Below are 72,089 nucleotides of genomic sequence, written 5' to 3'. Positions count from 1 at the left end.
GGAAATGTAGCTAAAATCGTACCCCAAAAAAAGATGTGGCTAAACAAATGGGAATGCGCCGGCATCATTTCCCTTCTAAATATTAATGTCTTCAACTTCTTAGGCAAGTACCTGGTACTACCGTACTATTGCTCACAACAAAATGAAATGCATGTCTTTTTCACTTTAATTTTCTCTAGAGCTAAATTTTCTTCTAGAAACTTTACATGACTTCTAGAAATTTTTCTTACAATTTCAAAAAATTAATTATCTCTTCAATATGTGGAAGAAAAATTTGTTATGGTCGTTATGGGGAAGGTAGTGTAGAAACTATCGAAGTAGAACTATGGATGTAGAGAATTCGATATATACATGGAAATTACAAAGTACAATTGATTATGAACTTCTACTTGTTTTTTGTTTGTGAGCTAATGTGGGGTATGGGTTTCTAGAGCCCGGAAGGCTTGGATATTGGACAAATAAAGACTGCTGTTGTCGGCGGAATTGCAATCAGCATAGCCCACATAAAAATAAGACAATTCAAGGCCTAAATTTTGACTAGTCTTGGTATCCTAATGCCACTGCTGTTTGCTTTCGGATGTTTTGATGTTGTCCAAGGCAAAGATGGAGAAACGCAAAGCACTTTTCCGAACTTACTATTTTGAGTACAATAGCATGGCAAATATTAGCTGTGAGTAAATTATTACATTTCATCATTATGCTAACTCTTGTTTTTATTCTTTTTTTTTTTTTGGTAATTATCGTCTAGCTATAGTTAGTGGAGTACTTCATATCTGGATGGTATTAGTATTAGCCTCTGTTTTGAAACTCGGACCGGACCGGCCGGTCGAACCGAGAACCGGCCAAGTGTTCGGTCCGAGTCATGGTAAAAAATCAGAAATTTAAAGCTCGGTCAAAGTCGGTCAAAAACCGATTTTTCCGGTTCAATGGACATGTTTTTAAAAAATAAAACTCAATCTTTTCAATATTATGTTTTGGCCCCCTAAATTGTTGAAACTTATTAATATACCTCAAATATTTCATACTTTATAAATATTGTCCTAAAATTTGATGTTATTTTTCAATTAAATTCATAATTTTAATTCTAAACTTGTTAATATTTATTAAATAACATAAATTGCTACTTGATTGTTCTAATTTCTTTGTATTTTCTTGTTAAATATATTTGAAACATCAAATATATATGAATATACATTTATTAATATTAACATATTATTAGATATTTTATATATAATATTTTAATTTTTAAATAATTTTTATTTATGACGTCATCCGGTTCGACCCCTATCGACCCCCGGTCGAACCCATTGACCCCTGACCCCTGACCTCGGCCGAGTCGATATCCGGTCCGGTTCTAAAAACATAGGTATTAGCATAGAAAATCATGTAGGGGAAGTAACATTAAAATCTCGACAAATAAATGAAGGAATAAGAAAACAAAACGGAGAGGCTCTGACTTCTTAAAAACCCTGTGGCTATATGCTACTAATACGTCTATAGCTACTACTACTAACATTACGGAATTGGTCAATCTTACTAACCCACAATGCAATTTATTGTACTAACCAATAGCTTATTGACATGTGGTGGCTAATTTAACTTAATAAACCATAAAAGCTTGGTTTATATTTTTATATTATCTTTCTCAAACCAAATCCCTCTAATCTGAATATGCCCAATATCTTCTTTAACTTGACAAAATTGTACATTCTCTCTCTTAAATCAAACCCCTCTAATATGGACATGCTCAACATCTTCTTCAACTTGATAAAATTGTATCATAGATCATAGTTACCATACGATCAAACTTCGTAGATAGGGTGTTGAGAACTTTCTCAGTATATGTTCTGATAGGAAGTTCATATCGATTGAATTCGGTCTCATTTTTAATGTTTGAGAAATGAGAAAAATATAATTTACTAGATTCAAACTTCTCCATTATCACAAGTTCAAACTTTCTCTTTAATATCATCAAATTATTTTGTTGAATTCTGTCAATCCCTTTATATTTTTTTTTCAAAATGTCCCAGGCGTTCTTTGCAATATTAGCCATAACAATTTTTCTAAAATTGGCATATCAACTGCATGATGAATCTACAACAATGCCAACTGCATGAGAAAGACCCTCCAGGCGATGATGCTACAGGCAAGCTGCGGCAAAGTGGAAGGGGCCACATCGGAGCCACGTAAAATCCAGCTGGATTAGCTGATGCCTATCAAGTGGGACCATCGCAGCCCATGTAAAATCTAGCTGGAGTAGCTGATGCCTAACAAGTGGGACCTACGGCTGAGAATTTTGTCAACGCATTTCATGTGGTGAAATAATATGGAACTAACAGCAGACCAATCACTGTAGTTTAGTTTACGTATTTGACCGTTTGATTTAGCGTACAATGGGCTACCGTCCAAGCCATTATGACGCGGTCGTTGACCTGATGGAATGCTGCAAAATGTGGCAGAACGCTTGACGGGACATATGACTTCACTTGATCGTATGTAGGACATCACCCATTGTTCGGATTCATTGTACTTTTTAATAGATCAGCTACTTCTGTACATTTTCTTGCTATTCTTCCTCCATTACACAACCATCCAGCAGTAGTTGAGTTTTTCTTCTTTGATTGTGGTTTTGATAAAATGCAATTAGGATTTGATTTAAGAAATATGAAGGAAAGATGGAAAAACTCAATTGGAAACAAAAGGTGTTTCTAATTTTGCCATTGAAATTATATCCACGTAAGAGAAACGTGCGATTTTTAGTATGAGAAATGAACAAAGACCAGTATTAGAATTCAAACGCGGAATAAACAACTATTGAGACATCAAATGCACAACCATTTAATGAGGAACAAGTTACAAGCATGAAAGATAAATAACACACAATATTTAACGTGGTTCGGCTCCACCATTAAGCCTACATCCACGGAAAGAAAACCCGTTCTTTATTATGAGAGGAAAATCCTATACAAGAATACAACTTGAACCCAAACCCAACCCTTGTATACCATTTCTCATCTCTCAAGAACCTTTTCTCACCACCCCATGTATAAGGTTACATGTCGCCTCTTGTGTGTCTCTTTGCAGTATGCCAATCCATCTATTTATAGAGAACATTATTTGGCCAAAACCCAAATAACAATAGGAAACCAATTCTAATTCCTAAACTTATACAGAATAGGAAATAACTTCTAATCCTAAACTAAATAGAATATTCCTTGGCTACTACTTTAAGTAACTAAAACCAATTAGGAAACTAGTTACTTCCACACAAAACAAGAATTCTACCTAAAAGAAATTAAGCCAATTTCCTAACAAATCTCCACCTTGGCGAAAATTTCTTTTAACAACTATTTGCTTTCAACTACCAAATAATATGGTACCGAACTACACACCCGAATCAATACAGTCCTGGCACCAAATTGATTTAATCGGCAAATGAACATGTATAGTTATCCCAACCTAAAACTCTGATACCACTTGTTAGGATCCAAATGCGGAATAAACAACTATTGAAACATCAAGTGCATAACAATTTAATGAGGAACAAGTTACAAGCATGAAAGATAAATAACACACAATATTTAACGTGATTCGGCTCCACTATTGATCCTACATCCACGGAGAGAAAACTCGTTTTTTATTATGAGAGGAAAACCCTATACAAGAAAACAACTTGAACCCAGACCCAACCCTTGTATACCATCTCTCATCTCCCAAGAACCCTCTCTCACCACCCCATGTATAAGGCTACATGTCGCCTCTTTGTGTATCCTTGTGTGTCTCTTTGTAGTATGCCAACCAATCTATTTATAGAGAACATTATTTGGCCAAAACCCAAATAACAATAGGAAACCAATTCTAATTCCTAGACTTATACATAATAGGAAATAACTTCTAATCCTAAACTAAATAGAATATTCCTTGGCTACTACTTCAAATAACTAAAACCAATTAGGAAACTAGTTACTTCCACACAAAATAAGAATTCTACCTAAAAGAAATTAAGCCAATTTCCTAACACAAATTGACACATAATTTGTATGCAAGGGACTATTCTGGATGATTTTAAATGTTAGGAACTAAAACAGTTTTTTTTTTTTTCTGAAAATGTTAGGATCCATTGGCAAATTTCCCCTTTCTTATATGATTAACCAAGTTAATAATATATTGCGTAGACATATATCACTAGATAGCTACTAAACACATGTTCAACCAATTACATACACTAATTGGCATGCATTACTTTATCAAAAGATATTAAGGCAATGAATGCTTATATAGTGCCAGGAATATTATTCAAATAATATCATATACATAATATCCTAAAGAAAGTCCTAAAATCCCACAAATCTCCTATAGGATTTGTCCTCCTATTGACTTTGCTTTAGTAATACAAATGTCTATATATTTGTATGAAGATGTAAACCATCAAATAGATGTAAACTATCAAGTACACACACATATATATATGGAACTGACAGTAGACCAATCACTCAAGTTTAGTTTACGAATTTGACCTTTGAATTTAGCGTACCATGGGCTGCCATCCAAGTAGGTATGACACAATAGTTGACCTGATGGCATGCCGCAAAATATGACTTCACTCGATCGTATGTAGCACAATGACATCGCCCATTGTTCAAATCCATTGTACTCTTCAACAAGTCGAGCTTCTTTTGAGACGGTTAGGCAAATTTCCAGGTTCAATTTACAAACTTTGGGACTTTGTTTGAGCATCGAAATGAACTCGGAATGGCACCAAATTTAGCAGTATTATACTACCATATGAGGGCTATTCCTCTATCAAATTTCATGGAAAAATATGCACGGAAGTCAGTTAACAAAACTGTTGAAGTTTCAAGAATTTCCAAAGCAATCTGCCTTGTACTTTTGTTTTCCCTTTCTCAAACATTTGGCCCACAAAAACCTCTTAAACAAGGTTCATTTGTGTAGACATTGTCTAGGAAACATCCAAGATGTGTTTGGTAGGTGATTAACACCAAAATTTCGCAACATCAAGTCCCAAGCAACATTTGCTATAAATCAGTCCAAAGAAAGGGTTTTCAATCCCTGAGTCAGTTTCGAACTTCGGCCACAACTCACTCAATTCAACTTGGAATTGAGCGTGGTTGGTAGCATTGAAAACTAGATTCATAAAACTACAATTCCTTAGAAGAAATCATTCTCAAAATATGTCCACAACTAGCTCACATTTGAGCATCAATTCGCTACTCAAAACAGAGCTCCCATTGTAGACGTGAAACAGGACAGTCATGTTCCAATGATTGGTATGGACTACTCAGGTGAAATCAGGACGTACATTTTATACCGTTGGAAAGCTGGGAACGTCTAGTTTCCACTTCCACAAACGGAACTCGATTTCGACATCGGAGTAAGAAGTTATGGCCAAAAGAAAAGGACTGCCTGGGCAATCCGGGAAAATTTTCCAGTTTTACTAAACCTTTGAAATCACTACAATTGACCAACCAAATCATGTTATTTTTCAATGAAACTTTCTACACCATTCATATAACATGTATACATCATAAAAAAGTCATTAAAACCTCAAAATTTCGCACCAAAGTGCACGAACATGGCAGGGGTAAAATGGTCACTTTTGTTCATTGCACCTTCCTTGAGTTTCTACCAACAACCCAACATTATTCCACTAATTTAAGCACTAAACCAACATTAATAGCATCATAACTCATCAAATCAGTCCATCCAACAATAGTGGAAGTTCATAGAGCCCACACATCAATTTTCCAACATGAATCAAGCTACCCACATGAATATATATGCTTAAACGTGCAATATAACTTCCATAATGCAAGATTTGATGGGTTGATCGTCCATTACCTTCTTAGATGATCAAGACAGAAATTTTCGGTCCTCCTTAGCCCAAGAAAAACCGTGGAAAGCAAGCTCTTTTGTAGCTTAAGATGTTCTCCAAGTGCTTAGCAAAGTGTGGTTGAATTTTGGTGTGATTTGGTGAAGATTTAGTGGTGAAATGGAGAAGAATTTGGTGCTGTTTTTCTTCCTCCTTGGTTCGGCTGTCTTGAGCAAGAGAGATAGTTGTGTGCTAATGAAAAAGCTTCTTGAGGAAGCTTAAGTGTGTGGTTAAAGTGGCCTCAAAAGTCAACTCTCTCCCCGCGCGCACACGCGCGTTTCGTGCTCGATTCCTCTCAAGTTTGTTGCACTAGTGCACTAAACCTCTAATGCATTTTCATTCATATTATTATTATTCACTCTAAGTAGTCCCAAAATAATGGTCTAAGGTCCCTCAATTAATCGCGTACGCGAAAACGTGTACTTCCGATTTGTGCGCGATAAAGTGGAATTTCTAAGAAATTCTTATAACGATAGTGTAACTAACTAATACTCGAGCACTTAAACATGAAAATACTTATTTCAAGACTAATGTACAAGTATTCCAATTTTCCAAGCTCATTGTACTCTTAATTCGGTTATTGCTTCCAAACGCGCATTCACTATTCTCACTTAACGAGCTTCCAAAAATTAAATTGTGAAACAAGTCACTTTAAAAATATAACTAAGCTATAGATCCATATAATTAGGTCTAAAAAGGTTAGAAAATAATATTCGGGGCAATTGGCCAAATGAATAATTAAATGAGCTCGAAATAAGAATTTAAATAAGAAAATTTGTGAGTCCTCACAAGTTCACAATTTTGTAGCCATAGTAGGTACTAAAATGCTGAACACAACATACTAACTATTACAATCTTGAACTATTTTACAAAAGAGTCTATTTGCAGTCTTCAATATGCATGTACAATGATCGCCGACAATATTGGTTTCAACCTGGTTGTTTGTGAAGATGTCAACCATCTAAGCTTAGGCAGGTGAATATATGATTAAAAGCTTTATAGATAGGCATTTATAAACCAAAGAGCCAAGTTGTACTAACATTTTGAATTCCTTACTTAATACTACTATAAATATTATGATCCATTAAATGTTGCAATAAAAAAAATAATGGATCATAATATAGTGCAAATACAGGTGTTCATCCAATTAAACGCAAGTCTGAAGCAATGCAATTGTCTAGTTAGGTAACAAAAAGTAAGTTGAAATCGTTAAAGTTCCACTTGTCTTTGATCTTCTTGAACTATTTCAGTTGACTGAGTAGTGATGTCTTCAACTGGTTTGGTAGCAATGCTTCCTTTTTGGCCTGCTGAATTAGTTACAGGAGTAGTGGACTAGTTTGGTGTCTCTTGTCCTGTAGGAACTGGAACCCAAAAGACTGCTAGTTACTTTCCCAGTTCTTCCTCTTCAACTCATGCAGACTTTACCAGTTTATACACATTTGCACCTCAATTTATATAGAGTTGTTGGAAACAGCAAACTCAAATCCATCTATTCAAGCACTACCTCAAAATGTCAAGCTCTTACATTGCTCCAATTCTAAAAATCCTAATGCCTTTAAACTTTTTCCTAGAAAGTCAGGAAACAAGTCATTGGCTCATAAGGGTAAGTTGCCGAATCAAGAAATAGGTCTAACAATCTTCATGTTTCCAAATGCCACATATCATCACTTATACCATCAATTGCATCATACTTATTTTGTCTTAAAGGATTGTGATACATATCATCTTCTTTTAACTGCAAATTATGACCATTTAAATCAAACAAAATTAAAATTAGATTCAATAATAAAGACTTCCAGCAAATTAAAACACTCAAAACATACTGAAAATTAAAGCCTGATAAGAAGACAAAATATAGAATGACTTTACAAAGTTAGAATGGAAATCCTACAAAAAAAAAATCATAGAATCACAATCATAATCAGCTCCCAAAATCTTTTCCTTAAGAACATGCTCTATTGTCCACCTCATAGTGACTTCATATTTGAGAAAATAATTGTTACTATTGAGGTTCTTTAAGAGTACTATTTGTTGCTAATTGCCAGTGACTATAGTTGTATCAGTTGCTATAATTCAGTTGAGAAACAAATTAGATTCAATTTTTATGATATATAAGTAGAGAATCTATGGACTTAGACTAATCATTTCCCAACTTTATTTTATCAAGAAAATGTTCAATTTCCTACTTGATTAAATTAGTTAACTCAAGCATGCTAACTTTTTTGTTAATAGAAGTACCAAAACTTTTTTGTTAATGCTAGAGAGTAGGAAAGTGTAAATAGCAAGAAAACTTGAATAGGGCAATTCTTTTGTTCAAAGAACCTTCTCAAGAGATCCCAACAACAAAATCTAGATTTAACATAACATTTGCAATCAACTTAAGAACTGATTATCCCAAGTTTCAAATGGACATTTCATCAAACAGTTGATAGCCATGGGTTTATGAGATCTCACATATTCAACCTCTTCGTATCATTCTCATAAATCGAAGGCAATGTCATACTAAAATCATGTCTCAAGATAATGAAGCAAACACAAGGTAAGCAATTACTGGGATCATAAAAAACCTTAGACAAATGAGTGTTGTGGTCCAGAAACTAGAATTACAGGAACTGAAAAATAATTAACTATAGCAGACAATGAATGAAACACTGAAATCTAGAAAATGCAATGAATAAGTCTATTTCATTGATGAACCTGAACATGAGGAAAGTTACAGAGAATAGAGTAAATGGACAAAGATTAGAAGGGGAAAGAGACGAAGGAAAACTTGGGGAGGGGGAAATGAGATTGGCAAACCAAATCTCCTTACAACCAAATCTGGAATAATGACAAGGAATGATTTCATTACAAAAGATCCCACATGTTTATATCATTTCTGTAACTAACTAACTTCTAACATGATCAATAAGTTCATGCGCTTATCCCTCTAGAATCATTAGCTGGAGTGGTCCTCAGCTTAGGCAAAATCTACAATTTTCCAGTAAAAGTGTGCTTCTGAGATCACGTTTTCTTCCAGCTTCTCTTTTGCCACTTTTCATGCCTTCTCTTCTGTCTTCACATCTTCTCCATTTCCTCACCCTTCTGTAGTCTAAAGTTGGGTATAAATATTTTCACTCCATCATAGAGCTTTTCCCTTCAAAAAATTTTGTCCTCAAGATTGGAACTGAAGGAATTGCTTCTCAATTTCCTTGCATCCTCCTAGGTTGGTTTAGCTGGATCAGTCCCCCACCAGTGCACTAACCACTGTATTGCTATAGCATTCCTTTTCTCAACTATTCTCCTATCTAGTACTGCTATTGACTCAACTCTCAAATGCCCCATTTTGTCAACATCTGGTAACTGTAGAATAGGAGAATCGGGTCTGCTATCTTTTTTTTTTAGTAGTGGAACCTGGACAACTGGATGGATTTTAGAACTTGCTGGCAATCCCAACCTGTACGCTATCTTTCCGATCCTTTCCTCTACAATATAGGGCCTATAATATTTAGCTGACAGTTTGGTGTTACTCCTTATTGTACTGAACTCTTTGCCTGTAGGGTTGTAGCCTCAAATACACCCAATTTCCTACTTCAAATTCCCTTTCACCCCTCCTTTCATCAGCATATCTTTTCATCCTTGTCTAAGCCTGTTTCAAGTTCTACTTTAGTGTAGTTTCAATCTTTTGTCTATCCCTCACATAGTCCCCAACAACAGCCACTCTAACTTGAGTGTATGGTCCCAGAGCTAGTTGTAGTGGTGATATGCCATACAATGGCAAAAAAGGGGTCATCTGTATTGCTATATAGTAGGTGGTATTATACCACCACTCAGCTAAAGACAACCAATGATTCCACTTCTTTGGCTCCAAATGCGAAAAGCATCTGAGATACATCTCCAAGACCTAGTTCACTCTTTCAGTTTGGCTATCAGACTGAGGGTGGTAAGCTATGATGAGATCCAACTTAGCTCCCAGTAGGGTAAACAGTTCACTCCAGAATTGACTAAAAAAATTCTATCCCTATTTGGTAACATACTATGGGCTACTCCATGTAGCTTAGTTATACCATCAATCAATAACCTGACAATCTTTAGGGCATCAAAAGGGTGTGATGAACTCAAAAAGTGTGCATATTTGGTGTACTTATCAACTACTACCATGATGGTGTTCTTCCCTTTAGGATTAGGTAACCCCTCAATGAAATCCATAGTAACATGACTCTATATGCCACGTGCTCATCCTTACATTTTTTACATACATCACATTCCAATACTGCTGCCTTGATCTCTTTATACATCCTTGGCCAGTAGAACATCTGCTTGGCCCTCATGAAACTTGCTTGTATGCTAGAATGTCCCCCCAGTTGTGAATCATGGAGAGTGGTGATTGACTTCCTCCTTATATTTCTCCCTGATCCCACTATCACTCTACCATTGAACTTCAGCACACCATTCCGGTAACTAAAGTTAGAAATCTTTTCAAGAGTCAATACCACTTCTTTGATAATGTTTTGTGCCTATTCATTTCCTTCATAGTTCTCTATCACCTCCTTGATCCACTCAGGAACCACATTTGTTATTGCAGTACACTCCAGGTCTTCACCACTCATTCTGGATAATGCATCTGCCACTACATTCTCCTTACCTTTCCTGTAGTGAATTTCATAGCTTAGTCCCATGAGTTTGGTTAACCACTTCTGCTGCAAGGGGATGGTGATCCTTTGCTCCAGTAAGTACTTCAAGCTCTGATGATCAGTGTTAATAATAAAGTGATGACCTTCTAAGTAGTGTCTCTACTTGGTGACTGCTGTAACTAGAGCTAGAAACTCCTTCTCATAGATAGATTACCCAAGATTTTTTGGTCCCAATCCCTGACTAATGAAAGCCAAGGGTCTTCTATTCTGCATTAGAACTGCTTCTATTCCATTGTAGCAAGCATCAGTTTCTATCACAAAGGGTTGAGTGAAATCAGGTAGAGCCAATACAGGTGTACTACATATGGCCAATTTGAGCTTCTGAAATGCTTCCTCAGCTTCTGCCTCCCATTGGAAGTTATCGTTCTTTAACAGTGCAATCAATGGCCTAGCTATACTCTCATATCTTTTAACGAACCTCTTACAATACCCAGTTAGGCCCAAAAATCCCTTCAACTATTTTACATTCTCTGGTTTAAGCCACTTCATCATACTTTCTACCTTCCTAGGGTCAGCTTCTATCCCTTCAATTGATATGATATGCCCAAGGTACTCCACCTGCAACTGATTGAAGGCACATTTATTTTTCTTAGCATACAGTTGATGTTGTCTTAGAACATTTAGAACCTCTGTAACATGCTTCAAATGTTCCTGCATAGTTGGGTTGTACGCCAGTATGTCATCAAAAAAAAAAAAAACCAAAACAAACTTCCTCAGTTGATATTTAAACACATGGTTCATTAAGCTTTGGAATGTGGTAAGGGCATTGGTCAGTCCAAATGGCATGACTTTGAACTCATAGAGCCTTTGACAACCCCACCTCCCCCTAGGGCGTACCCAAGGGTTTGGCGGACCGCCTGCCCAACTCTTGCCAGGACTCCCTTACTAACGTTCTTGAAATAGCCATTCAAGCCTCGAAATTAACATAAAAGTTCCATTTCCAACCAACAATTCAAACTTAATTTACAATCCAAGAGTAAAGCGTAAGATTATATTTCCAAAGAGTCCAAATATGTCTCATCTACAAAAGTACAAGTACAAGTGATCATTATACACTAGTTCATGCTACTTGCTCCGGCCTTCGCTCCTGTAAGGAAAACAAACTAATGGAATGAGCTAAGAGCTCAGTGAGGTTCCCAAACAAGCAATCAGGTAGAGAAACCATGGAAGTATGACATTTAACAGTTGGAGCACTTTGCACAAAAATAAACAATCATTCAAGAAATAAACATTCATTCATTGGAAGGATACGTGCTCACTTGGAGCCATTCATTCAGTCATTCAGTCGCCGACCATTTCCTTTATTCCTCCGTCATTAGAAAATATTTAACAGTGAAAACTCCTTCAGTGTTCATTGTAATTCATTCATTGATTTCATTGCCTTGAATTCACTGGCCAGTTCTCCACCAGATTTCGTGGTAATACTCGAGTATACCAAACATTGTTATAGGGTCACCAGCCACCCGACCGAATCCACTTTTGACTCAAGTCGACTGGCAACGAAGGGCAAGGGCACAGTTAAGTCAAAAGGCTTACATTCATGCACAAGTAGCATTCAATCATTAAAAATTCACTTTTACGTGGGTCGACTGCGATAAAGTACATACTCATCCATCGAAAATCCATTTAACAATCATGGGAAAGCATTTAACATTTAGACAATATTCACAACATTCCACATAGGGATTTAAAGCACCCACATGCAAGAAACACTCACCTTTTAAAGTAGATCAAAGCTAAACGTTCGACTCTGGGTCGTGTTCATTCCCACCGTTAAACCCTAAAAGTAGCCAAGACAAGATGTCACGGTTCGATCATTCAAAGTTTAGGTTAATAAGGTGCTCACTTGAGCCTTAATCGTGAACCATACGCCTATCTAAAATCGGCTCCTCAAAACACAAAATTCAAAGACAAACTTGAAAGCCAATCGAAGAATGTCCAAGTGCATTTCTAGGACTATGAAGTACACTTGTTTAAGGCCATAAAACCATTCAAAATCACACCAATTAAAGTTTAAGAGCTAGAAAAGTTTTCTCAAAATTTTCTAAGTTCCACTCAATTCATTTGACAAAATTTCCAGCTTTGACGACATTCATTGAAAAAGTATAACTTGAGTTCCATAGATAAAAAAATTACAAAACTTACACCATTAGAAAATAGACTCAAAATAATAATAAACTTTAGAAGACATCTTCATGAAATTCAACTCATAAGTTAGTCATATTTTCAGTTCAAAATCACTACTGTCTCATGCACAAAACAAAACAGTCATGGTTTTTCAAGCAAATTTGTAAATTTGTTGGTATTTATAAGAGTTGAACGAATCCTTGATTTTTACACGGTTAAAAGATCTATGAGTCTAGTTTCAAATGCAATAAACGGAACTTAATTTGAATTTTTCTACATCAAGATATAACAGTTTTCCCAAAACTGCTCGAAGTCTCCTGCTAAAAAAATTTCAGCAGCACTTCCTTTGTGTTTACCAATTTTTCCAGCCATTTCAAGGCTACATTTTCTTCTCAAATCAACCCACTCAACACCACAAGACAACCACAAATCAAGTTCACAAGGTATAGGATACATAGAGTGTGACAGGCTCAGCTCCCCCTAGGGCATACCAAAGGGTTTGGCAGACTACCTGCCCAGTTATCGCCAGAACTCAGTCACATATCATGAAGTTTTCAAACAATAATCTCAATAATACAAGCGGTATCAATTACAACCTTCAATATAGGTACACTCATGGACCTCCAATGTCCACACAATCTATAATACAGCCAAAGAGTCACACTTGCAAAAATCAAAGCAAACAGGTTGGCTAAACATCTATGAAATACTCACTCGAGCAACTAACAAACTTAGAAGAAATCGAGGTCTTTCTCAAATCAACATCTCATGTTCTCATCCCTGTAAGGAAAACAAATTTGCATGGAATAAGCTAGAAGTCCAGTGAGATTCCAAGAAAACAAGCAGGTAATATAACAGGCAAGACCATACACTGGATATCAAGAAACAAGTCAAAACTCAAATAGATCATGACCCAGTATATAGTTAAGCAAATAGCCAAATAGATCATGCAAAGGTGTACAGTAAAGAATACATTCATGGCAAAAGATATAGGTTGCTCTTAGGAGCAAGTTCTACTACAGCTTGATCGAGATTCGTTGACTCTCCGTCAACCACAAAACTATAATGTCCGTAGACCACCACTTTACTCCGATTTTCGTCCACCAAACATACCCCTTACCGGGCCCGAACGTCAAAGAAATACCCAAGATTCGTCGATCTCCTCGACCAAACCCTTGCTGACTCGATTCGACCAACTAACTTTGGGTTGGACTTATAGTCCCAGATATTAAGTAATTCAGGATCTGGCTTATAGCCCCAAGTATTCAGGTAATCAAGAGTGGGGTCGTTGGCTGTTATCCAGCGCTCACACAGTAATGATTGGAGACATTAGATGTCACTTAACGCTCCATATTCAGTAATATCAGTGTTCAAGTGATAAATTCCAGTCAGGAGTAAACAGGTTAGACACTTGTCCTTTACCCAAAGTTGTCCAACTTACCCGACCGCTCTGGGGCAGGTCTCAAGCAAGAGATCCAACGAGGGCTCAGTTCAGCCGTTACCGACCTATATTAACGCATACGCATGAGTAACCCTAGATTCCACTTACCCGATATCTCGGATAAGGTCCAAGGCCCAGTTCAACCACTACAAGAGAAATGTAGCTAGTCTGCAATTCAACCGCTACAAGAGAAATATAGCCAGTCTACTATTCAACCGTTACAAGAGAAATGCTGCCGGTCTATAGTTCGACCGCTGCAAGAGGAATGCAGTCGATCTACAATCATGCATATAAATAGTCAAGTCCACACGCAGGATTGATTAATTCAAGTTCATGGAGATCGAGTACGAATAAGAACACATTTGCCTCGCCATAATCAAGTCATAAGAAATGTACAATAATTCACATTCTCAAGCATTCCAAGTATTTCAAGTCAATATATAGGTCACATGCAAATCAAGTTACTTGTTCACGCATGAATAAGATATCAAGTGTTTAGTCAAGTTAAGTCAACTGAGCGTACATAATAGTACACTCGCCTAAACAGGTTCAAGTCACAAATAAGCTCAACATATCATGTTCCAAGTATTTCAAGTATTTGAAATCCAAACAGTTGAAAATCGGGTGGTACGAAAACCTGATCAAACAAGAAAACTGGACGAAAACTGCAGAAATCAGAAATTTCTTCAGCAAATCCGGCCACATATCCGGATTTAGGGCCAGATTGACAGGGAAGACTTTAAAATTTTTTATGCTCACTGCCTCCAATCTGGCCGATAATCTAGTCGGAAATCCGACCAGAAAGTGGCCGGATTCTAGCCACATTTCAGTTTTGACAAAACGGCCAGAACCTATTTTAACAAAATATCAAAAGTTTAGTCGAGTTAGGTCAAGTGCAATAAAGTACACACTTGCCTATGCGACGATAAATAAAGTACCTAGCAATTTCTAGCAACAGTGACAATGTAACACGTGCCCCAAGTACACAAGAAAATCGGTAGAATAACCACCCGAGTGGCCAACAAATCAATTGCAAGCAGAGCAATTCATTTCATGTCAATATCAAGAAGTTAACTACAAAGGATCGAGTATGATAAGGTACATCCTCATCCCAAAGGTCATCAATTGAAGAGCAATTACTTTAACCAAGCAAGCATGTCACTCAAGAAAGGAGACATTCCACGTAAATATTTTCATGCACTTAGAACACTCACCTATTAAGAAATGCAGAGCTTATTCATCAAGTTCATTGGTTACCCTCACCTCCGTTTCCCAATCCTAGGGCAACGAGTGAAAGTCTTTAACATTCTAGCGTCATTTCCAACCCAAATGTAAGTTCATTAGGTGGCCAAGTGAGTGGTTAAATCAACTCAAATCACCATGCAAGTTAGGCCCAAAATGTAGTAAAAAGCCATAAGAAAAGGAGTTTGACAATGCAAGAAAGTTGAGCAAAAGAAAAATCTCATTTGAGTTCAAAGTAGTCTTCGTGGGTAAAACAGTCACGCCTGTGTAGTTTAGGGAAAACGGCCATATCTCACTGTAAGAAAGTCAGAATCATGTTCTGTTAGCGGAGTTGGAAACTAAACTCATTGGGCTTTCCAACGGTACCAATTGTAACCTCTAGATCCTCTCCTATCAATACCGGTGGTTCGGGGAAGTTGGCTGATTTTTCTGTTCTGATCAGCTCCATACCAAGACAAGGTTGCCCTATTTCTTCTTCCTAACTTCACTTGTTTTGGTTCAAATTCATCCAATTCAATCTCCTAGGGTTCATATACAGGGGATCAAGTTATCTAGCACCATTGAAACTTAAAATGCAACACACAAAATGATTAAATGAACCAAAACAGTCTAGCCACAAGGAAGAACCAAAACAGTCCACTAGCTTGCCAAAACAACCACTTTACTTGCTTCATTTCCATCTGAACTCACACATAAGTTTATCCAATGTTTAGCCAAGTTCCATAGGCTTAATTAAGGTGAAATGAATCACAAAAAGCAAGGAGAAATCTCCACTCCATGGCTGGACAGCAAAGGGAAAACAAAACAGTCCACAGGTTGACATGCAACACCAACCTCCATCCTTTCATTATAGTTAACTTAGCAACATCCCAAGAGTTTTCCTTAATTTTAAAAGGATCCAAAACATGTTAATTCATCAAGAAAACCATAAATAAAGCTTTAAACAAATAATCAAACACATGGCATGCTAAGCAACCAACCCTACTTCTACTTGTTTAGTGCAAGAAATTTCACCACAAATATCATCCATTCAACTCCTAGTTTGCCATCAAAACTTTAAACATTTGATATAACACAAGAAAGCTAAGATTTAGGGATCATATACCTCTCTTAAGTGAAGCTTTAATCACCCAAAAGCTACCAAAACCAAAGCTCCAAGATTGAATTGCACACTAGACTTGAAGGTAGTTCACTCAACTAACCTAAGTTCCTTCACTTTTGATTTTTGCTCAAAGATCAAACTAGGGTTTATAAGCAAGGAAGTGGAGTTTTTCTTCTTCCCTTGGAAGCTAAGGATGGCCGGCCATAAGGAGGAAATAATGGAGCCAAATTGGTTTAAAAATCTTCTAATTTCCTTGGTCAAATAAGTTGGATGGTTAGGGCTTTGCCACATGGCTCAATCTTGGCCATGCTTCCTTTAAACTTTGCCTAATGAGGTTTCTTCCCTCCAAGTTTTTCCAATGTCTATTTAACACCCTTAACTACCACATAAAGTCTCATACACAATTAAAATGATATTTGGTCATAGTGTATATAGTGAAATAAAATAATGCCAATTCAAGGAAATGTTTCAATTCATGTAAAAGGCAATGAAATGCAATGCAAGAAAATGTATAATTGATTTAATCTTAAGGCAATGCAAGTGATTTAGGAGAATTTATATTTTAGGTGAGGATTCTCACAATAAGAAAGGTTGGAGTCAAAGTCATAGATCCAAAGCTTTGTTGACAAATGTCCTCAAATGGTTAATCCTCTTCTTGTTGTCTTCTAATCACTAAAATATCTAGCCAATCTCTAATTATCTCTTAGCACCTTATAAAATAATATTCCTTTGTGCAAAACTCCTTTTAATCTTCAAAATTTTATCACACTTACTGCATTAGCGGGTCTCACTTCCATAATGCATTTCAAATTTAATATGTACTAACTTATACAAAGAAAATGATTTTAAAACTTGGCTCACTTATAAAAATATCGAGAAAATTAAGGCAATAATGTAAAGTAAAGGAAATATGCTCAAAGAAATAAGATAAAATAAAGATAATTTTCAGGTCCTCACATAGAGTACTTATTTTAGCCACAAAACTAGCTATAATCAACATATACTTAAGTTGAAAATCCTCTACCAAGGCTGAAATTTCACATCTAAAGATGGAAAATCCTATTTTGAAGCTAAAATTTCATACCAAAGCTAGAGTTCTTCATATCCCAACTTTCATATCCAAATCAAAGCTAGAAACTCCTAATTCATGGCTGGAAAATATAAATAAAAGCTGAAAAATTCCAACAACATCACAAATCCATGAAACCAGCCACAAAACTTCCATATTCAAGTCATATGCCCACTTGAATGCAAGATTAAAGGGAATGTGACGGCCTCACTTTCCTCTAAGGCGAACCAAAGGGTCGGCGGACCGCCTGCCCAGCTCTTGTCAGGATTACGGATCAAATCATTCATAAACCTTGCCAAACGGTCCAAAGAACTTCGGGAAAACGAATCATCGGAAAGCGCAAAGGACCGCGATCACGTCAAAATTCGACCAAATTTTTTTTGTTCCTCGTTCAAGCTTCGTACTCGCTCGATTCTCCAATGGATACAAGAAAGTTCACATAACCATAGAAACATACAATCTCAAACGAGTACGCTTGAAACACTTAATTAAACACTTATATACATATATACATCAGGTTCTTCAACAAGTTAACCTGAAATACAAACCATAGTAACCATACATATACAAAGTACAATTAGGGTTTATCAAAAGAATGTCTACACTAGCTCGACTCTTTCTTCAAAAATCATAGTTCTCAAAATATTGAACCCTGTTAGGAAAACAAAGATAACGGGAATAGGGTAAGTTTAGGCTCAATGAGGTACCACAAGTACAAGTAGTCAAGAATCATGGCATTTCACTTTAGAGGCACATATACACAACATATAAGGAAATGAACAAACACCTCAAATAGAAAGGATACAGGTGGCTTTCAGGAGCCAAATTCCCATTACTTCACCGGAGCTTGATCAAGTAGTAGATGACACTCCGTCAACTTTCAAGTAAGGTAACCAATCTAGTAGAGCACCACTTTACACCAAATTTCATCCACCAAACATACCCCTACCGGACCCGAACACCAAACATAACAGAGATGGTAATACTCGAGTATACCAGAAATCCAGAGTCTCCAATACCCAAAGATTTTCCAGAAACAGACTACCGTGGCTCGTTATCTAATCGACCAGACCCTTGCCGGCTCGACTCGAGTAATTAGCCACAGGATTTGAGCTCAGAGGTCACAGAAGGGTCGTTGGATACAAGCCTCTAAACAACGTCATAACAGACATAGATAACAGATTCAAATTCACACAGTAAATGACCACACAGGCAAGAGAACGAGTGTGATAAAGTACACCCTCGTCTAATTCAGAATAAACAGAGTTCATAGCCATTCAAGTCATAGATTTCAAGTACAAATAAACCAGTTAAGAAACAAATCAAAGGAGTGGTACACTCACCAGTTCAAGCAAAGATAACTTCAAAAGTTTCCTCCCAAAGGATGGCTTTGGTCACCGTCACATCCTAATAACAACCAAGGTAAACAATTATGGTTTCTCCATCCACAACCCCAGGAAACGGATTATACAAACTAGGCTCGACTACAAGTCGTGTGCCCAGTCAAATTAACTACTAGGGCAAAGAAATAACAATATGGCGTTGGAGTAAAAAGGTAGCAGTTGGTCTTCAAAACATGAACAACCCTAAAGCCTTTCGCTCAAGTCGCGAGTGCATAACCCTAACCCTCGAGTGAAAATTTGGGCAGTATGCCCTTTGTGTTTACCTATTTTCCAGTCATTTATGGCTTCATTATTTTCCTCAATTCAGTCCCAAAATCCCACACAAGCAATGTTACCACCACATCCTTTCAATTAGGCTCCAAAATCATCCATTTATAACACAAGTCTAATAAAACAACCAAAAATCAGTTTTTGAAGACAAAAGCTAAACATCAGATTTGACATCTTATAGAATTTTAGCCACAACTAGAGATATGTTTATCAGATTGGGGTACACTTTATACCGTTTCGAAGCTTATAGAAAGATTTACAACTTTCATGAAGACAACTCAATCCAGTTCACAATTGATCAAGGTAGAATTTACAGATTTCAGAACCAGAATGTCCTTGTCAGTATGGTTGTCAGCACTGAATTCAAATGGCAATAAGTCAGGCTACACAATTCTGATTGAGGCATTTTCAGATGCGTTAGAAAGCTGAAACATAGGGCTAAAATATTCATGTTTTAGCCAAAGGCTGATTTGATATGGATCAAAGTGAAAAATGAAGCCAAAATTGTGTAATCTCAAAACTGTCCGAAAAACTATACATTTGGCAGTTAAGGGTAATTTTGTCATTTCACATGTTACAGTACTCAGATTGAGTTGAAATTTTAGTGACAGCTATATAACATCATTTCCAACAACTTTCATGTTTTAACCTAAGCCCAATTCGGCCTCTAACATGGACGAATTTGTAGGTCAGTAGCAGGACAGATTCCTCTCAAAATTCTGGAATTTGGTGATTCAATGCTTGAAATTCACATTTATGTCTTAAATCACTATCCCAAGTCCCTATCCAAGCTCATCAACATCATATACTAGATAAATAACACTAATAAAAATGAAAAATTACAAACCCTAGCTGAAAATTATAAGTTAATAAGCAAAACCATGAAATCTTTCATACAATCCACCACAATCAAGCCATGCTTTGCTAAAATTGCAAAATAAGAAAGAAACAAGGGAGGTTTCTAGTATAATACCTCAAAATCCCCAAAATAACTTGTGATACAAGAACTTTCTTCCTCCCAAAAGTTCCACCAAGCTCACCTCCAAGCTTTCCCAAAGATTGATCGGAGTAGAATCAAGTTTTACGGTAATTTTCTAAAGAATCAAGCAAGCTCTCAAGTTGGAAAATGGAAAATGTGACGCCCCCACTTCTCCCAAAGGCGAACCAAAGGGTATCTGCGGGACGCCTACCCAACTCTAGCCAGGACTCGGTACAATTCCCGTTCAAGCTTAATACAATAGTTTCTAAAATGACAAGACAAAGTAAAGAAGTGCGGAAAACTTCTATAAATATTATCCTTTCTTACACAACAAGTTCACGATACATAAGTTACCCAATCCTTATATCAGGATCCCCAAAAGATACATCAATTCCCAAAATATATAACAGCCAAAAGTCTAGTCAATTACATTTGAAACCCTAATACAAAAGTACATCCAAAGGGTTCCACCAAGTTTCACTTCGTCCATTCCTGTTAAGGAAAACAAATCTACGAGGTGAGCGATTGCTCGTGAGGCCAAGAACACACATGCAATCATGTTGTCCAAGTAACAATCCCAATTAACGAGTAGAGCAATAACATTCGAGTAAATGACAATTCGAGCAAGAAAAGGTAAATAGGAACAATTCAAGGATATAAGAGCTCTCAAGAGCTATTTTCCACTTGCACGATCAAGAACCTCCACGAGTTGACACTCCATCAATCGGGTAGGTTATAATCCGTAGAATCTCACTTATTATATCCCCGTTCACCATTACATACCCCTGCACCGGTCCCACCTGTCATTTGTTTGAGGCGATACTACTCGAGTATGCCAAACAAGACCTCTCACTAGGTCGAGCTTACGTTTTCTCGTGGTTCACCAAGGAGCCCGACCAAGGCCCTATCGGCTCGAGTCCAAGGTTGGCCAGTGAGAGTTGGGCATCCCCCACTTAACATTTATGAGTCGAGGAGATTCACTCCAATGACTTATGCAGCCATAGCATAAATAATCACTTAAACACTTAACTTAATTCACTTAACAAGTCACTTCAAGCAATTCAAGCATTTCATGTCAAGTAATTCAAGTATACTTTACTTAAATGAGAACGAATGCGATAAAGTACACACTCGACTCAGCATTTCCAAAATATTCGATATCAATAGCATTTAAAATGTATCACGTATTTCACACACTTGACACTCACCAATCACATAAGAAACAAGTGAGCAATGTCCATTTGAGAGTTCAGGCGTCCATCGTGGGATCCTCTTGAATGCCTGAGCAATTAATAATAAGTTATTACACACTATCACTTAAAACCCCTAATTATCTAAGAAGGTATCGCAAAAATGAGCCTTAATTACTCGTGAATCGAGACTCAAACTGAGGTTTTAGTAATACAAGGAAATCTGATTTTCATCTTTAAGATCAAGTATAAAATGATCCAGCGATATCGAAGGAAAATAGAGAGTTCGAAAACTCAATTTCCTTTAAGTTCGAAAATTTTAGATTTGACACGCAATCTTTGAAAAATCGTATCTCACTCCCTGTAAGTCCAAAATTGGAAAACTTGGTACCGTTGGAAACTACTTCCAAATCACTAAAAGTTCTTAGTAGACATCTTTCCATGATTCAAAATAGAAGACATTCGAATTTTGGTTTCAAGTTGCTGTTTTGGCTATCAAGACAGTTTTGGGGTTGGTTTTTGGCCAAATTTGAAAATTCGGCAAAATTTACAGAATACGATCTAGCCTCTGAAATTTGAAACTCAATTAGAGTTACAATCAAAATTTAAAACACAACAAGCGGAACAAGGATCGGAGTTTTGAGCACCAAAATATAGCGGCTCAAAGTTACTGAAATTTCCTCATTGAACAGGGATTTTCCAGACTTGAAACGTGAACTTTGAGGCATTAGTTGGGCATTGAAATGGACTCGGAATGGCACCAAATTTGTAGTATTACACTACCATATAAAGGCTATTCCTCTGTTGAATTTTGTATAAAAATTCGTACGGGAAGTCAGTTAACAAAGCCACTAAAGTTTCGAGAATTTCTAAGGCAAATCTACCTTGTACTTCAATTTTCCTTTTCTCAAACATTTGGCCAATGACCACATCTCAAACATGGTTCATTTGTGAAGAAAATGTCTAAGAAACATCCAAAATGTGTTTTATAGGTGATTAACACCAAGGGTTTCAAAATAACAAGTCCCAATTCAAAATGAGCCATTGGCTAGCCCAAAATTAGGGTTTTCAATCACTAATGCAGTTCTGAAATTCGGCCATACTCACTCAATTCAACTTGGAATTAGGTGTGGTTGGTGGCGTTACAAACTACATTTATAGGGCTATAATTTCTCAGAAGAAATCATTTTGAAATTCAGTCCATAACTAGCTCAAATTCAAGCAACAAGTTCTAGCACATAACAGACTTTCTAACGCAGCCGAGAAACAGGGCAGGTGACATTAAAAAGGATGGTACAGTTCACTCAAGTGGAATCAGGGGATGAATTTTATACCGTTGGAAAAATGGAAATGTCTAGTTTCTAATGCCGCAAACGGCACTCGATTTCGACGTCGGAGCAAAGAGTTATGGTCAATTCAAAATCGCTGCCAGAGCAACTCTGGACAGTTTTCCAGCCATGAAACCATTTCGAAATTTAAAAATTTACCCAACCAAATCAAGTGATTTTTGGTGGAAAATTTCCACACAACCTATAAAACATATCTACATCAAAATCAAGTCAATTTAACCACAAAAAAATTGCACCAAGGAGCTCGGCAAAGACAGGGCAGATTCGGCCCTTCAACATGCAACACTTCCTTTGATTTCCTTTTCACTTTTACCACTTAACTCTACTAGATTAACACTTAATCAACACAATTAACATCCAATCTCATCAAATCAGATCATCAAATCCATTGTGGGATTTCATAGAGCCCACTCACAAGATTTCCGACAATTCAAAGCTACCCACATGAAGCTACAAGCTTCTAAGTGCAATATAACTTACATAAACTAAGATTTGAAGAGTGGATGATCATATACCTCCTTGGATATTAAGACCAGTGATTTTTGGTCCTTTGAAGATCAAGAAAACCAAAAATGAAGCTCTTCTCCTAGCCCAAGATGATCTCCAAGTGATTTTGAGTGTGTGGTAGAAATTTGAGATGATTTGGTGTAAGTTTGAGTGAGATGAGATGAAGAAATTTTTGGGTCTTCTTCCTCCTTGTTGTTCGGCTACTTGAGGGTGTGAGAGGGAGTGAAATCTGATGTAGTTAGCTTCTAAAGGAAGCTTAGGAGTTTGTGGCCCAAAATTACTCCAAGTCAACAAAAAAAAAATAATGCGCGTGCGCGCGAGTTTCGTGCTCGTTTCCTTTTGGGTTTGTTTCACTTGTGCCCTAAACCTTTAATGCACTTCCATTCATACTATTATTATTCACTCTTAATAGTCTAAAAATAAGGGTCTAATATCCCTCAAATAATTGCACGCGCGAAAACGCGTACTTCCGATTTGTGCGCGATAAAACGAAATTTCTAAGGGATTCTTATAACGATGGTATAACTATCTAGTACTTGAGTACATAATCATAAAAATACCTATTTTAAAACTAATGTTTAAGTCTTTAATTTCCAAGTTCATTGTACCCTCGAATCGATTATTATCTCCAAACACGTATTCACTATTATCAGTAAACGAGCTTTTATAAATTAAATTTGGTAACAAATCATTTTAAAAATACATGTAAGCCATAGTTCCATGTTATTGGGTATAAAAAGGTTGGAATAAAATATTCGAAAACAAACGAGCATTTAAATATTTAAACAAGCTAGAAATAGGGATTTAAAATAAGTAAATTTTGCGAGTCCTCACATCCTCTCCCCCTTAAGAGAATTTCGTCCTCGAAATTATACCTTGATTTGTGAATAAGTCTGGATATTTTCCTCGCATTTCTTCTTCAACTTCCCAGGTTGCCTCCTCGAGTCCATGGCTCCTCCACAGAACTTTTACCAAAATCTCGAAACAAATCTAGGGTTTCTATCGGACACAATACTCACAGGTATACCATGTAACATGATAATCTCATCCAAGTACAATTTAGCTAACCTCTCCAATGGGTACTTCATATTAATTGGCAGAAAATGAGCCGATTTAGTCAATCTATCCACTATTACCCAAATGGCATCATGACTTCTTTGTGTCCTAGGTAACCCTGATACAAAATCCATAGTGATATTTTTCCACTTCCATTCAAGTATCTCCAAAGGTTGTAAAAGTCCTGATGGTTTCTGATGTTCAGCTTTTACCTGTTGACAAATCAAACAGGTTTGGACAAATTGAGCAATCTCCTTTTTCATGCTCTCCCACCAATACAAACTCTTCAAGTCCTGGTATATTTTATTCCCTCCCGGGTGTACCGTAAACCTTGATCGGTGTGCCTCTTCTAAAATTTCTTTCTTAAACTCTTCATCCTTTGGCATTACTATCCGATTCTGGAACCTCAATATACCATTCATTCCCAAATTAAAATTTGACTTTTCTCCCTTCTTGACTCTTTCCAACCACTTTTGCACTTTGGTATCCTTCTCCTGGGCTTCTTTAATACGTTCCAACAAAGTAGAATTCACTGTGATATTTTTGAGAATTACTTTCCTCAGTTCCAGTTGAGAATTCTAATAACTAACTTCCTCTAACAAGTGTAATTCCTTAATCATCAATCCGGCCACTTGCACTTGACGACTCAAGGCATTGGCCACTACATTGGCTTTCCCTGGATGGTACTTTATCGTGCAATCATAGTTTTCCAAAAATTCCATCCACCTAGCTGTCTCAAGTTTAGCTCCGTTTAAGAAAACAAGTACTTAAGGCTTTTGTGGTCGGTAAAAACCTCAAATGTTACTTCATAAAGGTAATGCCTCCATTTCTTTAGAGCAAATACTATAGCTGCTAACTCCAAGTCATGAGTTGGGTAATTTCCTTCATGTGGTTTCAACTTCTTAGAGGCATACGCTATCACTTTCTCATTTTGCATTAAAACACATCTCAAGCCTTCTTTGGAAGCATCTGTGTAGACCACAAAGCTATCTTTTCCATTCGGTAGAGTTAACACAGGTGCTCTTGTCAAACGTGTCTTCAATTCCTGGAAACTCTCTTCACACTTAGGGTTCCATATAAACTTTCCACTTTTCTTAATCAACTCAGTCATGGGTCCAGCAATTTTAGAAAAATCCTTAATTAATCTCCGGTAATACCCTACTAACCCTATAAAACTTCAAACCTCAGTAGGATTTTTCGATTGTTTCCACTTCGAAACGGCTTCAACTTTAGCTGGATCCACTTTGATTCCATTCTTAGAAATTAAGTGGCCCAAGAATGTCACTTCTTTCAACCAAAACTCACACTTGCTAAACTTAGCGTACAATTGGTGTTCCCTCAAGGTTTGTAAAACAATTCTCAGGTGCTTCTCGTGATTCTCCATATTTTTAGAGTACACCAAAATATCATCAATAAAGGCCACCACAAATTGGTCTAGATAAGGCTTAAAGACCATGTGCATCAAATCCATAAAAGCAGCAGGTGCATTCGTTAACCCGAACGGTATCACGGCAAACTCAAAGTGTCCATACTTCGAGTTAAAAGCAGTCTTGGGTATATCCTTCTCCAAAATCCTCAATTGATAATAACCCTGTCTCAAATCCAACTTCGAGAATACTACCGCCCCTTGCAATTGGTCAAATAATTCATTAATGTGGGGCAGTGGGTACTTGTTCTTAATTGTAACATCATTTAGGCCTCTATAATCTATACACAACCTCAAACTCCCATCTTTCTTCTTAACGAATAAGACCAGGGCTCCCCACGGTGAATAACTTTCCTTTATAAAACCCCGTTCCAACAAGTCCTACAATTGCAGTTTCAACTCTTTTAGTTCAGCTGGAGCCATTTTACATGGCGTCTTAGAGATAGGTGCTACTCCCGGGGTTACATCAATCTTAAAAGTTATTTCCCTTTCCGGGGGTAAAGACTCTAACTCTTCAGGAAAAATATCTGGGTAATCTTTTACCACAGTACCCACAAGTAACTTGAGGGGTCACTGCCGAACCACTAGAAGGCACTCCTCTCGCTCGAACCAGTCCACTATGGCATCTTCTGGATAAAGCTCCCCTTGAAGCTCCAGCGGTCCTCACTCCGCCCATTCCTCTTCCCACCTTGAAAGGTTGTGTACTCTTACTAGCCTGTCCAGAAGTATGACTAGAAAAGTTTTTCTTCCTATTATGAAAGTCCCTAACTTGCATTCTCGCATTCTCAACCCTTTGCGCTTTCTTCGAAGTCTTAGTAAATGTAGAGATTTGGGCTGCGGCCAAACCCTCCTGGATTTCTACATTAAGCCCCTGTACGAACCGTCTTATCTTTTTCCGCTCATTGGTCACCAGTTTAGGAGCGTACTTAGAAAGTTTAGTAAATTTCCCTTCATACTCCGCCACACTAAGGGTTCCTTGTTTTAACTTGATGAACTCATCCTCCCTCTTCTCTTGGATTAAAGGCGGAAGAAATTTTTCATTAAACTCCCTCATGAAATTCTCCCAAGTCCAAGGGGTTTGGGCTCTCTCCCACTTTCCCCTTATCATGTCCCACCAAGCACGAGCCATTCCTTTAAATTGGAAAGCAGCAAAGTTCACTCACTTATCCTCGATATAGTCTAAGGCGGCGAATATGTTAGTCATTCTCTCCAACTAATTCTCCGCTAACTCAGGATCAGGTTCACCAATAAACTTAGGTGGGTTAAATTTCAAGAACCTCTCCAAGGCTCTATCCTCCCATCTATCCTGTCCCCCAGTTTGGTTAAGTGGTCCAGGACCTTGTCTTTCAGCTAAACGTTCTAGGATATCAGTCATCCTATTAATGGTGGTAGCCACTTGATTTCCCTCTATATTCTCTTGTTCTTGGGTCGGTCCAGTTGCCAATCCCTGGTCATCCCCATGAGTTTGGGCCTGTCTAGTCTCTCACCCACGGCCTCGACCACTCCTTCGTCCTTCCATCATCCTAGGTATGCCCAGTGCAAGAAATAAATCAATTATGCGGGAAAAATGTCGAAAGCAAGAACCAATCAAGAAAATATTTAAAATAACAATAATTTACATTCATTAACACGTCAAAGTTCATACAATTAACAAGTCATAGGGGAAATCACAAAATATAGCACGCAGGTGCTACAAGAGTACTTTCAGTCACATATGACTAAAGTAGAATCAAGTACCTCCAAAAGTAGGCCACACAGTCATGCAAAATACAATAGTCTCAGCACTAGCATCACCCCAACTAATCCTAACTATATTAGTCAAAAGGGTCAAAAGGGGGGGTCAATCACTCTAGACCTAATCCACAGCAGGGCTACTAGGTGGAATCTCCTCTTCCGGATCCTCCTCAGGGTCTTCCTCCTGAACCGGGCTCTGGACAATATCCGTCACCCTCTCTATCATCATAGTGGCATCTGCTAGGATCCCGGATTCCCGATCACGGATCTCCTCTCCTACTCTAGCAAGTCAGGCCCTAGCCCTCTGAAGCTCCTCGCGAGTGACCGCAGCAGTAGTCACCTCGCCAGCCAGTACCTCCTCAAGCTCAGCGACTCTCTAGCCCTGAGCACTAACCATCTGTCTCAGCTCGTCCACCTCAGCCTATAAATCTAGGTTGGTGTTCACCAACTGACGACGCTCGTCGTCCAGAGCTAGTACTAGGTAGTTCGGGTAGGCAAACGTCACCCTACACAAACATCGAGGATACCTATCATAGGACGAATAACACACACGAGCTGTTCCACCCAGAACTCGGTAGTAAATAGGCTTAGGGGGCTCTACATGGCTATTAGCGTGGCCATTCCCATTAGCTGCGGGGTTCCCATTCCAATTTTTCATCCCTGCAAAACAATCACACTTTTCGGGTTAGAAACTTAGTCACTAGCTTGCTCAAATATCACTTAAGGTATGACTTTGCCATCCTATCTCAAATCTTAAGGGTAAGGTTTCTAGTATATCTCCCAAATAGATCTCTAACATAGCACTCTGATATCAACTGTGACGCCCCCACTTCTCCCTAAGGCGAACCAAAGGGTATCCGCGGGACGCCTGCCCAACTCTTGCCAGGACTCGGTACAATTTCCGTTCAAACTTAATACAATAGTTTCTAAAATGACAAGACAAAGTAAAGAAGTGCGGAAAACTTTTATAAATATTATTTTTTCTTACACCACAAGTTCACGATACATAAGTTACCCAATCCTTGTATCAGGATCCCCAAAAGATACATCAATTCCCAAAATATACAACAGCTAAAATTTTAGTCAATTACATTTGAAACCCTAATATAAAAGTACATCCAAAGGGTTCCACCAAGTTTCACTCCGTCCATTCCTGTTAAGGAAAACAAATCTACTGGATAAGCGATTGCTCGTGAGGCCAAGAACACACATGCAATCATATTGTCCAAGTAACAATCCCAATTAATGAGTAAAACAATAATATTCGAGTAAATGACAATTCGAGCAAGAAAAGGTAAACTGGAACAATTCAAGAATATAGGAGCTCTCAGGAGCTATTTTCCACTTACACGATCAAGAACCTCCACGAGTTGACACTCCGTCAATCGAGTAGGTTATAATCCATAGAATCTCACTTATCATGTCCCCGTTCACCATTACATACCCCTGCACCGGGCCCGCTTGTCATTTGTTTGAGACGATACTGCTCGAGTATGCCAAGCAAGACCTCTCACTAGGTCGACTTTACGTTTTCTCATGGTTCACTAAGGAGCCCAACCAAGCCCCTGCCAGCTCGAGTCCAAGTTTGGCCAGTAAGAGTTGGGCGTCGTTCACTTAACATTTATGAGTCGAGAAGATTCACTCCAACGACTTATGCAGCCATAGCATAAATAATCACTTAAATACTTCACTTAATTCACTTAACAAGTCATTTCAAGCAATTCAAGCATTTCGTGTCAAGTAATTCAAGTACACTTCACTTAAATGAGAACGAGTGCGATAAAATACACACTCGACTCAGCATTTTCAAAATATTCGATATCAATAGCATTTAACATGTATCACGTATTTCACACACTTGACACTCACCAATCACAAAAGAAACAAGTGAGCAATGTCCACTCGAGGGTTCAGGCGTCCACCGTGGGATCCTCTTGAATACCTGACCAATTAATAATAAGCTATTACACACTATCACTTAAAGCACCTAATTATCGAAGAAGATTGTACAAGTGTACAATCTAAGAAGGTATCGCGAAAATGAGCCTTAATTACTCGTGAATCGAGACTCAAAAGAGGGGTTTTAGTAATGCAAGAAAAGCTGGTTTTCATTTTTAAGATCAAGTATAAAATGATCCAGCGATATCGAAGGAAAATAGAGAGTTCGAAAACTCAATTTCCTTTAAGTTCGGAAATTTCAGATTTGACACGCAATCTTTGAAAAATCGTATCTCACTCCCTGTAAGTCCAAAATTGGAAAACTTGGTACCGTTGGAAACTACTTCCAAAGCACTAAAAGTTCTTAGTAGACACCTTTCCATGAATCAAAATGGAAGACATTCGAATTTCAGCTTCAAGTTGCTGTTTTGGCTATCAAGACAGTTTTGGGGTTGGTTTTTGGCCAACTTTGAAAATTTGGCAAAATTTACAGAATACGATCTAGCCTCTGAAATTTGAAACTCAATTAGAGTTACAATCAAAGTTTAAAACACAACAAGCGGAACAAGGATCAGATTTTTGAACACCAAAATATAGCGGCTCAAATTTACTGAAATTTCCTCATTGAACAGGGATTTTCCAGATTTGAAGCGTGAACTTTGAGGCTTTAGTTGGGCATTGAAATGGACTCGGAATGGCACTAAATTTGGCAGTATTTCACTACCATATAAGGGATATTCCTCTGTTGAATTTTGTATAAAAATTCGTACGGGAAGTCAGTTAACAAAGCCACTAAAATTTCAAGAATTTCTAAGGCAAATCTACCTTGTACTTCAATTCCTTTTCTCAAACATTTGGCCAACGACCATATCTCAAACATGGTTCATTTGTGAAGACAATGTCTAAGAAACATCCAAAATGTGTTTGATAGGTGATTAACACCAAGGGTTTCAAAATAACAAGTCCCAATTCAAAATGAGCCATTGGCTAGCCCAAAATTAGGGTTTTCAATCACTAACGAAGTTCTGAAACTAAGCCACAACTCACTCAATTCAACTTGGAATTGGGTGTCGTTGGTGGCGTTGGAAACTACATTTATAGGGTTACAATTTCTCAGAAGAAATCGTTTTGAAATTCTGTCCATAACCAGCTCAAATTCAAGCAACAAGTTTTAGCACATAACAGGCTTTCTAACACAGCCGAGAAACAGGGTAGGTGACTTAAAAAGGCTCGTACGGTTCACTCAAGTGGAATCAGGGGACCACGGGGTGTAGAAGACGAGCCTCCCCGCGAGGCACCACTCTGTTCTCGCCCAACCTGACCACCTTTGGCCTGGGCTCCCCGTGACTCTCCAGGAAGTTTTACTCCTCCAGTTCCCTTTCCAGATTTGGGAGGGGTACTTTCATCCTCTTGTCCCGACTTACTTCCAGGCCATCCCTGTTTCTTCGCTTGGAAGGTTCTAACTTGAAATCTCTCATTTTCAACTCGTAGGGGTTTCTCAATAGCGTCACTAAATGTATTATCTAGGCTACGGCTAAATCCTTTTGAATCTCAACGTTCAACCCCTGAATAAATCGCTGTATCTTCCTCTACTCAGTCACAATAAGTTTGGAAGCAAACTTAGACAACCTAGTAAAGTGGCTCTCGTATTCTGCCATGGTTTGAGCTCCCTGACGAAATCTAATGAACTCATCCTCTTTTTGCTCTTGAACTAAAGGAGGAAAATACTTGGCATTGAACTCTCTCATGAAATTGACCCAAGTCCTTGGTGTTTGCTCTCTCTCCCACTTCATTCTGATCACATTCCACTAAGAACGGGCTGCTCCCTCCAACTGAAAAACAGCAAATGTTACCTATCTCTCTTCAGTATAATGCAGAGCAGCGAAAATGTCAATCATCTTCTCTAACCACTTCTCGGCCACATCTGGGTCTGGTCCTCCAATAAATTGTGGTGGAGAGAACTTTTGAAATCGTTTGAGGGCTCTATCCTCACATTCTACATGGTTTCCAAGGTTTCCAAGTCGAGGAATAGGGTTTTGGTCCTGGCGCTTCACTACATGGGCCAACAAATCGGTCATACGCTGAATAGCGGCGGCTACCTGAACATTAGGGTCAACTCCCGATCCAGGGTTTTGTTCAGGTATAGGTTCACGGTTACCCTCTTCATTCACAGGTTGTCTAGATCCACGCCCCCGACCTCGTCCACTACGAGTACCCTCCATTCGATTTAACCAATCTAAGGTCGAAGCACGAAGGTAGGATGAAAGAGAGATAAATGCATGGACAAGTTACAAAAATACACACAAGTCAAAAATTAAACAGTTAACACAACTTTAGCATATATATATCACACAGTAACAATCAGATATAAACAAAAGTAAACCCATGGAAGTAGAGGGTCATTTAGGAGTACAATATACAAACTAGGCCAGAAGTAAAAAAGCATCTGAGCTTTCCAAACTGCCCCTCACATGGAATCAAACATAGCTTATAGGAGGTCTAACTTAGTTCCCAATCGAGCGAACGAACTCTCCCTTATGGGCAAAACTAAGTGCATCTCCCTCTCTAGGAGCTCCGTCCGTAACCAACAAGAATAACGTAGTTTATATCTTAGACCTGGTTAATCATACTTAATGATACCTTAACACATCACACGAAATTCCGTAGAATCAAATTTCTAGTTTGCCCAAGTTATTTTTAACCTAGGGTCTCATTTATTTAGTATTCGGGCACAAGAATCCAAAATAAGATAATTCACAACTCGAGCTGGCCAGTCCCAAGAGTAAATAATCTACATTTGAGATTCCTACCTGACATAAATATTTATTACCTCCAAATACCATGATAAAGATTTGAAACCTATAACATTTCACGATCCCTAGCTTATGCTCAAAAGAGCACTTAGTCCTTTACACTCATTCACGTTATCAGGACCATAATACCACTTGGCCCCAAGCTCACTTCGCGCAGAGACCACGCGAAACAACTCTGATACCATCTATGATGGCCCCACTTTCCCCTAAGGTGAACCAAAGGGTCAGCGGACCACCTGCCCAGCTCTCGCCAGGACTACGGATCAAATCATTCATAAACCTTGCCAAACGGTCCAAAGAACTTCGGGAAAATGAATCATTAGAAAGCGCAAAGGACAGCTGCCACGTCAAAATTTTTCTTCTTTCTCATTCAAGCTTCGTACTCGCTCGATTCTCCAATGGATACAAGAAAGTTCACATAACCATAGAAAAATACAATCTCAAATGAGTGCGCTTGAAACACTTGATTAAACACTTATATACATATATACATCAGGTTCTTCAACAAGTTAACTTGAAATACAAGTCATAGTAACCATACATAAACAAAGTACAATTAGGGTTTCAGTTACAGAGGAGCATGATCAAAAGAATGTCTACACTAGCTCGGCTCTTTCTTCAAAAATCATAGCTCTCAAAATATTGAACCCTGTAAGGAAAACAAAGATAACGGGAATGGGGTAAGCTTAGGCTCAATAAGGTAACACAAGTACAAGTAGTCAAGAATCATGGCATTTCACTTTAGAGGCACATATACACAACATATAAGGAAATGAACAAACACCTCAAATAGAAATGATACAGGTGGCTCTCAAGAGCCAAATTCCCATTACTTCACCGGAGCTTGATCAAATAGTAGTTGACACTCCGTCAAGTTTAAAGTAAGGTAACCAGTCCAGTAGAGCACCACTTTACACCAAATTTCATCCACCAAACATACCCCTACCGGACCCGAACACCAAACAGAACAGAGATGGTAATACTCGAGTATACCGGAAATCCAGAGTCTCCAATACCCAAAGATTTCCCAGAAACAGACTACCGTGGCTCGTTATCTAATCGACCAGGCCCTTGTCGGCTCGACTCGAGTAACTAACCACTGGATTTGAGTTTAGAGGTCACAGAAATGTCGTTGGATACAAGCCTCCAAATGACGTCAGAACAAACATAGATAACAGATTCAAATTCACACAGTAAATGACCACACATGCAAGAGAACGAGTGTGATAAAGTACACCCTCGTCTCATTCAGAATAAACAGAGCTCATAGCCATTCAAGTCACAGATTTCAAGTACAAATAAACCAGTTAAGAAACAAATCAAGGGAGTGGTACACTCATCAGTTCAAGCAAAGATAACTTCAAAAGTTTCCTCCCAAAGGATGGCTTTGGTCACCGTCACATCCTAATAACAACCAAGGTAAACAATTATGGTTTCTCCATCCACAACCCCAGGAAACGGATTATACAAACTAGGCTAGACTACAAGTCGTGTGCCTAGTCAAGTTAACTACTAGGGCAGAGAAATAACAATGTGGTGTTGGAGTAAAAAGGTAGCAGTTGGTCTTCAAAACATGGACAATGTGATAGCCCCACCTCCCCCTAAGGTGAACCTCGGCGGACAGCCTGCCCAACTCTCGCCGGGACTCAGTCACTCACTACAGTCCTCAAATAAATTACAACATAAATCTCAAATAAACATCAATTCCTTCAAGAATTACATATCATAAGCGAAGCAGAAATTAATTCCCAAGCGTGGAACGTACACATATATCCGATTCAAATCCAAGCAGCCATACAAGCCTAAAAATTACACAAGATAAATCTAAAAATCAAAGTGTACAAGAGAAATCCATCCATTTCAATTTCAAACAGTCACACTAGCCCAACTCTTACACAAAATGAATCCAAATCTAAACTATACAAGATACATGTCATCCAGTCACACGAATCACGTAATACAGGAACTTCTTTTGCCTCGATCCCTGTGAGGAGAAGAAACTATTTGGGGGTGAGTTAGAAACTCAGCAAGTGACCAGAAAAAAATCAGTAATCAAATAAGCTTTACAATAGTGCATTTAAATGATATCAAGAATCAGTGATCAAATGTGCGTATATTGCTCTTTTGAGCCAGCGAAATCCTTGTACTTAACTATCCAACGCTCCATTAGATCAAGTAACAGATAAACAGGAATAAGGAGCCATTGTGCTCCAAAGAACGCGTAACCAGTAGTGGAGTCGTTGGTTCTAAGCACAAGATTTCCCCAAGAACTCATTGGAGCCAAAATGCATTGGCACACACACAAACACAATGATATGCAATCGTGTAACCAATGCAAGAATTATTTCAAAAGTATCTTTTGGGAAATAGTTGAGGGATCACTCATCAATCACGGCTCACGAACCTTATCCATCATACATCATTGCCTTGTTCAAGTCGAAACCCTAGATTACAAATATCAGGTCAAGCAAAGGAATTCTAACATTATCAAGCTTCTATCACCTTTTGGCACTTTAATCACAATTGAAGCTATACTTATCGGATTGAAACGAATCTTACGGCGTTACGAAGCTAAGACATATACCAACATTTCTTATGAAGACCTCCAAGCCAAATCATACATTTTCAGGGTCAAATATCGAAATCTCGGAGAGGATAGAAAACTGTCCGCAAAACAGGATCTATGAACAGTCAAGGGTATTCCGATCAATTCACAAGCTACAGTACTCCGATCAGTCTGAAATTTTGCAGGTAGGTAGTTAACTCAAATGTCTATATCTTTCATGTTTTGAGCAAAAGCTGGATCGGTCTAAAACACAGAGAAATTGGCAGTCAACATTGAGTCCAGAAACAAGGTAAGACTGAAAGTACACTTCTAAACCAACCTTTGCATATAACCATTACTAATAGCAATTAAGGCTAGAAATTCCTCCTTAACACTAGAATAAATTTCACTAATCATATATGTGACAAAATCAAAGAGGAAATAACTTAGATCACGTCTAGAAATATCGCTAATATGGAACTCATCCTCCCAACTTCCAAATCACAAGAATTTCCATAAAATTAATCAAGATCAACTCAAATTCAAACAATTAAATACTTTCAAAGATTGGACAGCATTTCCCCTTACTTTTCTTATTTTCCATATTACAATACAATACCAAATATATCTCAATTCAACTACATTTTCACATACAAATCATAGCCTCTAAAATACACCTAATTAAGGCCACAATACCCTTAAATCTTAACCAATTAAGAGCACAAGAACCAATCATAAGAAAGCCCCAAATCAAAACCCTAAACCTGAAATTTCCGTACAAATATGAAATTTTTCGCAAACAACCGCAATTAATGCACAAAAGCTCTATTTAACACAATTTAGAGCTATCAATCCTAGGCCAATCATAATCATCATGTGAAAACAGAAAAATTCCGCAAAAATCGGAAAATTACCATAGTACTACTTTAAATCATGATATATTCTCACAAAGCTACCGTAACTACAACCTAAGCCACAAATTTGAAAGTATTAAAAGCAAAGAGGGTTTCTAAGAGTTGTACCATCCAACACCTTGAAAATAAGCCAAGCAAAACCCTTTACTTCTCAAAACATTCCATCCTTAGCTTGCCATCACCTTAGACTTGAAGCTAATCGGAGTAGATTGCAAATCAAACGGTGGAATCTCAAGTTTTGGACAAGGAGTTGAAGTAGAAAATGAAGTTTCCTCTCTTAGTTTTTGCTCCCAAGAGGTTCGGTCAGCTTTGGAGATGAAGAAAAGTGGGTTTTGAAACCCCAAATATGGTCAAAAAGTGAAAACTTAACCATTAAGGAAAACTGTTCGCGACAGAATCCGGCCAGAATCTGCCCGGATTCAAGGCAGAAGCAAATCAATTTTTTTTTCAAACGGCCAACTCAATCCGGCTGGCAATCCGGCCAAGAACTGGTCGGATATGCGGCCGGATTTGCCAAGGAGCACTGTTCACCAGAATTTTTTTGTTTTCTTCTTCCTCCGGGAGTCACAAACTCCCCCCCTTAAAAGAATGTTGTTCTCGACATTTCAACTTGTACTAATCAGATCAAAATAATCCTCGAAAGTCAGGCAAGTACTAAGATTCACTCCAATCTCACTATCACTTAGGAACGAGTTAATAGATAGCTAAACAGGTAATCAAAAGAATATGCAAAAGGGCGAGGTTCAAACAACCAGCCCTAAGTTGGAAATAAAGTCTCAGATATTCAAAAAATTCAGGACATGGCTTAGCCTCAAGTTGGAAATTTCTCAGGTCGGAAATTTTACCCTTGGCGGTGCTGGACAACACAACAAGCTAGCATAACGGCTATACTTCACCAAAGAGTCTCAGTTCAAGAAATTCATCCCTGGTGGTGCTTGAAAACACAACAAGTTAGCACAATGGCTATACTTCACCAGAGAGCCTCAATGCAAGAATTTCCATTCCTGGTGGTGCTTGAGAACACAACAGGCATGTCTCGACCGAAGAATGGCGGTGCTTGATAACACATCAGGCAATACCCCACCAGAGAGGTTCAGTTTAAGAAGTTGATCCCTGGCGGTGCTTGAAAACACAACAGGCAATGCCTCACCAGAGAGGTCCCGTTCAACTGCTACAAAGGAGTAGTAGCCGGTCTACAACCACACGAGTACGAATAAGTTCAAAAACAGGGTCAAAGCAGGGTTCAAACAGATAAGTTCAAAAGCAGAGCCAAATACTTCAGGTTCATGGTGCACGAGTATGAATAAGAACCCACTCGACTAGCCTATGCCTAGCAATTCATATTCTCAAGTAGTCACAAAATTCAAATCCACATACTGGTCATATACGAATCAAACCACTTGCTTATGCGTAAATGAAATACTATCAGGCAAATCAAGTCCATTAAGTGTACGTAAGAGCACATTCGCCTAAACAAGTTCAAATCTCAAATGAGCTTAGCTTAGTCGGTCTCAGGCAGTTCAAGTAGTATTCGTCCTCAAATCCTTACTTGGTCCTCGAGTGTAAATTTGGGCAGCACGCCCTTTGTATTTACCTATTTTCCAGCCATTTATGGCTTCATTATTTTTCTCAATCAGTCCCAAAGTCACCCACAAATAATCTCATGACAATAGCCATTCAATCGGCTCCACAATCATCCAAGTACAACACAAGTATAACACAAGTATAATAATCCAATTGGAATCATGTTTTGAAGGCAAAAGGCTATATGGCAGATTCGACATCTTATAACATTTTACTCACAACTAGAGTAACATTTATCAAATTTGTGTGAACTTTATGCCGGCTCGAAGCTAAGACAAAGGGCTACAATTTTCATGAAGACTACTCAATCCAGTTCACAATTGATCTAGGTCAAAAGTACAGATTACAGAACCAAAACGTCCTTGTCAGTACAGTTACCAGTACTCAATTCAAATGACAATAACTCAGGGTACACAATTCCGTTTGAGGTGTTTATAGTTGTGTTGGAAAGCTGAAACACAGGGCTAAAAGTTTTGTGTTTTGGCCAAAGGCTAATTTGATACGGATCAAGGTGGAAAACATAGCTAGAATGAGAAAATGTCAAAACTGTCCACAAAACTATACCTACGGTAGCAAGGGTAATTTTGTCATTGCATGTGCTACAGTACTCAGATTGAGCTGAAATTTTACAGGCAGCTATAAAACATTATTTCCTACAACTTCCATGATTTGAGCTAAGTCTGATTCAGCGTCCATCATGGGCGAATGAAATTGGCAAAACAGGGTAATACAAAACCGAAAACTGGAATTCATGCATTCACGAGCTAATCTTCACAATTTTAGCTTGAAACATTACTTTATCTCCGTATCTAAGCTTATTCACAGCATCAAACACTAAACCATGTTTCTTCCAAATTCACAAGCATTTCCTCAGAAAAAGTATCGAGTACCCAAATACAAAAATCCAAAACGAAGAAACTTTACGACTTAGGCCGTACGCTCCTAAGCGTAACTTAACCAAGTCCTATCTTACACTTATCACTTACAAGATTCACAACTATGCTCCAAAAGAGCACTTACTCCTTTGCACATAGCCGCTTAACTTTCAAATCAACCCCACAGTCCGGCGCCCTAAACTTTAGCCTAGGATACGCTACAAAGATCTAAAGCCTAAACTCTGATACCAACTGTGACAGCCTCACCTCCCCCTAAGGCGAACCAAAGGGTTCGGCGGACCGCCTGCCCAACTCTCGCCGGGACTCAGTCACACACTACAGTCCTCAAATAAATTACAATATAAATCTCAAATAAAACATCAATTCCTCCAAGAATTACATATCATAAGCGAAGCAGAAATTAGGCGAATCAAAGGGTTCGGCGGACCGCCTGCCCATCTCTCGCCGGGACTCAGTCACTCACTACAGTCCTCAAATAAAATGCAATATAAATCTCAAATAAACATCAATTCCTCCAAGAATTACATATCATAAGCGAAGCAGAAATTAATTCCCAAGAATGGAACGTACACATACATCCGATTCAAATCCAAGCAGCCATACAAGCCCCAAAATTACACAAGATAAATCTAAAAATCAAAGTGTACAAGAGAAATCCATCCATTTCAATTTCAAATAGTCACACTAGCCCAACTCTTACACAAAATGAATCCAAATCTAAACTATACAAGATACATGCCATCCAGTCACATGAATCACGTAATACAGGTACTTCTTTTGCCTCGATCCCTGTGGGGAGAAGAAAATATTTGGGGGTGAGCTAGAAGCTCAGCAAGTGACCAGAAAAAAATCAGTAATCGAATAAGCTTCACAATAGTGCATTTAAATGATATCAAGAATCAGTGATCAAATGTGCGAATATTGCTCTTTTGAGCCAGTGAAATCCTTGTACTTAAATATCCAATGCTCCATTAGATCAAGTAACAGATAAACAGGAATAAGGAGCCATCGTGCTCCAAAGAATGCGTAACCAGTAGTGGAGTCGTTGGTTCTAAGCACAAGATTTTCCCAAGAACTCATCGGAGCCAAAATGTCATGGCACACACACAAACACAATGCGATGCAATCGTGTAACCAATGCAAGAATTATTTCATAAGTAACTTTTGGAAAATAGTTGAGGGATCACTCACCAACCACGGCTCACGAACCTTATCCATCATACATCATTGCCTTGCTCAAGTCGAAACCCTAGATTACAAATATCAGGTCAAGCAAAGGAATTCTAACATTATCAAGCTTCTATAACCTTTTGGCACTTTAATCACAATTAAAGCTATACTTATCGGATTGAAACGAATCTTACGGCGTTACGAAGCTAAGACATATACCAACATTTCTTATGAAGGCCTCCAAGGCCAAATCATACATTTTCAGGGTCAAATATCGAAATCTCGGAGAGGATAGAAAACTGTCCGCAAAACAGGGTCTATGATCAGTCAAGGGTATTTCGATCAATTCACAAGCTACAGTACTCCGATCAATCTGAAATTTTTGCAGGTAGGTAGTTAACTCAAATGTCTATATCTTTCATGTTTTGAGCAAAAGTTGGATCGGTCTAAAACACAGAGAAATTGGCAGTCAACGTTGAGTCCAGAAACAAGGTAAGACTGAAAGTACACTTCTAAACCAACCTTTGCATATAACCATTACTAATAGCAATTAAGGCTAGAAATTCCTCCTTAACACTAGAATAAATTTCACTAATCATATACGTGTCAAAATCAAAGAGGAAATAACTTAGATCACGTCTAGAAATATCGCTAATATGGAACTCATCCTCCCAACTTCCAAATCACAAGAATTTCCATAAAATTAATCAAGATCAACTCAAATTCAAACAATTAAATACTTTCAAAGATTGGATAGCATTTCCCCTTACTTTTCTTATTTTCCATATTACAATACAATACCAAATATATCTCAATTCAACTACATTTTCACATACAAATCATAGCCTCTAAAATACACCTAATTAAGGCCACAATACCCTTAAATCTTAACCAATTAAGAGCACAAGAACCAATCATAAGAAAGCCCCAAATCAAAACCTTAGATCTGAAATTTCCGCATAAATCTGAAATTTTTCGTAAACAACCGCAATTAATGCACAAAAGCTCCATTTAACACAATTTAGAGCTATCAATCCAAGGCCAATCATAATCATCATGTGAAAACAGAAAAATTCCCCAAAAATCAGAAAATTAGCATAATACTACTTTAAATCATGATATATTCTCACAAAGCTACCGTAACTACAACCTTAAGCCACAAATTTGAAAGTATTAAAAGCAAAGAGGGTTTCTAAGAGTTGTACCATCCAACACCTTGAAAATAAGCCAAGCAAAACCCTTTACTTCTCAAAACTTTCCAGCCTTTGCTTGCCATCACCTTAGACTTGAAGTTAATCGGAGTAGATTGCAAATCAAACGGTGGAATCTCAAGTTTTGGACAAGGAGTTGAAGTAGAAAATGAAGTTTCCTCTCTTAGTTTTTGCTCCCAAGAGGTTCGGTCAGCTTTGGAGATGAAGAAAAGTGGGTTTTGAACCCTCAAATATGGTCAAAAAGTGAAAACTTAACCATTAAGGAAAACTGTTTGCGACAGAATCTGGCTGAATTCAAGGCAGAAGCAAATCAATTTTTTTTTTCAAACGGCCAACTCAATCTGGCCGGCAATTCGGCCAAGAACTGGCCGAATATGCGGCTGGATTTGTCAAGGAGCACTATTCACTAGAATTTTTTTGTTTTCTTCTTCCTCCGGGAGTCACAAACAACCCTAAAACCTTTCGATCAAGTCGCGAGTACATAACCCTAACCCTCGAGTGAAAATTTGGGCAGCACGCCCTTTGTGTTTACCTATTTTCCAGCCATTTATGGCTTCATTATTTTCCTCAATTCAGTCCCAAAATCCCACGCAAGCAATGTTACCACCATAGCCTTTCAATTAGGCTCCAAAATCATCCATTTATAACACAAGTCTAATGAAACAACCAAAAATCAGTTTTTGAAGACAAAAGCTAAACATCAGATTTGACATCTTATAGAATTTTAGCCACAACTGGAGCTATGTTTATCAGATTAGGGTACATTTTATACCATTTCGAAGCTAAGACAAAGGGTTACAACTTTTATGAAGACAACTCAATCCAGTTCACAATTGATCAAGGTCAAATTTACAGATTTCAGAACCAGAATGTCCTTGTCAGTATGGTTGTCAGCACTGAATTCAAATGGCAATAAGTTAGGCTACACAATTCCGATTGAGGCGTTTTTAGATGCGTTGGAAAGTTGAGACATAGGGTTAAAACTTTTGTGTTTTGGCCAAAGGCTGATTTGATACGGATCAAAGTGAAAAATGAACCCAAAATTGTGTAATCTCAAAACTGTCCGAAAAACTATACATTTGGCAGTCAAGGGTATTTTTGTCATTTCACATGCCACAGTGATCATATTGAGCTGAAATTTTACAGGATGCTATATAACATAATTTCCAACAACTTTCATGTTTTATCCTAAGCCCAATTCGGCCTATAACATGGACAGATATGTAGGTTAGTAGCCGGACAGATTCCTCTCAAAATTCTGGAATTTGGTGATTCAATGCTTGAAATTCACATTTATGTCTTAAATCACTACCCCAAGTCCCTATCCAAGCTCATCAACATCATATACTAGATAAATAACACTAATAAAAATGGAAAATTACAAGCCCTAGCTGAAAATTATAAGTTAATAAGCAAAACCATGAAATCCTCCATACAATCCACCACAATCAAGCCATGCTTTGCTAAAATTGCAAAATAAGAAAGAAACAAGGGAGGTTTCTAGTATAATACCTCAAAATCCCCAAAATAACTTGTGATACAAGAACTTTCTTCCTCCCAAAAGTTTCACCAAGCTCACCTCCAAGCTTTCCCAAAGATTGATCGGAGTAGAATCAAGTTTTATGGTAATTTTCTCAAGAATCAAGCGAGCTCTCAAGTTGGAAAAATGGAAAATTTTCTCTCTTCTCCTCTCCCTAGTGTTCCACCAGAAATATGCAGCAAATGAAGGAGAATTGAAGTTGGTTTGGTGATAAAAATGAAGAAAAATGGTTGGTCAAACAACCATTGGATGGTTGCCACTTGTCACTCCAAGATAAAATCTCAAAATTTGCTTTTCTCTCTCTTATTTTGGTCAATAATTTCAGCTGGTTTAAGGAGATATTTAGGGCTGATTTTTCTCAATTAATAACAAGAAGATTAAGATAATAAAGTAGTGTTCAAGTGGTGCACTCATTCGGTAACAAACGGCGCACGTCGGTTCACACCGTTTTTCCTTAATTCGCACGTACTAGGGTTTTCACTTACAATTCACTAACTTATTATTATTACTTCTAATCATACACTTTTTCTTATCTAAAACTCACTCTTCATCACCAAATTTAGTGCACACTCCATACCGAAAGATCATACTACCGAAAGACGTAAAAACCCCAGTTTACCCTAACGAAGAAAGAAAAGGGAAAACTCTTAATTCTATTCTTTATTCCAACCATTGGGGAGGTAAATAAGTAGTATAGCTATTATAAAGTAATTTAATCAAAATAAAAGGGTATTTTAGTCAAATTGTAAAAGTCTTCGTCAAAGTCCACCATCCATTGGTTTCGCGACAAATGGCGCACTAGGGTTTATTCTTATTCTTTTGGCTACCAATGGTTAATTTACCTAGCCAACCTCTACTTGTCTTCTAGCATCTTGTAATATAATATCCCTTAACACAGAACTCCAACTAGTTGTAAAAAATTATCGCACGTACCGCACTAGCGGGTCCCACATCCATTATACACTACTAATGTCACACGAACTAACTTATATCGGAAAAAATGTCTTAACAACTTAAGTCCCTTATAAAAATCTCTCAAAATTTAATATAATAATGAAAGGTATAGAAATTTTATGCAAAGAAATAAAATAATGGCTAGAAAATAAAGAAATTTTCGGGTTCTCACAGGCAAAAGGTAGTTCCTTACCAATATTACCTTCAATTCCTAAGGAGAGTAGCAAATCACAGCTTTCTTCCCTCAAAATCACACCACACCAAGCTTCTTCCTTCCTTGTTGCAACCTTCTATGGATGGATTTAGGGTTTAAGGTTGATTTCCCCACAAAATCAAGCTAGGAATCAAGATGGAACTTGGAGAAATTTTCTCTCCTCTCTAATTTCGGCCATGACAAGAAAAAATGAGAGAAAGCTTGGCCGAAGAAAAGAAAGCTTTCGTTGTCAACATGTCATGGATCGTCGACACTTGACGAGCCAAGATTTTTCCTCTTTTTCTTTTCTTTTCTTTCCTTTTCTTGGTCAACAATTTTAGCTAGCTTAGGGTTAATTTTGGGGAAGATTAAATGAAATAAAAACAAGGAGATTAAGGAAAGAAAGTATCGATCAAGTGGTGTACTCAACCGGTAACAAATGGCGCACGTCGGTTCAAGCCTATTTCCTTAACCCTCCTGTACTTTTGTTTTAACTTATGAGTCACTAACTTACTTTTAGCACTTTTAATCACATACATTCTCTTACTTAATACTCACTCTTATCCATCAATTTTAGTACATACACCTCACCGATTGATCACACTACCAAAATGCACCAAAACCCTAACTACTCTAACTTTAAAGTAAAAGAAAAACTCTTGACTCAACTAATGAAATCACCATGGAATTTAGGGCTAGTAAATAGTTAAATAGCCAAGTAAAGAAATATAGAAGGAAATATAAATTAATGGTTCAAAAATGGGAGGAAATTCTAAAGGAATTTTCGGGTCCTCACAGAGCCCCTGGTATGTGAGGATTTGGATTTTTGGTGTAAGGGAAGAGAATGTGAGATCTCAAAAATTATTTGCGTATCTTTTATTTTAATTGTCTTGCCTTAAATTCTTGGTTGATTTAATTGTTGAATTATGATTTTTATTCCTATTGCCCCATTCAATTTGTTGCATGTTGAGTTTCAGAGTGCATTATGCAATTGTGACCAACCAGTGAGGCACGTGTGCAATAAATTTGGTGGTTAAGAGGGAGTTTTGTGCAAAAAGATTTATGTGACAAAAGGTGTTAAGAGATGATTGGAGGAGAGCTAGATATTTTAGTGTATGAGAGACAAATGGATAGGTATTTCTTCTTGGCTTGCCAAGTGTCAATCATCTAGAAACCTTTGACCAAGACCAAGCCTTCTTCTTATCTTCACCAAGTTTTCATTCCATCACCATTTCTTCTTCTTTTCTTCTACCTTGGCCGAATTTAGAGAGAGAGAGAGAAAAAAAAAAACTCCATTCCTAGCCTTGATTTCTTGCCTATTTAATGAGAAAACAAAAGAGAAACCCTAATATACTCTATCAAATCTTGAATCAAGCTTGGAAGGAAGCTCTTGGAGAAGTATTTGGAGGAGGAAAGCCTTGCAATATTCTTGATTTGCTTGCCATCTTAGGTTCTGGAGGTAAAGAGGTAAACTTGGCTAGAAACCCTAACTTTCTTCCCTTATATTTGAGTTTATTTGAGGTATGATGTTACAAAAGGTAAAGGAAGGATTTTTATAGAAGATTTCATGTTTTCGTCAAATTATGTTGCAATTTCCAGTTTTGGTGTGTAATCTATTTACCTTAGTTTAGAGGTCTATATATGTGCAATTATGATGAAAAAGAAGGATTTTATGGATGATTTCATGTTTTTCAAGTTATAGTCTAAATTTTCAACTTTGGTGCATAAGGTATATAGTGTACTTTGGAGTTTCTATAAGTGAATTTTTGATGGATTTCTTTGTTAAGAACATTAGCCAAATGCCTCTTGACGTGTTAGCTATGATTTATTGTATTTTTACCATGAAGATAAGGTTGAAATTTGAAGTTAGAGAAAGGAATTTAAGGACAAGTTGCTGAAAATTCTTGTTTTAGTTGGAAATTTAGAATTGTTTTGACACATTTTGCTCAAGATACTTGCTAATATTTTGATCTTTACATGTATGTTGATTTTTCACAAAGAGTTTTGGTGAAACAAATCTTATTCTTTAGATTGTTTAGATGTTGGATTTTTGCCATGAATCTAAGTAAGAAAAGTTAGGATTTTGAAGGTAAAGTTGTCAAGTCCTTGCTGAAAATTTTGCTAGGGTTAGCTGAGAGGTCAAGAGAGAATTTCAACTTTGTTGATAGAATTTGTATGGTGATTTTGACATATTTTGGCTCAAGGCACTTGACAAGACTTTGATCTTCACATATATATTGGATTTGAACTAAAACAAAGAAGTTTACGAGGAAGAAAATGATTTGCTCTCCAAAACATTTTATTTTAGAAATTTTTAGTTTTGAACCTCAAGAGTCTTGCCTCATTTTCTTCAAACTTCGTGACTAGAATCTACCTATTTTACTCCATATTTTGCTTGAAACATTGATCGATCATGTACGTGGTTTTTCATTTAATTTGAACAAAAAAATCTTGTGAATTTTGAAGGGAAATACGAGATATGTTTTGCTGGAAATTTGACAGTTTAAGTAGTGGTTTAAGAACTCAGGTTTAGTCGTTTTGACCTGGCCTTGATGAAATTTTGATGGCTTATTACTTTTCGCATGCTCTACTATTTATGATTGCTGTGAGAACCCGTAAATTTCATTTTCTAGGTTTTAGAATTTTTCATGGCTTGTTTTCTGCATTTTCGTGATTAGAAAATTTTCTAGGTAATTTTAAGGAGCAGATATAATTTTTAGATGATTTTTCTAGTATTGGATAGTTTTTGAAAAATTAAGGATATATATCGGACGTGGGACCCGCTAGTGCGAAAAGTTCGGAAAAATTCGGCCAACTAGGTTAAGTTTTGGATACTGGAATTAATTTACGGGGTGTTGTGAGATATTTAGAGGTACCAAGTGGATAGGTGTATGAGAGACAAAAAAAAAAGTTAGGCAAGTCATTAAATGAGGTGACAAGTGTCACCATGTGATTGGATTGAGTTGTCCACAACTATTCACCTTTTTGCTATTTGACTAAAATATCTCAAAAATTACCAAAAATTCACTCTTTTCTTCTCCATCTTGGCCGGCCTTCTCTAGCAAAGGAAGAAAGAAAACTCTTCAAAGTTTGGCTTCCATCTAGCTCAAATCCTCCAAAGCAATCACTTAAACTTGTTTCTACTCCATAAAACCTCTTCATTAGGTGTTAGTAAGTTGTTTGGTGAAGTGTTTGGGGAAGCTAAGGTGACAAGCAACTCTCCCTCTCTTGTTTTACTAGGTGAGTAGTGATTGAACCTTCTCCTGCATCTAATGAAGCTTAATTTGTGCTTAGTGGTAGTTAAAATGTTGAATTTTGTGGTTTATTTCTTGATTTTGGATGAAGTGGTGAAGTTTTCCATTTATTGGGGATTTTTCTGTTTTATTATAAGCATGATTATGTGGCTATCTATGATGATTGGAAATGGTTTATAATGACTTAAGGAGGTGAGAAAGGTGATTAATTGCAACCAATTTCTGTTTTGGATGAAAATTGAAAAAACTAGGGTTCTTAAGGGAGCATTCTGTCCGAATTTTTAGGTCCTAGATAGAGGCCGAATTGGCCTTAGCTCAAAACATGAAAGTTGTAGGGAATGACATTTTAGAGGTTCCTACAAAATTTCAGGTCAATCGGAGTAGTTTAGAATGAGATAAGTCGAAATTACTATTGCTGTTCTGGTTTTACCCGAAAGTGAGAACTGCGCCTGTAATTGGTTGTTTTGGCTGGAATTTCTTCCGAATTGGATGTTGAGGCCTTCTGAAGAAATTTAGCCCTGTTTCTTAGCTTTCATATGGTTTTGGAATTTCTGGATTTGGACTTTTAGAGCCTGATTTATGATGTTTCCGCTAGAATGCGTTTTGGTGAATCTGTTTTATGTTGTTGATGAAGTATCTTGCATTTTTGACCTGTTTGCACTCAAAACTGGGTTGAGTGACCTCCTGTGATGTTGTAGCCCTGTATTTTATCTTCGATATGGTGGGTCTTTCACCCTCATCCGATAAGCGTAGTGCAATTTGTGCCATTACCGCAAAATGAGGATAAAAACTGTTTTTTTCAGGGCCAAGTTAGTTACATTTCCGAAATTTCTGGTTTCCTTGATTGTTTGTATATGCTTATGGAACCCTATTGGGGTCATGTTTGGCCTTGGTTTAGGACTCGTTATTGAGTCTCATTGTATTTGTTTGCATGTTTTTAGGGCGTGACGGTGGTGCACAACGTTCTTTTGACGGAAGTGCATGAAACCGCATTTGCTAACGTGGTGAGTATACTACTCACTTATGTGTTATTATATGACTTTGATACTTGAACTTGAGATGTTGAATGTTAATTGATTGAAGTGAGAGTGTACTTTATCACTTTCACTTGTTGTTTTGCATGTTATTGGAAAGTTATTGGAATGTTATATGAAATGTTATATGAAATGAAATACATGACTTGGTATCGTTTGGACGAGTCTCCAACGACTACAAATGTTATCAATGAGCTCAACCCCATTGGTAATTGATTGAATCGAGCCGGCGAGGGCTTGGTCGTGTCAATTAATGTGTCTTGGGGCAATGTTATGGAATCTTGTAGTATGATAGACTCTCGATTCCGGTTTACTCGAGTAATACCACAATGCATGTGTTTGGATTGCGGGCCCGGTTGGGGAATGTTAGGTGGAATGGAATGGAGGTAAAGTGGAGTCTACGGTTGGTTATTGTTGAAAATTGACGGAGAGTCAATGGTGTTTGATCAAGAAATGCGAACGAGGGAAAGGGCTCTTGAGAGCCACCCGTATCCTTTTATCCTCATTATCGATGTGTGGCTTTACTTAATTTTGGTAAATTGGACTGTTAAGCTGGATGCATCTATGAACTTGGTTGTTTGAGTTGTATTCTCACTGGGCAATTAGCTCACCCCGTTCCTTTTGTTTTCCTTACAGGAATCTGTCTGCTTTTGGAATGACTTTTGAATTGGTTGCCGAATGAACTAGATTACTATAGTTTTGACATGTATAGTTTTTGAATGGAACCTTAAATGTGCCTTTGTGGCCGTTTTCACTTTTCATTTGGCAATCGTACATGTATTAACTTTTGAGTGACTTTCATATACCATTTGACTTGTAAACGCTAAATGTTGCGTTGTATATGTATTTATGATGTTTGGTGGGGTTGCAGACAGGTTCGGCTTTCAAACGGCAAAAGAAAAATTTTTTACGGAAAGGCACAGGTCTGAATCCGGCCAAGAATCCGGCCAGAAACTGGCCGGATTGCCTGGGGAAAATTTTGAATCCGGGAGTTTAGCTACTGGACAGTATCCGGCGGGTAATCCGGCCAGATTCCGGCCGGATTCCACTGTTCCAGGCACTATTCATCGTTTTCATTTTTTTTTATTTTTTTATTTTGATACTTGTGGCTTGTTCGAGCGCACTTTACTTTCCCGAAACGTTTTAAATCGCGTGTAACTACTCGTTAGTCCTGGCGAGAGCTGGGCAGGCAGTCCGCTAACCCCTTTGGTTCGTCTTAGGGGAAGGTGGGGCTGTCACAATTGCAGGGTTCAAGAGTGGCATAGGGGGGAACCTGTGATTAAATTGTAAATATTGAGATAAAGTCGGTGAGTGTTTCAATTGCATGTTAGGACCATGTGATTTACTTGATTGATGTTTCATGTGACTTGTTACTTGAAATTTCGAGATATTTTGATTTGTTATTGTAAAGACGAGTGTATACTTTATTGCACTCGACCTGCTAAGCTCGCTTGACTTGATATTTGTGAGGACTTGCAAAATTCTTCATATTTTCTTAAAATTCCCTTTTATTTTGAATAAGTTACTTTATACTATCTTTACTACTAATTTACTCCCTCAATAGTTATAATAAATAATAGAATAGAGAGTTTTACCTTTATTTTTAGAGTTAGGGTAAATTAGGGTTTTTGCGCATTTTGGTAGTGTGATTAGTTGGTGAGCTGTGTGTACTAAATTTGGTGGATAAGAGTGAGTATTAGGTAAGAGGAAGTGTATGATTAGAAGTGCTAATAATAAGTTAGTGAATTATAAGTTAAAATACAAGTACGAGAGAGTTAAGGAAAATAGGCTTGAACCGACGTGCACTGTTTGTTACCGATTAAGTACACCACTTGACCATTACTTTCTTACTCTAATTTTCTTGTTTTTATTTCATCTAATCAGCCCTAAATTATCCCTTAATCCAGCCGAAAATTTTGACTAAAGAAAAGGAAGAAAAGAAAAAAAAAGAAAGAAAATCTTGAGTGACAAGTGTTGCCAATCAAAGAAGAGTTTGACCAAGACAATTCCTTCCTTCTTATCTTCTATTGTGGCACACTTTCCTCCATTATTTCTTCATGTTGGCCGAGAGCAAGGAGAGGAAAAAGAGAGAAGAAAACTTTCGCTTCCAACCTTGATTTTGCCTTGTTTGAGTTGAGATCACAAAAACTAAACTGATTAAACTAGTCCCTTGATGCTTAGGAAGCTTGGAGTGGTGAAATTCTTGGGAGAAATTGGTTGATTCTTCACTTTTCAAGAAGTTTTGGAAGGTATAAGTTTATCAACTTTCTTTCTCTTTCTTATTCTTGCTAAATATGGTGTAGATGGCATGAATCTTGGAATATTATGGATGATCTTCTAGTTGTGGTATAGATTAGTGGATTTTCAGCTAGGGTTTTGCCATTTTAGCCTTGATTTATGTTATTCAACTACATTATGTTGGTATTGAGTTTGGATATGGAATTTGTGAGGTGATTAGTAGCATGATTGTGACTTTTTAGCATTAAAAGATGAATTTCCAGCTTTGCTAAAAAATTTCCAGCTTTGATATTAGATGATTATTTGCTAGAATGAGCTACAATTTGTTGGTTTTTAGCCTAGATGAAGAGCTATCTTGATATGCTACTTGTGGTGTTTGAGGAAAAAAAATGAAGTCTTAATGGCTGGAAAAATTAATAAAAACAAAGGATATACTGCCCCAATTTTTCTTTCGTAGGATAAGGGAGTGAAATCGGAACTTGAGCGGTGATTCGTGGCTGAATTGAACTTAGGTTGCTTAGGGTATTCAAGATTCCTTTAGTAGAAGTATATAAGCTGAATTTTTGCCAAAACTCATATACTTTTAAAGGTGAAAGTAGCGACCACTTGAAATACGATTTCTTAGTTTTTTTAACACCAAGTTGCGAACTTATAAGTGTTAATCGCTTCTTTATCAAAACCAAAAGAGCAAGCATGAATTTTCTAGAGTTTGATAAGTAAAATGAATACTACTTAAACGAGTTTCATTTATTTGATTTTCTTTAAATGAAACTCTTATTTTTTGAACCTTAATTGATTTCAAACTGTTAAATAATATTTTATCGCAGATTTGGACTCCAGCCAAGGGGTTGAACCTGAGCGTGGTTTTTCAAAGCAATAAGTCATTGGTGAGTGTTTCCAAGTGCATGATTGAACTTGATACTTGAATGAAATACTTGACTTGTTTGCACGGGTAAGGGTGTACTTTATCGCACTTGCCCTATGGTGACATATTATTGTTCATTGGTTGCAATTGACTTGATATACATGTATATGACTTGAATACGGTCTGGAATTCTAGAAACCCTGTGGCTAGTTAATCTAGTCGAGCCAGCAAGGGTTTGGTCGATTAGATAACGAACCCTGGGTCCCTAGTTTTATCGAGTGGAGTGTTATCTGCTCGACTAATTGGTATGCTCGAGTATTACCACCAGTGTTTACCTTGGAGTTCGGGCCCGGTAGGGGGTTTGAATGGTGGACGGAGATTGGAGTTAAGTGGAGCACTACTGGACTGGTTACTCTACTTGAAAGTTGATGGAGTGTCAACTACTATTTGGTAAAGCTACGGTAGAATTAACTTGCAAAAGCGACTGTATACTTTTACTTGGAAATGTTGATTGCCTAATGGCTGCTATGTGAAGTGTTATGAACTCTTATACTCGCTACTTTGATATTTTCACTTTTAAATAGTGGTCAACTTGTTTTTTGGGTCTGCATGATGTTTTGGAACCTCATTGAACTTTAGGTCACTCTATTAGTTTTGTTTTCCTTATAGGGGGTACAAGCGAGGGCGTGAGGCTGGTTGATATAGGCAACCCTAGGGGAAGACCCTCCTAGAACCTCCCAACCTTGTAATTATCAGAGTTGGATCTTTTCTCCCAACAGAAATTGACTTCGATTGTTCTCATGAACTCAAGACCTCTGACACACAAAGGTAATCAGCAACCTTAAGCAAATAAGCGATAAGGCCCAATAAGTAATAAAATACTAAACGCCTAACAACTACTAAACTAGACAGTCTTAAAACAACTACCAACTAAGCTAACAAGTATGAGATCATTCCTTCGCTTCAAACGTACAAGTGAACAAAGTAACTTCATGGTCCATCGAATCTTCAAACCTAGCTTGCTCCTTGCTTGTATGGTGAATGATCAAGGCTCGTAAAGCTTCCTTCACCTTCTTGGTTCTTGATCTTGTCATCGGACCACCAATGTTGATCAAAGGGTCCTTGACCCAAGGTTGGAGTTGTTGTGCGCCCGTATCCTTATCATTCCCTCCCTCTTCGAAAGGATTCGTCCTCGAATCTTCAAAGTCTGTATCAAAGTCAAAAGGGGATAGGTCAGACACATTAAAAGATGCGCTTATGCCATACTCACTTGGAAGTTCCAATTTGTAGGCATTGTCGTTGATCCTCTCTAGTACACGAAAAGGTCCATCTCCTCTTGGATGTAACTTGGTCCGTCGAGATGCAGGAAACCTTTCCTTCCACATGTGCACCCAGACCCAATCACCGGGTTCGAATACAACATGTTTTCTACCCTTATTCGCATGTTGTGCATATTGCGCATTTTTCTTCTCAATTTGAGCTCGAACTCTCTCATGCAAGGTCCGAACAGCCTCTGCCTTTTTGACACCATCTGCGCTTAAACACTCATCAACAGGAATAGGTGATAAATCTAGAGGGGTTAGCGGCTGAAACCCATAAACAATTTCAAAAGGAGAATGATTAATAGTAGAATGAGTGGTTCGGTTATATGCAAACTTAGCGATAGGCAAACATTCTTCCCACTTCTTCAAGTTCTTTTGAACAATGGCTCGAAGTAAAGCACCAAGGGTTCGATTGGTTACCTCAGTCCGACCATCCGTTTGGGGATGACTAGAAGTAGAAAACAGCAACTTAGTTCCCAACTTTCCCCAAAGTGATTTCCAGAAATAGCTTAAGAATTTCACATCCCTATCACTTACAATAGTACGCGGTACTCCATGCAATCTAACCACATCCTTGAAGAATAAATCAGCAACATGGCGCGCATCATTTGTTTTCCTACAAGGGATAAAATGAGCCATTTTAGAAAATCTATCCACGACAACAAAGATACTATCCATACCTCTAGAAGATCTTGGTAAACCAAGCACAAAATCCATGGATAAGTCTGTCCAAGGAGCATGAGGTACGGGTAGAGGAGTATACAATCCATGAGGGTTACTCCTTGACTTTGCCTGCTTACACTTTAAACACTTATCACAAATGTTAGCAATGTCACGCCTCATTTTAGGCCAATAAAAATGTTCATGCAAAATGTCAAGAGTTTTATCAATACCGAAATGTCCCATCAACCCTCCACCATGAGCTTCTCTAACAAGTAATTCCCTAAGCGAACAATTGGGAATACATAGGCGATTTTCTTTGAACAAGAAACCTTCATGCCTATAGTACTTTTGAAATGTAGCATGTTCACAAGCTTGAAACACATTAGAAAAATCGTCATCATGTGCATACATGTTTTTAATGTGCTCAAAACCAAGTAGCTTAGTGCTCATGTTAGTGATCAAAGTATACCTCCTAGACAATGCATCCGCAACGACATTATCTTTCCCCTTCTTATACTTAATGATGTACGGAAAGGAATCAATAAATGCAATCCACTTCGCATGTCTTTTATGCAACTTTCCCTGGCCCTTAAGGAATTTAATTGATTCATGATCAGTATGTATCACAAATTCCTTAGGCATAAGATAATACTACCACACTTCAAGAGCACGCACAACAGCATACAATTCTTTATCATAAGTAGGGTAATTAAGAGATCCCCCACTCAACTTTTCACTGAAATATGCCAAGGGTCTATGATTTTGATGTAAGACAGCCCCTATGCCGATCCCACTAGCATCACATTCAACTTCAAACGTCACATCAAAATTAGGCAAAGCAAGAATAGGTGTTGAAGTTAACAAATCCTTAAGCCTATTAAATGACTCTTCTTGCTCTTTTCCCCATTGAAACCCCACATTCTTTTTAATTGTCTCATTCAAAGGTGCTGCAATAGTACTAAAGTCTTTAACAAATCTCCTATAGAAACTTGCAAGACCATGAAAAGACCTTACTTGAGACACATTGGTTGGAGTCGGCCACTCTAAGATGGCTTTTACCTTGGCGGAATCAACACGTATGCCATTTGCACCAACAATATATCCAAGGAAATTAACTTCAGGAGTGCAGAAGACACATTTTTCCATGTTAGCAAACAACCTATTTTCACGCAAGGTACTTAAAACAAGTCGCAAATGCTCAACATGTTCATCTAAAGACTTGCTAAAGATCAATATATCATCAAAATAAACAACAACAAACTTCTCAAGAAAATGCCTTAAAACATGGTTCATTAACCTCATGAAAGTACTTGGAGCGTTTGTTAAGCCGAAAGGCATCACAAGCCACTCATAAAGACCATACTTTGTTTTGAAAGCAGTTTTCCATTCGTCTCCTTCCTTTATCCTTATTTGATGATAACCAGATCTTAAGTCAATTTTAGTGAAAATGATTGCCCCATGCAATTCTTCTAACATATCATCTAACCTAGGAATAGGATGACGATACTTAACAGTAATTTTATTAATTGCACGACAATCTGTACACATTCTCCAAGTCCCTTCTTTCTTAGGCACTAAAATGACTGGAACTGCACAAGGACTAAGAGATTCACGTACCTGGTCCTTTTCAAGGAGGGAATCGACTTGCCTTTGGATTTCCTTTGTTTCCTCTGGATTTGCTCTATAGGCTGGTCGATTTGGGAGAAGTGCTCCAGGAACAAAGTCGATTTGATGTTCGATACCTCGAATTGGAGGTAATCCTTTTGGTAGTTCCTCCGGAAACACATCCTTGAATTCCTGCAAAAGAGAGTAGATTGCACTAGGAAGAGAATCGGTTATGCCTAGTGTGTAAAAAGAAGAATAATCAGCTTCCCTGTACAGAAGTACTATGAGAAGACTTTGTGCATTCAAAACCCTACCTACCTCACGCACACTTGCATAGAAGCTCTTTTTGTTCACTTTCAAGCTCTCGGCCTCACTAAGTTTTTTCCCACTCAAATTTTCTTTTTCACTCAACTCGGCCTCTACTTTCTTTTTTTCCTCATCCTCAGGCACATTCGGCTTTTTCTTTGCCTCTCTCAGTTGCCTTTTCTCTCGCTCTTTTCTTAGATGCAATTGTTCCTCATACACTTGTGTAGGTGTCAAGGGTGAAAGAGTGATCTTGAGGTTGTCCATAATGAACTTATACTTATTAGTGAGTCCAATATGATCAGCCTGCCGATCATACTCCCACGGACGCCCTAACAAGACATGACTAGCTTGCATAGGAATTACATCACATAAAACTTGGTCCTTGTATCGACCAATAGAAAAAGCGATTAAAGCTTGTTTGGTCACCTTGACTTCCCCCCATCATTTAACCAAGATAGTCTATAGTGTTTAGGGTGGTAAGTCCATGGAAGGTTCTTTTGCTCGACAAAGTCAGCAGCTACGCAATTAGTACAAGAGCCACTATCAATGATCATGAGACATACCTCATCTCCAATTTTGCATATCGTATGAAAAATGTTGGTCCGTTGGAAATCATCTTCTTGAGCTTGTGCATTTAGCACTCTCATAGTCACCATAGTTTGAGCCACGGGGTCCTCTTCTATTTCAACCAGGTCAGCATCCTTCCCCTCTTCTTCAAGCGGTGGTATGTCCGCATATTCCTCCTCTCCTTCGCTTTGCCATATTCCTTCTTCATTCATGTACATGATGCTTCGGTTAGGGCATTGAGCCATGAGGTGGCCAATTCCCTTGCATTTGAAACATGCCTTTGGCTGGTTGGTAGACGTATTGACCCTTGGAAGGGCCGGCCGCGGGGTTGGTTTAGAAGGAGTTGCACTCGGATGGAACGGTTGCTCCATTCGCCTGTTTTCCCTTTCTTTATTGCCTTGCCTCGGCCAAGCATTGGATGTTGGCAATTGATCTCTTCTCAAGGTGTGGAAGAGGATGTAGTGGTTCGGCCACTAGGTGTCTTTATAGGTAAGGCTTGCCTTTCCACCTTCTCTGCATAAGACACCATTTGTTGTAGCTCAAAGTGGTCTTGAAGCTCAACCTTCTTCCGAATTTCAGGATTTAATCCATTAAGAAATCTTGCCATGGTTGCTTCCGAATCCTCTTGTATATTGGCCCTTATCATTGCTACCTTCATTTGTTTGTGGTACTTATCAACCGAACTGGACCCTTCGGTGAGTCGTTGGAGCCGATTGTACAAGTCCGTGGTGTAATGGAAGGGTACAAATCGTTTCCTCATCACTTGCTTCATTTCAGCCCAAGTGTCAATTGGTTGTTCCCTATTTCTCCTCCTTGTGGCACATACTTGCTCCCACCAAATGGATGCATAATCTTCAAATTCAATAGCCGCAAGTTTCACCTTTTTCTCTTCGGAGTAATTGTGGACTTCAAACACTTGCTCAACTCTCCGAACCCAGTCTAAATAAGTTTCAGGATCATTTTTCCCATGAAAGGTAGGCATCTTAGCCTTGATGGAACCAAGATTGTCATCGGTTCTCCTAGGTCGGCCTCGACCTTCCCTCGCTCCCTCTTGGCTTCTCCTTGATCGAAATGAGGTGTGAGAATGATACCCCTCATCATCCGCATCATGATCAGCACTCTGAACACTCGAAACCCTATGGTGTGTATCTCCGGTACCTCGCATCTCAATGGCAGCCAACCTGTCGGATATTTGTGCCATCGCAAATTCATGTTTCTCCATCGTAAATTCATGTCTTTCCGCTTGTTTTTGAAGAGTTTGGAGCACCAGTTTGAGCGACACGTCGGTCTCAGACGGCTCAGGCATGTTCCCCTCTTGAGACATATTGTCTAACCTGCAAAACAAGTGTATCCTAGTCGACCTTGCAAAGCACTCGTGTATCACTCAAGGAAAACACACTCACTCTCAATTTTCCTTCTCGAAGTTCTTAAGACAACTCAACTCTCAAAAATTCCAGAATTAATTACCCTATAAGCAAGTAACAAGACACAAAGCAGAATTTTACAAATCTTAGAAAAACTCTACCCGAAGCTGGAACTTTTTTTTTTTTTTTTTGAGCTGTTGTTTTGCTGAGTTTCTGGTCAGTACTTTGGAAGGTAAATGGTGTTTCTGGAGTGCTCAAACAATCTATGAATCAGCCCTCAAATTTCAGTCAAATCGGATTGCAAAACTAGCTCAACCGATTTTAGAAACTCAAGAACTCCCAAGGCGGTTTGGGGCTAAGGTGTTTGGTTTGGTTTTGAAAACAGAATCTGGTGTGTTTGGGGCTGGTGAGGTCGTTTAGGGTCTTTGGAATTCAATCAAGATTGGAACTCAAGAGTTGGAAACCAATCAAGATTAGGAAACTCAAGTTTTGGGAAATCAACCAAGATTTGGAGATTAACCAAGATTTGGGAACCCACCAAGAATTGGAAACTCGCGATTTTTTTTTTTTTTTTGGAAACTTGATTTCCTTTGTATGAGAGCCAATTCCTTCTCTTCTTCCTTTTTTTTTTCTTTCGTTTTTTTTTTCTCTTTTTTTTTCGGCTCTTCAAGGAACACAAATTCAGATCACACCAACAAGTTCAAGAAACGGATGAAAGGTTATGCCAATTCCAAGAAAACCCTAGTTCTTGGTTTATTGTTCAAGAATTTTCAAAACAAGACTTGGTGGTCCAAGAACTTCAAGAATTTGTTCAAGAAACACAAGAATTTTCCCAAATTATGTTGCGGTGTCAGGGTTTGCAGAAACAACAACCAATTCTCAAGAAATAGGCAAAACAGAATTTCAGCAATATTCAAAAGAAAATTCCAGCAAGACTCTAGCAACTTGATCACTAAACAATATAAGGTACGTGACTCTTTTTTTTTTTTTTTTTTTGTCTTTAAACCCAAACAACCCAGACACAAATATAACAAACCCAAGAACTTGGACAGAAAACACAAAAAGACAACACCCAAACAGTTTTTTTTTTTACTCGGATGAACAGTAACGTGAACAGTATGATGAACAGTATTTCGGAATAGTAACGATGAACAGTAATCGCTACAGTTTTTTTTTTTTTGACAAAAGACACAACTAACAAGATATGAACAACTTCAATTAAAAGAGAATTAACCTGATGCTCTGATTACCAACTGATATAGGCAACCCTAGGGGAAGACCCTCCTAGAACCTCCCAACCTTGTAATTATCAGAGTTGGATCTTTTCTCCCAACAAAAATTGAACTCGATTGTTCTCATGAACTCAAGACCTCTGACACACAAAGGTAATCAGCAACCTTAAGCAAATAAGGATGGATGAAGCGACACCACGATTAGGGAACAAGCTAATCGATAAAGTCTGATTTGAATCCTAAGCTATGAACTCAAGAATTCAAGAGTAAGTTCAGTTAAGAACTTGAAGGAAAATTCCTCACGATTTCTGGTTGTAATAATCTGTCCTTTACTCTTACAAGAGGTGCCTTTTATAGGCTAAAACTAAGGCAAAAATCCGGCCCACATAAACCTGGAAGAAATTCGATCAGCACAAAGAGCTTAAAGAGCCAGCTCTTTAAGGCTTTCCGATAAGGCCCAATAAGTAATAAAATACTAAACGCCTAACAACTACTAAACTAGACAGTCTTAAAACAACTACCAACTAAGCTAACAAGTATGAGATCATTCCTTCGCTTCAAACGTACAAGTGAACAAAGTAACTTCATGGTCCATCGAATCTTCAAACCTAGCTTGCTCCTTGCTTGTATGGTGAATGATCAAGGCTCGTAAAGCTTCCTTCACCTTCTTGGTTCTTGATCTTGTCATTGGACCACCAATGTTGATCAAAGGGTCCTTGACCCAAGGTTGGAGTTGTTGTGTGCCCGTATCCTTATCACTGGTACAAGGTAGCATCGTCTAGTTTTTAAATTTTTATGATTGTACTCGTGCTAGTGCTCAATTAGGGTTGAATTTATCGAAATTCCAAATATTTTGAGATATTTGGGAATGTATGAGCCTTGGAGCTTAATTTAAGCATCAATGTACATTCTAAGCTTGTGAATTGTTGTTTCATTCATTTTCAATAGTTGTGAATTGTTTTTTTTAAGTAAGTGAGCGAGTCCTGACGAGAGTTGGGCATGCAGTTCGCTAAACCCTAGGGTACGTCCTCGGGGGAGATGGGGTCGTCACAGGTGGTATTAGAGCCTAGGTTTGAATTGGTCTGGATAGATTGAGTGACTTATACATGCTACAGCTTGTGTATGATTGTCTAAGTGTGAAACCCTAGAGAATAGGTGCTTAACTTGGTGTTATTTGTTTAAATTGCTTATTCCTGTGATGTTACTTATAATTTGGGCAATGGAAGGAAATGGTGAGAACGGGAGTGCCGAGCCACCTCGGATAGTACTTAGCTATCAGGAGCATCCCAAAGGGCCTGTATATCGGCGGGCTCCAGGACGTAGGGTCCGATACTGTGACTGCTAGCGGACCTATTCCTATGCCGATAGGGTAGTTCTCGCTATAGCCGATGAGAGGAGAAGATTGAGTAGTGCCAATCGTAGATGCCTGATGGAGATTGAGCATCTGCAGGCTGTCTTACGAGTGTAAGGGGCTAGGATTCGAGAGCTTAAGGCTTCAATCCTTGAGAAGCAAGAGCGAACCAACGCCTTTCGAGAGTAGGCTCAGGAGGCTAATGGTCGCCTTGTTCAAGTAGTAAGAGAAATAAGAGATCAAACCGATAATATTTTGACTGAGTGTGGGGCCCTGGTGGGGGAAGTAGTACAGAATTTGGCTGAGAAAGGTCAAGGGAATGCCGCCCCTAGTGATCCTGAGGAGGACCCCGAGATGGAGCTGACTGCACCTGAGGAGGAGGTAGAGTCGGTCGGGTCGGTGACTAACTAGACTAGGGATCTATGGTTTCGAGAGATTACGTGAGGTAGTTAGGGACATAGTTGGGATGACACGTCATCTTTTGTTTTTGATATTGACGTGTTAAGGATTGATATACATAGCGCTTGGTTTTTGTTCTATGTCCTTTGACTGTTATAAGTTCTGGACTTGATTACGTTGGCATGTACAGTATTCCATGACTTGTTATGTGGTGACATATTATTGTTCATTGGTTGTAATTGACTTGATATACATGTATATGACTTGAATACGGTCTGGAATTCCAGAAACCCTGTGGCTAGTTAATCGAGTCGAGTCGGCAAGGGCTTGGTCGATTAGATAACGAACCTTGGGTCTCTAGTTTTGTCGAGTGGAGTGTTATCTGCTCGACTAATTGGTATGCTCGAGTATTACCACCAGTGTTTACCTTGGAGTTCGGGCCCGGTAGGGGGTTTGAAAGGTGGACGGAGATTGGAGTTAAGTGGAGCACTACTGGACTGGTTACTCTACTTGAAAGTTGATGGAGTGTCAACTACTATTTGGTAAAGCTACGGTAGAATTAACTTGCAAAAGCGACTGTATACTTTTACTTGGAAATGTTGATTGCCTAATGGCTGCTATGTGAAGTGTTATGAACTCTTATGCTTGCTACTTTGATATTTTCACTTTTAAATAGTGGTCAACTTGCTTTTTGGGTCTGCATGATGTTTTGGAACCACACTGACTTTTAGCACACTCTATTAGTTTTGTTTTCCTTACAGGGGGTACGAGCGAGGGCGTGAGGCTGGTACAAGCTAGCATCGTCGAGTTTTTGAATTTTTACGATTGTACTCGCGGCAATGCTCAATTAGGGTTGAATTTATCTGGAATTCTAAATATTTTGAGATATTTGGGAATGTATGAGCCTTGGAACATAACTTAAGCATCAATGTACATTCTAAGCTTGAGAATTGTTGTTTCATTCATTTTCAATAGTTGTAAATTATTTTTTTTAAATAAGTGAGCGAGTCCTGAAAAGAGTTGGGCAGGCGGACCGCTAAACCTTGTGAGGACTTGCAAAATTCCTTATATTTTTTGTAAAAATTCCCTTTTATTTTGAAATTATTACTTTTTAATAGCTTTACTACCCAATCACCCCACAATAAGTGCAAATGAATATAGAAGTAAGGGTTTTCCCTTTTCATTTTCAAGTTAGCGCGAATTAGGGTTTTTACTCCTATCCGTAGTGTGACTATTCGGTACGGAGGGTGGATCAAATTTGGTGATTAAGAGTGAGTTTTAGATGACATTAAATTTGTGATTAGAAGTGATAATAATAAGTTAGTGAATTATAAGTTAAAACCCTAGTGTACACGATTTAAGGAAAATCGGCTCGAACCGATGGGTACCGTTCACTACCGATTGAACACACCATTTGACCAACATTTTATCAAGTTAATCTCATTGTTAATAGAGCCTAAATATCAGCTCTAAAGCTTATCAAGGTGGCCGAAATTTTTATCCATTTAAACCAAAGGAAAAGAAAAAAAATTGAGATGAAAATTGGTGGTAACAAGTGGCACTAATCCAAGAACCTTTGACCCAAACTATGACTAAGCCTTAAAACCATCTTGAAGCTTCATTCTTCTTCATTTTTTTCAGCTTGTGGCTAAACCTAGGAGAGAAAAAAAGCGAGAGAAAGAACTTCAATTCCATCTTGGGTTTTGCTTGATTGAGTGAGAAAACAAGAAAACTAAACCGATTAACTTGCAAATTGAGAGTTTGGGAAGCTTAGGGAGCTAAATTTCATAAGGAAAGGTGAAGGATAACTCTTCAAGCCCTTTTATTGAGGTATATTGGCTGTCCATCATCTTTAGTTCCTTTATTCTTGCTTAAGTTGCTATACAATTCATATTTTTGGTTGATTGATAGCTATGTAAGTAGTTGTGATGATTTTTGGAGAATTGGTAAGTTAGGATTTTGTATTGTTCAGCCATATTTCTTCTTGTTTAGATGGAAAATGCTGTGAATAAGTGTAGACAAGGAGGTGAAGTAGTGTTTCAAGCTAGGATTGTGAAGTTTAGCACTTGTATTCATGAATTCCAGTTTTCGGTTCTGTAATTCCCCTATTTTGCCCGGTTCTGTTTGATCATGAGGGAGGCTGAATTAGGCTTAGCATAAAACTTGAAAGTTGTAGAGAATGATATTTTATAGCTGCCTGTAAAAAATCAGCTCAATATGATCACTGTAGCATGTGAAAAGACAAAAATACCCCTGACTGCCATAGGTAGAGCTTTGTGGCCAGTTTTGACATTTCACCAATCTGACCACGTCTGTTCACCCTAATCCATATTGAATTAGGATTTGGCCAAAACACAGAAGTTTTAGTGCTATGTCTTAGCTTTCCAACGGCCTTGAAAATGCCTTAATCGGACTTCGGTAGCCTGAGTTATTGTCGTTTACGCATAGTACGGTTAACTAGCCTGAATGTGAGATTCTGGGTCTATAATTTGAAATTTTGACCTGGATACACTACGAACTGTGTGAGAACCCGTAATTTTTCCCATTTTCTAGGTTTTATTCGGGTTACTGGCATGTTTTCTGCATTTTCTTTATTCAAAAAATTTCTAGATAATTTTTATGAGTAAATATAGTTTTTAGGTGAGTTTTCTAGTATTGGTTAGTTTTTAAGAAATTAAGAGCGTATACCGGACGTGGGACCCACTAAGGCGAAAAGTTCAGAAAAATTCGGCCAACTAGGTTAAGTTTTGGACACTGGGTATAAATTATCGGGTGCTAAGAGATAATTAGAGGTTACCCAAGTGGATTGGTGTGAGAGGAAACAAAGTGATAGCTATGCATTTAATGAAATGACAAGTGTCACTTAGAGATTGGTTGTACTTTATGACTACTATTCACCTTTTACCATTTGACCAAATAAATCAAAAAAAAATTACCAAAAATTTACCATTTTCTTCTTCTTCTTGGCCGGCCACCTCAAGCAAAAAGAAAGGGAAAAGCTCTTCAAATACTTGCTTCCATCTTGCTCAAATTCAACAAATCAACCATTTGATCTTGCATTTGTTCCATAAAACCCCTTCACTTAGTGATTGTGAGGTGTTTAGTGGAGTTGTTTGGAAGGCTAAGGTAATTAGTTGCTCCCTCTCTTGTGTTGCTAAGGTGAGTAGTGAAGGAACCCCTCTCCTCCATCTAATGATGTTTAATTCATGATTTGTGGTAGTTTAAGATGTAATTTTATGGATTATATCTTGATTTTGGTTGAATTGGTGAAGTTTTATAATTATTGGTGATTTTTCTGTTTTCATATGATTATTATTATGGGGTCATGTATGATGATTGGAAATGATATTTAAGGAAGCTAGAAGGTGGAAAAAGTGGTTAATTGCAGGAAATTTCTGTTTTGGAAGAAATTTTAGAAGTTAGGGTTTCATGTTCTTACATTCTGCCCGGCATTGTGACTCATAGTTAGGGGCTGAATTGGCCTTGGTTTAAAACATGAAAGTTGTAGGGAATGATATTTTAGAGATGGCTGCAAAATTTCAGGTCAATCGGACCAACGTAGCTTGTGAAAAGACTGAATTACCCCTGCTGCCCTGGTTCTACCCGAATTTGATAATTGCGTCTGTAATTGGTTAATTTCGTTGGGAATGCTTCTGATTTGGTTGTTGGTGACTTCTGATGAATTGTAACCTTGTATCTTAGCTTTCGGATGGATTTGGAATCACTTGATTTGGACTTAGGTAGCCTGACTTATGATGTTTGAACCAGCATGCGGTTTGTGAACCTATTTTTGCGGTTCTGGTTTAGTATCTTGCATTTTTGACCTGGTTAAACTCGAAAATGGACAGAGTAGCCTTATTAAACATTGTAGCCCTATCTCTTAGCATCGAAACGGTGTATCTTGCACCTCCATCCGATAATAGTAGTGCCAATGGTGCCAAAACCGCAAAATGATGTCAAAAACTATTTTTTTGGGTTAGAGCTTAATTCCATTTCCGGATTTTCCTGGTTTACTCTAGTGCTTATGTATTCTTATGGAGCCCTATTTTGGTGGTATTTGGACTTGGTTTATGACCGGTAATCGAGTCTTATTATGCTTATTTGAATGTTTTAGGACGTGACGGTGGTCCAAGACGCTCTTAGGCGGAAGTGCATGAAATATCATTTGCTTGATTGGTGAGTGTACCACTCACTTGTTGTTTACAATGTGGCTTTGGTATATGTGAACTTGATGCCTTGAAGGCTTATTTGCTCCGTTGAACTTAATTGAGTGAGGGTCTACTTGATCGCCCTCACCCATTTGGTATCTCATATGACTGTCTACTGTTTTATTGTAATGACTGAATGATACATGAAATACTGAATTGGTTCATGAATTTGGTGTCGCTTGGACGAGTATCCAACAACCATTACTGATACGACTGAGCTCAACACCATTGGTAGTCAATTGGATCGAGCCGGCGAGGGCTTGGTCGTGAAAATTGACGAGCCATGGGGACTGTTATATGGAATCTTGTAGTAGTGAGACTCTTGATTCCGGTATACTTGAGTATTACCAAATTGCTACTGTTTGGAGTTCGGACCCGATAGGGGTATGTAGGGTGGAAGGAATGGAAGTAAAGTGGAGCCTACGGTTGGTTACTCTTAAACATTGATGGAGGGTCAATGAGATCCGATCAAGAATGCAAACGAGGAAAAGGGCTCTTGAGAGCCGCCCGTATCCTTTTATCACCACTATTGATGTGTGCCTTTACTTACTTTTGATGTATTGGAATGAAAAACTTGATGCTTATTTGAACTTGGTTGCTTGAGTGGTATTATCTCACTGGGCGTAAGCTCACTCTATTCCCTTTTGTTTTTCTTACAGGAAAATAAATACTTTTGGACTGGATTTGATAGTTGGTTGCCGAATTGAGCTAGATGGACATATCTTTTGTATAGCTCCTTGATTGAAACCCTAAATGTACTTTTGGGTCCGTTTCTCTTTTGATTTGGCAAACTGTATATGTATCAACTTTTGTAGAACTTTTGTATGTCACTTTGGATTGTATATGATTAAGTTCAACATGTAAATATTTGCTTGATGTTTGGTTGGGTTTTGACGTGTCGGTTACTATTCATGACCGACTCCGGTTTCATTTTTTTTATTTTGTGATTTTGACTTGTTTACGCGCGTTTGTAAGTTCCGGAACGTATTAGATCGCTCTAAACTGAACCGTTAGTCCTGGCGAGAGTTGGGCAGGCAGTCCGCTAACCCCTTTGGTTCGCCTTAGGGGAAGGTGGGGCTGTCACAGGTGGTATCATAGCCTAGGTTTGAATTGGCCTGGGCGTATTAGAAAGGCTCGACTTGAGGATTATGTTAAGTATGCTCCTTAAGGTTATTTACCTTTATTTTTTTCTTTTGGTGTAGGATGGACGGACAGGGTGAGCCTAGTCATAGCCCTCCGGGCGAGCGACCTCGTGGAGGGCTCCCAGTGATCCCATACCAGATTCGGCCAAGAGGGGCCGTTGTGCGTTGGAGCCCGGCTAACCGCCTCCGACGTTGCGAGTGTCGACACAAGTACGCCTACCCTAACGCCTTAGTGTGGGCCGTGGCTAAGGAGCGTAAGGAGTTGGCCGCAGATAATACTAGACTTGAGGCCGAGGTGACCCAGCTTAGGGCGGCCAATGAGAAACAGGCTGAGCGTATTAAGGGACTGGAGTACGACGTGCTTGAGGTTGAGGATAGGGTTGATGACCTCTGCACTCAACTTAGGGAAGCACGTGAGCGCGAGTCTAAGCGAGCTCGAAAGGTTAAGGTTCGAGCCGCATCGATCCTGAACCTCTGCGCCGACGTGGTCGAGGGTGTGAGTGGCGAGGACTCGTGTGCGGGGCCCGAGGCTGGGGTTGGATCCACCCCGTCGGGTGGGTCTACTAGCCCGTCGACGGACTAGGTCGCGACTCTTAGTATTTTTTTTTGGATAGTTTTGTATCTGTACATAGGGCGGATAGGGAAAAGAGCCTTAGCTAATCGTTTGGTACGTCTGGAATAGCTACGTGTATATTTCTTTTGATGGGGCCTTTCCCTTGTGGATTGTCCATGTTTGTACTTGACTTGACTGTACTTGACTTGACTGGTTGTTGATATGTGTGTTGTTGCCTTGTTTGGAATGTATATATATGTTTGTAAACGTTTTTGGGTTTTATTTACATACATTGTGCTTATATGGGTTTAGTATATTTGCCTAGACCAAGTAGAGTTCATGGAAGGTACACGTAGTGGACGGGGACGTGGGCGCGGAAATAGACAACCCACACCGGACAGGGGTACTGGGGAACCCTCATCTGGACCTAATCCTGACCCCAACGTGCAAATCGCTGCCACTATGCAGCAAATGACCAATTTGCTGGCACAAGTGGTGCAGCAACAGGGCCAAAACCCAAACCCTAATCCTGGAAACCCTGGCAACCACGTCGAGAGCGAAGACAGAGCTCTCGAACGATTTCAAAAGTTTGCTCCACCCAAATTCATTGGGGGGCCCGATCCGGATGTCGCCGAAAGGTGGCTCGAGAAGATGGTCGATATTTTTGCGGCCTTGCACTACACCGAAGAACGGCAGGTGACTTTTGCTGTTTTCCAGTTGGAAGGGGCGGCCCATTCCTGGTGGAACGTAATACGGTAAAAATGGGAATGGGAACAAACGCCCAGGACTTGGGTGAATTTCATAAGGGAATTCAACGCGAAATTTTTCCCTCCTCTAGTTCAGGAGATGAAGGAAGATGAGTTCATCCGACTCCGCCAAGGGACTCAATCTGTGGCGGAATACGAGAGTCAATTTAGCCGCCTGTCCAAATTTGCGCCTGAGCTGATCATGACCGAGCAACGGCGGATCAGGCGCTTTATCCAGGGCTTGAATGTCGAAATCCAGAAGGACCTCGTAGTGGCTCAAATCAATGCTTTTAGCGAGGTCGTGGAAAAGGCCGAACGAGTAGAGAGTGCTAGATTGCAAGTCCGGAACTTCCAGGCAAAGAAGCGGGCTTTTCCTGGGAGTAGGTCAAGACAGGGTGAGAAGAGTACCCCCTCCAAGTTTGGACGAGGAATGGGAGGTGGACGACAGTCGAGTACAGGCAGAGGGACTCCGTCTAGGGGTGGCCAAGCTGGGCGAGGCCAAAGAGGAAATTTTCAGGGAGGCTCAGCTTCAGCACCTCGCGGTCCCTGTGGGCATTGTGGGAAGCCAAACCACACGGAAGATAACTGTTGGAGGAAGGAGGGCAAATGTCTGCGATGTGGAAGCGCCGACCACCAGTTGGCTACTTGCCCAGTTCTAAAACAAGACGAAAAGGGGAGTCAACCACCGTCGAGGACCAATGCTGGACCAGCTAAGGGAGATGGGTCCAAACCTAAGGTGCCAGCTAGAGTGTATTCGTTAGAACCCCAACAGGTCCCAGATTCCTCAGAGGTCGTAGAAGGTACGATCCCTATTTTCCACCGTTTTGCCAAAGTTTTAATTGATCCTGCTGCCACTCATTCCTTTGTTAACCCTGATTTCATGTGTGGCATATATATAAAACCTGCTAGTTTACCATACGACCTAGAAGTTAGTACACCTACGGGGAATCAACGTTTGGTTACTAGTATGGTTTATAGGGATTGTGAAGTGTGGGTAGGAGAGAAGAGATTGTTAAGGGATTTAATTAGTCTGGCCATCAAAGGGTATGATGTAATTTTGGGTATGGACTGGCTAGCCAAATATAATGCGCAACTGGATTGTAAAACGAAAGTTGTAGCATTCCGTATTCCGGGTGAGGCAACCTTAAGGTTGGATATAAGGGGTAGGTTAGCCTCATCTGCTTTGATTTCGGGCATTAGGGCTAGAAAACTGCTAAGTAGAGGGGCGCAAGGATTTTTGGTCTTTCTGATCAACACCCCTACGGATAAGTTAAAGATGGGGGACGTGGCCATAGTAAGGGAATTTTCGGATGTATTCCCTGATGAGTTAGTAGCCCTACCTCCAGAAAGAGAGATAGAATTCAAGATAGACCTGCTACCTGGAACCTCACCCATCTCAAAAACACCATACCGAATGGCCCCTGCCGAGCTCAAGGAGCTAAAGTTACAATTACAGGACCTTCTGGAGCGGGGATTCATTCAAGAGAGTGGGTCTTCTTGGGGAGCTCCTGTCCTGTTTGTCAAGAAAAAGGACGGAAGTTTGAGGATGTGTATTGATTACCGGGGCCTGAACAACGTCACGGTTAAGAATAAATATCCACTGCCCCACATTGATGAGTTGTTCGACCAGCTGCAAGGAGCAGTGGTCTTTTCAAAACTGGACTTCCGTCAAGGGTATTACCAGTTGTTGATTAGGAGGGAGGACATTCCGAAAACCGCCTTCAACTCGAGATATGGGCATTACGAGTTCACAGTTATGCCCTTTGGATTAACCAATGCTCCTGCCGCCTTCATGGACCTAATGCATAGGGTTTTTAAGCCCTATTTAGACCGATTTGTCGTTGTTTTTATTGATGACATTTTGGTCTACTCCAAAACTCGCGAGGAGCATGAGCAGCATCTAAGAGTGGTGTTGCAGACTTTACGGGAGCATCAGTTGTACGCCAAGTTCAGTAAGTGAGAGTTTTGGCTGGAGAAAATCACTTTTCTAGGGCACGTAATCTCCCAAGAAGGTATCTCGGTTGACCCGGCAAAAGTAGAGGCCGTGACCAATTGGAAGAGGCCAGAAAACCCCACAAAGATCCGTAGTTTTCTAGGGCTAGCTGGGTATTACCGACGTTTCATTAAAGACTTCTCCAAATTAGCAGGTCCTTTAACTGACCTGACAAAGAAACATGTTTGGTTCTTATGGAATGCCCGATGTGAGACGAGTTTTCAAGAAATAAAGAAAAGGTTGACCATGGCTCCAGTGCTAGTCTTACCAAACGGGGTGGATGGATTTGCTGTGTATACTGACACGTCACGAGAAGGCCTGGGTTGTGTATTAATGCAGAACCGTAATGTGATCTCTTTTGCCTCTAGGAAGTTGAAACTTCACGAGCAGAAATACCCGACGCATGATCTGGAGTTAGCTGCCGTTGTTTTCGCTCTTAAAAAGTGGAAACACTACCTATATGGGGTAACCTTCGAGGTTTACTCCGATCACAAAAGCCTTAGGTACCTCTTCTCACAGAAGGAATTAAACATGAGGCAGCGACGGTGGATGGAATTGCTAGAAGATTACGACTGTACTATCAATTACCATCCGGGAAAAGCGAACGTGGTGGCCGATGCCCTAAGTCGCAAAGCTCAGGTAGCAAGCTTAATGATCAAAGAATGGGATATGTTAGACTCCGTGTGTGAGTGGAAACCCTGCCTTGGGAGCCATAAAGTGATTTTTGGTAACATTAAGGTAACCTCCACCCTCTTGGAGAGGATTAAAGAAGCTCAAAAGGAGCATTTGATGGTACGAAAGTGGGGAGAGAAAGTGGGAAAATGAAAAATCACTGATTTCAATTTTAGTCTTGAGGGTATTTTAAAATACCGAAACCGAATAGTGGTGTCGAAGGATGAAGCGTTGAAAACGGAGATTCTAGAGGAAGCCCATCGATCCAAGTATACAATCCATCCGGGTAGTAGTAAGATGTATCAGGACCTGAAAGGAACCTATTGGTGGGATAATATAAAGAAGGAAATCGCTCTGTACGTGCAAAAATGTCTCGTTTGCCAACTGGTTAAGGCGGAGCATCAAAAACCATCGGGCTTGTTACAACCCCTTGAGATACCCGAGTGGAAGTGGGAAAACATCACAATGGATTTCGTTTCAGGTTTGCCGCGAACGCAACGAGGACACGATGCCGTTTGGGTGATCATCGATCGATTAATCAAGTCGGCCCATTTCTTGCCGGTAAACATGAAATATTCCATGGACAAGTTAGCCCAACTGTACATGGACGAGATAGTGAAACTACATGGTGTTCCGGTCAGTATCGTCTCCGATCGAGATCCACGTTTCGTATCTAGGTTTTGGCAGAAATTCCAGGAAACGCTAGGGACGAAACTCAACTTGAGCACGACCTATCACCCTCAGACGGATGGACAATCGGAGCGAACCATCCAAACTCTCGAGGACATGCTACGAACTTGCATTCTGGATTTTGGAGGCAACTGGGGTCAACACATGACCTTAGTAGAGTTTGCGTACAACAACAGCTACCATTCGTCGATTCAAATGGCCCCATACGAGGCACTATATGGACGAAAATGCCGATCACCGATCTACTGGGACGAAATTAGCGAGAGAAAGACATTAGATCCAACTACTATTCCATGGATGGAAGAGCTCGAGAAAAGGTCAAGTTGATACGGCAACGACTCCAAACAGCTCAAAGCCGACAAAAGAGCTACGCAGATAATCGAAGAAAAGACTTGGAATTCGAAGTTGGAGACCATGTGTTTCTCAAGATCACACCCTTACAGAGTGTCACAGCAGGCAAAGGAAAGAAGCTCCAACCGAGGTTCGTTGGACCTTACAAGATTCTCCAAAGAATAGGTACGGTAGCGTATCGGTTAGAACTGCCATCCAGTCTCTCTAGAATTCACGACGTCTTCCACGTCTCGATGCTCAAGAAGTACTATCCCGACCCATCCCATATCTTACAACCAGAGGAGATCAACGTAGACGAATCGCTTGCTTACGAAGAGAAACCTGTCCAAGTGCTTGACCGGAAAGTCAAAGAGCTAAGAAACAAGCAGATTCCGTTGGTTAAGATACTGTAGAGAAACCATGGGGTAGAAGAAGCTACCTGGGAAGTGGAAGAAGAAATGCGAAAGAAATACCCTAAACTTTTCATGAGTTAAGGTGAGAAATTTCGAGGGCGAAATTCTTTTAAGGGGGAGAGAGTGTGAAAACCCGTAATTTTTCCCATTTTCTAGGTTTTATTCGGGTTACTGGCATGTTTTCTGCATTTTCTTTATTCAAAAAGTTTCTAGATAATTTTTATGAGTAAATATAGTTTTTAGGTGAGTTTTCTAGTATTGGTTAGTTTTTAAGAAATTAAGAGCGTATACCGGACGTGGGACCCACTAAGGCGAAAAGTTAGGAAAAATTCGGCCAACTAGGTTAAGTTTTGGACATTGGGTTTAAATTATCGGGTGCTAAGAGATAATTAGAGATTACCCAAGTGGATTGGTGAGAGAGGAAACAAAGTGATAGCTATGCATTTAATGAAGTGACAAGTGTCACTTAGAGATTGGTTGTACTTTATGACTACTATTCACCTTTTACCATTTGACCAAATAAAAAAAAAATTACCAAAAATTTACCATTTTCTTCTTCTTCTTGGCTGGCCACCTCAAGCAAAAAGAAAGGGAAAAGCTCTTCAAATACTTGCTTCTATCTTGCTCAAATTCAACAAATCAACCATTTGATCTTGCATTTGTTCCATAAAACCCCTTCACTTAGTGATTGTGAGGTGTTTAGTGGAGTTGTTTGGAAGGCTAAGGTGATTAGTTGCTCCCTCTCTTGTGTTGCTAAGGTGAGTAGTGAAGGAACCCCTCTCCTCCATCTAATGATGTTTAATTCATGATTTGTGGTAGTTTAAGATGTAATTTTATGGATTATATCTTGATTTTGGTTGAATTGGTGAAGTTTTATAATTATTGGTGATTTTTCTGTTTTCATATGATTATTATTATGGGGTCATGTATGATGATTAGAAATGATATTTAAGGAAGCTAGAAGGTGGAAAAAGTGGTTAATTGCAGGAAATTTCTGTTTTGGAAGAAATTTTGGAAGTTAGGGTTTCATGTTCTTACATTCTGCCCGGCACTGTGACTCATAGTTAGGGGCCGAATTGGCCTTGGGTTAAAACATGAAAGTTGTAGGAAATGATATTTTAGAGATGGTTACAAAATTTCAGGTCAATCGGACCAACGTAGCTTGTGAAAAGACTGAATTACCCCTGCTGCCCTGGTTCTACCCGAATTTGATAATTGCGTCTGTAATTGGTTAATTTGGTTGGGAATGCTTCTGATTTGGTTGTTGGTGCCTTCTTATGAATTGTAGCCTTGTATCTTAGCTTTTGGATGGCTTTGGAATCACTTGATTTGGACTTAGGTAGCCTGACTTATCATGTTTGAACCAACATGCGGTTTGTGAACCTGTTTTTGCGATTCTGGTTTAGTATCTTGCATTTTTTACCTGGTTACACTCGAAACTGGATAGAGTAGCCTTCTTCAACATTGTAACCCTATATATTAGCTTCGAAATGGTGTATCTTGCACCTCCATCCGATAATTGTAGTGCCAATGATGCCAAAATCGCAAAATGATGTCAAAAACTGTTTTTTTGGGTTAGAGCTTAATTCCATTTCCGGATTTTCCTGGTTTACTCTAGTGCTTATGTATTCTTAAGGAGCCCTATTTCGGTGGTATTTGGACTTTGTTTATGACCGGAAATCGAGTCTTATTGTGCTTATTTGAATATTTTAGGACGTGACGGTGGTCCAAGACACTCTTAGGCGGAAGTGCATGAAATATCATTTGCTTGATTGGTGAGTGTACTTGTTGTTTACAATGTGGCTTTGGTATATGTGAACTTGATGCCTTGAAGGCTTATTTGCTCCGTTGAACTTAATTGAGTGAGGGTATACTTGATCGCCCTCACCCATTTGGTATCTCATATGATTGTCTACTGTTTTGCTG

The 72,089-nt window shown here is 38.8% G+C and overlaps 1 protein-coding gene across 1 annotated transcript; it reads right to left on the bottom strand.

Moving 5' to 3' along the window:
• Window positions 1-31,249: 31,249 nt before the first annotated feature.
• Window positions 31,250-55,282, bottom strand: LOC140006945 (uncharacterized). The gene is made up of 5 exons (XM_072049620.1): window positions 54,930-55,282; window positions 53,868-54,465; window positions 53,616-53,705; window positions 52,730-53,180; window positions 31,250-31,632 (listed from the first exon to the last, which is right to left on the bottom strand). Exons 1-5 carry the CDS (start codon window positions 55,280-55,282, stop codon window positions 31,250-31,252), a joined length of 1,875 nt encoding a protein of 624 aa, XP_071905721.1.
• Window positions 55,283-72,089: the final 16,807 nt, after the last annotated feature.

The sequence above is a fragment of the Coffea arabica genome, chromosome 5e (genome assembly GCF_036785885.1).
Source record: "Coffea arabica cultivar ET-39 chromosome 5e, Coffea Arabica ET-39 HiFi, whole genome shotgun sequence".
In the NCBI taxonomy this organism is placed as follows: Eukaryota; Viridiplantae; Streptophyta; class Magnoliopsida; order Gentianales; family Rubiaceae; genus Coffea; species Coffea arabica.
The sequence above is the reverse complement of the archived record's forward strand: the minus strand, read 5'-3'. Positions and strand labels throughout refer to the sequence as shown.

Excerpts from the sequence above, each read along its gene's own strand:
- LOC140006945 (XM_072049620.1), bottom strand. The coding sequence starts at position 55,282 with ATGAATGAAGAAGGAATATGGCAAAGCGAAGGAGAGGAGGAATATGCG. Across the intron at positions 54,466-54,929 it reads AATGATGGGGGGAAGTCAAG|GGAAGCTGATTATTCTTCTT; the intron begins GTGACCAAACAA and ends ACTTCTGTACAG. Across the intron at positions 53,706-53,867 it reads TAATGAACCATGTTTTAAGG|AATTTCCTTGGATATATTGT; the intron begins CATTTTCTTGAG and ends ACTCCTGAAGTT.